The sequence below is a fragment of the Erpetoichthys calabaricus genome, chromosome 13 (assembly GCF_900747795.2).
Source record: "Erpetoichthys calabaricus chromosome 13, fErpCal1.3, whole genome shotgun sequence".
Taxonomy (NCBI): Eukaryota; Metazoa; Chordata; class Cladistia; order Polypteriformes; family Polypteridae; genus Erpetoichthys; species Erpetoichthys calabaricus.
In genome coordinates this window covers 6225453-6297541 of record NC_041406.2, presented here as the reverse complement: position 1 = coordinate 6297541, position 72089 = coordinate 6225453, and the positions used below count along the sequence as shown (strand labels likewise).

The following is a 72089-nucleotide window of genomic DNA, read 5'->3' as shown; positions in this document are numbered from 1 at the left end:
GATAATGGATGGATGGATGGATGTTTACATTAACTTGCCTGGTGCCTGAGTGCTCATTCCCCAAACACCCTCCCTAGCGCCCAAATCTTAACCCCAGGTTTGACACAGACAATAAAAAGAAAAAAGTAAATAATAAGAAAACTGTTCTTTGAGAACACAAAAGAAAGATTTATCTTAGTCCACCATATAAGAAAACAAGAAACCCTGCAGTTCAGTTCCTCCTGTAAGGCAGGAGGAAGCACAACAGTCCTTTGGCAAAACGGCTTCTCCGCGGAACTATCACGAAGAATGAAACTCAGGAATTCGACTCACCAGACAGGAGCACCCGGAGAACACCTGTACCTGGCCTCTTCTCGGGGATTCGTCATTCGATTATTTCTTCGGGGTGGCCACCCATGAATAGCAGACGTCCCTGGGTGAAGTAAGATCCTGAATAGTTCTTTGAGCGTGGATAGTCAATGCGTTACCTTCAGCCTTATCCTTCCTTTTTCCTCTCCTCTCCTTGATCCGCCATTCCCCTTAAAAAGAAAAAGTTTCCTGCCGAAAATCCTTGCCCCTCTCGGTTGTCATGGGAACCTCACGCCGGCCAAAGGCAGCTGGAAAATTTACTCGGGCAGGATCCTTCCAGACCGGGACATCACCAAAGGTGCCTGAAGGGCTATTTAAAACACCCTCCCAGCCAACATTATAAAGTGACGGACAATCCAGAAGGCTAACACGACTGTCCGTTATGTAGCCTTGCTACAAGATCTTAAAATGGCTGTGCACCGACACTTCCCATCCAACCTGATGGAGCTTGAGAGGTGCTGCAAAGAGGAATGGGCCAAACTGGCCAAGGAGAGGTGTGCCAAGCTTGTGGCATCATATTCAAAAAGACTTGAGGCTGTAATTGCTGCCAAAGGGGCATCGACAAAGTATTGAGCAAAGGCCGTGAATACTTATGTACATGTGCTTTCTCAATTTTTTTATTTTTAATAAATTTGCAAAAACCTCAAGTAAACTTTTTTCACGTTGTCATTATGGGGTGTTGTGTGTAGAATTCTGAGGAAAAAAAATGAATTTAATCCATTTTGGAATAAGGCTGTAACATAACAAAATGTGGAAAAAGTGATGCGCTGTGAATACTTTCTGGATGCACTGTACGTATGTATGAGTGGAAAACATTGTTCTGCTGTTATGGACAATTTTTGATACTTATTTTATTCCCTTATTTTAGTTATAACTTGAGTAATTGTGTTTTGTTTTTGTTTTTATTTTTATTTTATTTTTTCTGCACTGGAAAATTGCACCTAAAAATTTTGTTGTACAATGTCTCATTGCTACCATGACAATAAAGATTTTGATTTTTTGATTTAATACCCTCATTATATCCATTATTGCCAATCTCTAAAATCTCTGTTTTCTCCTTATTTAGTTTAAGAAAATTAATACTCATCCATTCAGAAAAACAAGTAAGACATTGTATCAGTGAATCAAGAGAGTCGGGGTCGTCAGGTGCTATTGATAAATACAGTTGTGTCGTTATGTCCCGAGATAATCTGACCTAATGGAAGCATGTAAATCGAAAAGAGCAGCGGACCCAGGATAGAGCCTTGTGGACCACCATATAGAATATCAGGGGTCTGCGAAGTATAATTATCATAACTAACAAAGAAATTTCTACCTGCCAGGTACGATTCAAACCAATTTAAGACCCTGCCAGAGAGGCCCACCCATTGACAAAGGCGATTTCTAGGAATATTGTGATCAATGGTGTCAAATACAGCACTCAGATCTGAGAGGATGAGAACAGATAAACGGCCTCTGTCTGCAGTAACCCGCAAGTCATTTACTATTGCATACATATGCATATACATTATTGCAATTTATTTTATCTCATATGTAATATTTCAATTCATTGGTGCTAATAATTAGTTTAGATTATGCATTACGCATTTTATTCTTCTCTGGTCATCAGCATGAGCGGTAGTGGTTTCCAGCTGTATGATGAAATAAAGTTATAAAGCACAGGATAGGAATTTTTTATATTAGGACAGAAGATTTATAGTTTATCGTTAAGTTAATGGAACATTTCAATCATGTGCGGTTTTCATTATAACCTCGGTTATCATTTATTCCATTGTAAATGAGCAGCTTGATTATCGAGTTGAAAATAATTGTTTCATACCTGTAATCACATCAGCCGCCTAACTGCCTATATGGGTAATTATTTGGCATTGAATTAAGTAAAGTTCTATTAATCCCCACTCATGACCTCATCCTCGTTTGACCTCGTATCATTGTCGTTCATTTCAGCCATTCATCACAAATTTTAGGAAAATTACAATGAATAATGGGCCGAGTAGGTCAACCTCGTCGCCTCATTCATTGAAGGATGCCCAGTCCTCTCCTGTATGTCATACATATTGCAACCTGCAGCTAGAGTCCCTTCTCACTTTTTTAGGGCTCTGTTAGTTAACTTCACTGAAGCATCAGGAAAGGGCGCAGCTGCGTGTGCTGTTTGCGCACGCGCGCTCTGCCCGGCGCGCCGTTTGTCTTCCAGGTGTGAGGCAGACGAGTAAAAGAGAAAAATGTACAAAATATTAAAGTTCAAGTAAACACTGTCAAGGCAAAATTAAAACAGTAAAGTCATTCCTAGTTGAAATCGCACAGAACGTGCCTCCATTTTAAGATGGACAAGTTCGCTAACTCGCCAATGCGTTTCAATGGGAAATTTGGAAATGTTCAAGGTTCATACTGCGCGATCTGTTCGAGATATTGGAACGAAAACTGAAACTTGACAAATTCATCTGAAGAATAATCACGCCTCATTTCAACGACATTTATCCACAGCGGGGCTGAATTGTTTCATGTGAACACACAGACAGACTGGCAATTGGCGCTTCTGTTCATTATTTACGAGGCGAGCGCACCTAAAAATGAATAAAGACGGCGATCCACTTTGTCCAAGAGTTTGGATGGTGAAGCAAACTTGGGCAGTTTCAGCAAGAGGTAATTAAAGAGGTTACTAATTTGTATTTATTTTATTTTATTTATTTGGCTTTTGACTAACGCATAGGCTTTGGCTCGTTGTCCGTTTAAAGTAATTCAGAGTTTATCTTTTTCATCTCCAGCTCCTCCCATTTTTACATTTCTGCCCTTTTCCTTAATAAGGCGCAGATTAAAATGCCCGGCAGCTCACATGAAGCACAAGCCCACTTTGGAGCTCCCACCTCTTGATCTGTCCGCACTTCTGAATTGGAGGATGTGGAGCTGCAATGAGTCCCGTTGAAACTGCGGAGTGAAGCGCAGCAAATGACGCACGAGAAGTGAGAAGGGCCCTCAAAAGGCTCCTTTATTTGTTTAAGAGGGCGTTTGAAATGGAGGCTTGCAGACTCTCATAAACATGAGTGGGGTGGGGGGGCACCGTTAGCCTTTATGGAGGTGAGGACTGAAAGCCAGAGTGTGTGTGTGTGTGTGTGTGTAAGGGTTCTGGCTGCCATTCAAGAATGTGCAGCAGACGGAAAGTCGTGTGGGAGTCTACTGTCGTGCCGTTAACAGCGTAGACCCTCACAGGGGGGAAGAGACAAACAGCTTGAAAATCAACCAGTCAATCAATCAATCAATCAATCAATCAATCAATTACCCAGTCCCTTGACCAATCACTTTATCAGTCAGTCGATCAAACTTCATCTCATATAGTGTCTTTAACAGCATACCATCACAAGGAACAGGAAGTGAAAAATTCAAATCGATCTGTCAAGTAATCAATTAATCAGTCACTCAGTCAATTAATGTATCGTCAGTCAATGAAACTTCATTTTATATAGTGCCTTTAACAGCATACCATCACAAGGTACAGGAGCCACAAACTCTAAATCAATCAGTCAGCTTATCTATAACCAATGAATAAACCAGTTGTTTAATCAATCAATTAACCAGCCCTTCAGTCAATCGATATCTCAGTCAATCAAACAAAATTTTTATAACATCTTTCACAACATATCATTACAGGGAACAGGAGGAAAAATCAATCAATCAACCAATAACCAATTAATAACTCAATTAATCAATCAATTAACCAGTCCCTAAGTGAATCGATATATCAGTCAGTCAATCAAATTTCATCTTATATAGTGCATTTAACTGCACGCCATCACAAGAAGCAATACACAAATATCTAAATTAATCAATCAACCAGTCCCTCGGTGAATCAGCATCAGTCAGTCAATCAAACGGCATCATATATAGTGCCTTTCTTTAATGGTATATCATCAAAAGCAACAAGAGGCAAAAAATGTAATTAATCAATCGTCACAAAAAGCAGACGCAAGAGTCATAAAAGGGTTTGGTTTCAACAACAACAACAACAACATTTATTTCTATAGCACATTTTCATACAAAAAGTAGCTCAAAGTGCTTTACATAATGAAGAAAAGAAGAATAAAAGACAAATAAGAAATTAAAATAAGACAACCTTAGTTAACATAAAAAGGAGTAAGGTCCGATGGCCAGGGTGGACAGAAAAAACAAAAAAAAACTCCAGAAGGCTGGAGAAAAAAATAAAATCTGTAGGGGTATCAGGCCACGAGACCGCCCAGTCCCCTCTGGACATTCTACCTAACATAAATGAAATAGTCCTCTTTGTAGTTAGGGTTCTCACGGAGTCACTTGATGCTGATGGTCATACAGACTTCTGGCTTTTAATCCATCCATCATTGTTGGAACATCATGGTGCTTTGGGTAGATGGTGGTGTGCGCCACCACCAATAGGACACCGGAAAAGGAAACAGAAGAGAGAGTAGGGGTTAGTACAAATTTTTAATGAATAGTTATTATAATGAATTGGATATACAGAGTGTCAGGATTAAATTACAGTGAAGTTATGAGAAGGCCATGTTAAAGTAATGTGTTTTCAGTAGTTTTTTAAAGTGCTCCACTGTATCAGCCTGGTGAATTCCTACTGGCAGGCTATTCCAGATTTGAGGTGCATAACAGCAGAAGGCCTCCCGCCTCACCACTTCTTTTAAGTTTTGCTCTTGGAATTCTAAGGAGACACTCAGTTGAGGATCTGAGGTTGCGATTTGGAATATAAGGTGTCAGACATTCCGATATATAAGACGGGGCGAGATTATTTAAAGCTTTATAAACCATAAGCAGAATTTTAAAGTCAATTCTGAATGACACAGGTAACCAGTGTAGTTACATCAAAACTGGAGAAATGTGTTCGGATTTTCTTTTCCTGGTAAGGATTCTAGCAGCTGCATTCTGCACTAATTGCAAACGATTGATGTCTTTTTTGGGTAGTCCTGAGAGGAGTGCGTTACAGTAATCTAGCCGACTAAAGACAAACGCATGAACTAATTTCTCTGCATCTTTCGATGATATAAGAGGTCTAACTTTTGCTATGTTCCTTAGGTGAAAAAATGCTGTCCTAGTGATCTTATTAATATGCGATTTAAAATTCAGATTACAATCAACGGTTACCCCTAAGCTTTTTACCTCCGATTTGACTTTTAATCCTAATGCATCCAGTTTATTTCTAATAGCCTCATTGTATCCATTATTGCCAATCACTAAGATTTCGGTTTTTTCTTTATTTAATTTGAGAAAGTTACTATTCATCCATTCTGAGATACAGGTTAGACATTGTGTTAGCGAATCAAGAGATTTGGGGTCATCAGGTGCTATTGATAAATACAGCTGTGTGTCATCAGCATAGCTGTGGTAGCTCACGTTGTGCCCTGAGATAATCTGACCTAATGGAAGCATGTAGATTGAGAAGAGCAGCGGACCCAGGATAGAGCCTTGTGGAACACCATATAGGATATCAGGTGTCTTTGAGTTATAATTACCACAACTAACAAAGAATTTTCTCCCTGCCAGGTAGGATTCAAACCAATTTAAGACACTGCCAGAGAGGCCCACCCATTGACTAAGGCGATTCTTAAGAATATTATGATCAATGGTGTCAAATGCGGCACTCAAATCTAAGAGGATGATAAACAGATTCACCACCTGTACATAATATCCCCTGACTGCCAAAGGGTAAACTGCTAACCCTGATGTGCTCAGAACGGAGTCCAAAACAGAACTGATCAACTGTTTGTTAAATGGTGGTTTTAAAGTCCAAAATAGGATATGATGTCAACAGGGGGCCAGATCCAGGAGGATCTTCCTCCATAGGCTCGGACCTGGAAGTGATGTCATTGAAAGTGTCAGAATTGGAAAGGTCCTCCTCCATGGGTTTGGTGACTGGAAGTGACATCATCAGAGGGGCCGGAACCGGAAGTGACATCATTTCCTGTGAGCGGTCCACAGAAAAGAGAGAAAAGAGGTCAGCGCACTCCGCCACCCCCTGGTCTGACGTGGAATTACTCTCGTTTAGACCCTTTAGCTGCCGCCAATGCTTACGTGTGTGACACAATCAGCCTGGAAGATTCCAGAAGTTAATGTCATGACTTATAGAAGCCTCTGATTGGCCAGCTGTCTTAATTGAGTTAACTGGGAGTTGAACCCGTGGTTGTATTTAAGGGCCTACCTTTACAGGCAGTGCCTGTGGGGAAAATCCAAGCAACTCAGTCAAGACGTCGGAAACAAAAGCAGAACAATGGTGGACCTCCACAAGTCTGATTTCTCCTTAGAAGCCATTTTAAAACAGCTGAAGGCATCACGAGCATCTGTGCAAGCAATTGTATGCAAATGGACCACACAGACGCCACAACATTCAGGACGGAGACACAAAGGAACTCCCAGGAATGAACAAGCTTTGTTGGGGAAGGTTAACATGAACTCCATGAAAACAAACTGGTGAAGAAGTTGGAGGCGTCAGGTGGCAAAGTATCTACAGCCACCATTAAGAGAGTCCTTCATCACCAAGGCCTGAATGGCCGTCTTGGGAAGAAGAAGCTCCTACTCTAAGAGCAACGTAAAAACAAGCCAAACTGAAGTGTGTATGGTGCTGCCAGGACAAAGATCTGGCCTTCAGAAGGAGAGTTCAGTGGTCAGATGAAACCAAAATGGAAGTGTTTGGCCAAAGTGATCACCACTATGTATGGAGGAAGAAGGGTGAGGCTTTTAAGACAAAGAAAACTGTGAACCATGAGGGTGGCAGATTCACATTGGGGCACTTTAGGAAAGAAAAGAACATCGTGAGGAAGGATTACCTAGAAATTCTGAAGCAACACCTGAAGACATCAAGCAGAAAGTTCAAACTTGGTCGCTAATTTGTCTTCCTGCAGGACAATGATGTCAAGCGGGTCTCCAAATTTGTGACAAGGTGGCTCACAGGCATCAAGGTGAACGTACTGGAGTGGCCATCATAAAGTTCTGACCTGAACTGAAAAATCTGAGCAAGGAGGTCCAAAGACATTGTTGACTTCTTCTACCATTTCTGTCACGAGAAATGGGCACACGGTCCTACCATGCATTGTGAGGAGCCCGTGGAAGGAGACCCTCAGTGTTGGATTCAAGTTAAAAGGCAAGGCCTGCAAATGCCAACAAAGTGTATGGAAGCCCCGTGACAATCCGGTCTACTGGATAAGGCTGAAATCAATCAATCCGTGACATGACCACTTACGGAAATGAAGGAGATACGCTAACGGACTAAACTCAGGAAATGTGTGGAATCACAATCTGTGTGTGGAGTTGGGAAACATGGAGTGGGTGGAAATTAGGGTCTTAACAGTGTATACTGATCAATCAATGAGTCAGTCAAGGAATAAATCAATAAAGCAATCAATCAGTCAACCAGTCATTTAATGGGCTGGGCTTCATTTTATACAATTACAATACAATTTATTTTTGTATAGCCCAAAATCACACAAGGAGTGTCACAATGGGCTTTAACAGCCCCCCAGCCTTGACTTCTCTAAGATGACTTTAGATTGTCTAAGTAGACATTAATGTAATGTAATATATTATGAACAAAGCCTTAGTGCCATCAGTCACTTTTCAGTGTTATAAACAAGTGAATGAATGAATGGTGGGAGGGTAAGAATCTGCGTGCATATTACATCTCACGTTGTAAGGGCATTCAAAGCCTGGTGAGACATGCTTGGTTGAGAGATATCCAGCTAATCACATCTGCAAAACTTCATTTTATACACATAACAGTGCTAACACTTTCATTTCAGCACATGGCGCATGGCTTTTCCATGTAGATGACACAATCAGGTGACACAAATACAGAATTTGTTACCAATAATATTCCATCTCTGTCAAATCGATATTTTTATTAATTCACCATTGACATCTGACGTTTCCAAAACATTCCCCCTTTTCCTATCTATCTATCTATCTATAATATAGTGCCTTTCATATCTATCTATCTATCTATCTATCTATCTATCTATCTATCTATCTATCTATCTATCTATCTATCTATCTATCTATCTATCTATCTATCTATCTATCTATCTATCTATCTATCTATCTATCTATCTATCTATCCATTATCCAACCCGCTATATCCTAACTACAGGGTCATGGGGGTCCGCTGGAGCCAATCCCAGCCAACACAGGGCACAAGGCAGAAAACAAACCCCGGGCAGGGCGCCAGCCCACCGCAAGTCTATCTATCTATCTATCTATCTATCTATCTATCTATCTATCTATCTATCTATCTATCTATCTATCTATCTATCTATCTATTATATAGTGCTTTTCACATCTATCTATCTATCTATCTATCTATCTATCTATCTATCTATCTATCTATCTATCTATCTATCTATCTATCTATCTATCTATTATATAGTGCCTTTCACGTCTATCTATCTATCGATCTATCTATCTATCTATCTATCTATCTATCTATCTATCTATCTATCTATCTATCTATCTATCTATCTATCTATCTATCTATTATATAGTGCCTTTCATATCTATCTATCTATCTATCTATCTATCTATCTATCTATCTATCTATCTATCTATCTATCTATCTATCTATCTATCTATCTATCTATCTATCTATCTATCATTACATAGTACCTTTACGTCTTTCTATCTATCTATCTATCTATCTATCTATCTATCTATCTATCTATCTATCTATCTATCTATCTATCTATCTATCTATCTATCTATCTATCTATCTATTATATAGTGCCTTTCACGTCTATCTATCTATCTATCTATCTATCTATCTATCTATCTATCTATCTATCTATCTATCTATCTATCTATCTATCTATCTATCTATCTATCTATTATATAGTGCCTTTCATATCTATCTATCTATCTATCTATCTATCTATCTATCTATCTATCTATCTATCTATCTATCTATCTATCTATCTATCTATCTATCTATCTATCTATCTATCTATCATTACATAGTACCTTTACGTCTATCTATCTATCTATCTATCTATCTATCTATCTATCTATCTATCTATCTATCTATCTATCTATCTATCCATTATCCAACCCGCTATATCCTAACTACAGGGTCATGGGGGTCCGCTGGAGCCAATCCCAGCCAACACAGGGCACAAGGCAGGAAACAAACCCCGGGCAGGGCGCCAGCCCACCGCAAGTCTATCTATCTATCTATCTATCTATCTATCTATCTATCTATCTATCTATCTATCTATCTATCTATCTATCTATCTATCTATCTATCTATCTATTATATAGTGCCTTTCACATCTATCTATCTATCTATCTATCTATCTATCTATCTATCTATCTATCTATCTATCTATCTATCTATCTATCTATCTATCTATCTATTATATAGTGCCTTTCATATCTATCTATCTATCTATCTATCTATCTATCTATCTATCTATCTATCTATCTATCTATCTATCTATCTATCTATCTATCTATCTATCTATCTATCATTACATAGTACCTTTACATCTATCTATCTATCTATCTATCTATCTATCTATCTATCTATCTATCTATCTATCTATCTATCTATCTATCTATCTATCTATCTATCCATTATCCAACCCGCTATATCCTAACTACAGGGTCATGGGGGTCCGCTGGAGCCAATCCCAGCCAACACAGGGCACAAGGCAGGAAACAAACCCCGGGCAGGGCGCCAGCCCACCGCAAGTCTATCTATCTATCTATCTATCTATCTATCTATCTATCTATCTATCTATCTATCTATCTATCTATCTATCTATCTATCTATCTATCTATCTATCTATCTATTATATAGTGCCTTTCACATCTATCTATCTATCTATTATATAGTGCCTTTCACATCTATCTATCTATCTATCTATCTATCTATCTATCTATCTATCTATCTATCTATCTATCTATCTATCTATCTATCTATTATATAGTGCCTTTCATATCTATCTATCTATCTATCTATCTATCTATCTATCTATCTATCTATCTATCTATCTATCTATCTATCATTACATAGTACCTTTACGTCTATCTATCTATCTATCTATCTATCTATCTATCTATCTATCTATCTATCTATCTATCTATCTATCTATCTATCTATCTATTATATAGTGCCTTTCATATCTATCTATCTATCTATCTATCTATCTATCTATCTATCTATCTATCTATCTATCTATCTATCTATTATATAGTGTCTTTCATATCTATCTATCTATCTATCTATCTATCTATCTATCTATCTATCTATCTATCTATCTATCTATCTATCTATCTATCTATTATATAGTGCCTTTCATATCTATCTATCTATCTATCTATCTATCTATCTATCTATCTATCTATCTATCTATCTATCTATCTATCTATCTATCTATCTATCTATCTATCTATCTATCTATCTATCCTGTCTTACTGTTACTCTGTGTGTCGATTGCTTTGGTCTGGAGTGGGAGTGGCCTTTGTGCTAGCAGGAGAGTGAGTGTAGCTTTTTCTTTTTTTCCTTTTTTTTTTTATTTTATTCTTTTTTTTCTCTCTCTAGTCTTTTCTCTTGATTTTTAGCTGTGTTATTTATATATAGTTATTATTTCAAGTTTATATAGTATTTTGTTTTTAAAAAGAAGTGGCTAGGATGGCTGTGTCCTGAGGGATACAGCCAGGCCTTTTGCCACATGGCTTTGAAAATCTTAGCAGAAGAAATGGCATCAAGTTGATTGTTGATCCAGTAGTTTCAGTAGAGAAGTGTGTTACTGAAATTGGAAAAATAATTGGATGTAAAAACATTATTTCTGCTTCACGAATGAATAAGGCAGTTTCTAAATGAGGAGGCCTTGGTTCACCAACTGGTTCAGGAAGGCCTAGTTATTAATGGAACCCTCATTTCTGTTTTGCCGCTTTCAACTCCCGCAAAGAGGATTATAATCTCTAATGTTCCTCCTTTCTTGAAGAATGAACTGCTACGTAATGAATTGCGCAGGTATGGTGAGATTATTTCTGATATTACTTTGATTCCTTTGGGGTGTAAACAGCCAGAATTAAAGCATGTGGTTTCATTTAGGAGACAGGTTTTTATGCTCCTCAACAGAGGTTACAATGAGTTAGATGTTGCTCTGAAATTCAAAGTTGATGGATGTGATTATATTGTGTTTATATCTTCTGAATCAATGAAATGTTTTAAATGTGGCCGTGCAGGGCACAAAGCAGTTGATTGTAAGAGAACTGATGGAAGTTATTCTATGGGAGGTAACATACATGTAGTGAGGGAGTCAGATGTAGAGGATGAGTCTGAGGACTCCGACTCCGATGCTGAAGATCAGCAGATTGTTATCTGTGAGGTATCCACAGGTTCTCTTAGCTTGACTTCAGGAAGTTCTGAAAATCAGATACCCAGTTGTAGCTCCACAGTTGAAAGGAGTGAAATAAAGAAAGCTGAGACAAAAATGCCTGAAGTGGACGGATTGGCTGAGGCCGAGTTGAAGTCCTCTAATCTAAATATACATCAGGTTGAAGAAAAGGGCCCAGCTGAGGCTGAGGTTATGCAGCTTATCAGAGAAACGACACCAACTGAGGTGGATGACAGTGAAAATCTGAATGCTGCTGCTGCTGCCTGTGAACCATCTAAGGTGGATGAGCGGGCCGAGGCCAGTCCTGAGTCCACAGTCCACAATGAAGCTGCTCGCCCTCTCTTGAATCTCAAAGCTGTGGCAGGAACTGAACCAGGCACCACTTCAGGTAGTGCAGTTAGGGAAGAAAAAGCTGGAATTGTTGAGGAAATGAATGTTGAAGAAGAATGGACGACACTCCCCAGAAAGAGGAAAGAAACCTCAGACGGTGGAGTTGGTGCAAAGAGAAGTAACAAAATGAACCTGACAGAGGGGGCTGACGTGTCTTTAAAAAATCGCTTTTTAAATACCAGAGAGGTGACAATTAGCCCAGAGTGTGAGGAGAGTCAGCAGGGTGGTGAGGACAGTGACTCTTGCATGTCAAGTGACAATTTAACTGGTACTCTTGGAAAAACGGAGTACAGCACTGAAAGCATTCTGAGCTTTCTGGATTTTCTTGAAGGCAAAAGGAGGGTCAATGTTGTAGAACATTTTCCTGACCTGGAACTTTTTTTGGTTTCAGCCAAGCGTGTTATGCGTAATGCTGTTCCTTTGGGAATGGAAAGAAAAGAATTTAATCATTTAAAGAATGTTATCAGCAAAGTTAGAAAGTCTCTCACCTCCAGCACATAATGGCTCCACACCAGTTCCTCTTTGCTTCATTAGTTAAAGTTCTTGTTGTCATTGCTGCTCCATTTCTATTCTTTCTAATGCCTGCTCTCTCTTTGGGCTCTTTGAACGTTAACGGCTGCAGAGACTCCTCAAAGAGAGCCGTACTTTTTCAATATTTAGAACAGAAAAAACTTGATGTGATTTTTCTTCAAGAAACTCCTACTGACCCAATGAATGAGTCGGAGTGGCAGAGGGACTGGAATGGGATGACATTTCTGAGCCACGGCTCCAGTGCCAGCGCAGGGGTGGCAGTGCTCTTCAGTAAAGCAATTCTCCCAGAGTCCATAGACTGTCTTGAGCAAGTTAAAGGCCGTCTCATGAAGGTTGTTGTTCATATTCAGGGGAAAAATATTATTTTTATAAATGTCTACGCTCCAAATGAGGGCAAAGAGAGAATTTCTTTTTTTCTTTTGTTAAAAGACGTACTCGCTGAGTGCAGTTCAGAGGATGTCGTGTTCTTAGCTGGTGATTTTAATTGCACTGAAAATGCAGTGATGGACAGGAATGGCACTGAGCCTCACCCGGGGTCAGTCAAGGTGTTGCAGTCAATCCTTCATCAGCAAGAACTTGTGGATGTGTGGAGGGAGTTGAACCCGACGGCGAGACAGTACACATGGCTCAAGGCCTCCAGTGGCATGTTATCTATGGCACGGCTGGACAGAATTTATACTTTACAGCACAATTTGAACCTCATTTTGGGCTCTTGCCTTCTGCCCACGGGTTTTCAGACCATAGTTTAGCTCTCACTCGTTTTTCTTTGGGGTCTGAAAGTAATTTTAAATCTTTCTGGCACTTTAACTCTAAACTTCTTAAAGACTCTCTATTTCTTCAACACTTTCATCTCTTTTGGGACAAATGGAGACTCAGCAAAAGTGAATTCTCATCTCTGAAACAATGGTGGGATGTCTCCAAGGTCCAAATTAAACTGTTTTGCCAGTTTTATTCTGAACATTCTTCTAGAAAGGTCACCATGGCCATTAAAGAACTGGAAGAGGACATTGGGATAATTCAAGCCAAACTGGATAGCGGTTTTGATGCCACTTTGCTTGAGTCCCTACAAGACAAAAAGGATTCTCTGAGGTCCCTGCTGGATGAACAGGTTAAGGGCGCCATTGTCTGGGGGAGATTCCAGAATATTTCTCACATAGACGCCCCTACGCAGTTTTTCTTTTCTTTGGAGAAAAAGGTTGCTCAGGCAAAAATCATTCACTGTCTGAAAACTGCTGATGGGACTGAAATGACGGAGACTGAGGAGATCCGGGAATTTGCTTTAAAATTTTACAAAGACTTATTCTCTGCAGAAACCATGGACTTGTCTTCAACCACAGAATTTTTCTTTGATGACTTACCACAGTTGACTCCATCCACCAAGGAAGTACTCGACCTGCCACTATCGCTGGAGGAACTCACTAGTGCTCTTGGGAGTCTAAATCAGAACAAAGCCCCTGGGATTGATGGACTTCCTGTTGAATTCTACAGGTCCTTTTGGGATATCATGGGTAAGGACTTCCTGACTGTGTTCGTGGAGAGCATCAGGGATAAAGAACTTCCTGTGAGTTGTCGGAGAGCTGTTTTGACTCTTTGTCCAAAAAAAGGGGATCTTTGCAACATTAAGAACTGGAGACCAATCAGCCTACTCTGCTCGGATTATAAAATCTTTTCCAAAGCGTTGGCTCTTCGTCTGAGGACTGTTATGAACTGCTTGGTGGCTTTCGATCAGTCATACTGTGTCCCTGAACGATGCATTTTTGATAACATTTTCTTTGTGCGGGATTTGGTATCTGCATCTGAGACTCTTGGGTTTAAGGCGGGTCTCATCTCATTGGATCAAGAGAAGGCATTTGACCGGGTAGACCACCAGTATTTATTTAAAGTTCTAGAGAGGTTTGGTTTTGGTGAGACCTTTCTAGGATATATTAAATTAATGTACACAAATGTGTTTAGTGTTTTAAAAATTAATGGAGGATTGGGAGCCCCATTTTCTGTTACAAGGGGCATTCGTCAGGGGTGTGCACTCTCTGGTATGTTATACTCGCTGTCCATAGAGCCCCTGCTCCACAGACTTCGCCAATTACTTCATGGCCTGTCATTGCCTGTGTGTCCCACTACATCCTTTAAAGTGGTGGCATATGCTGACGATGTCACAGTTGTCATCACTGAACCCAATGATGTTGTCCTGCTGCAGGACTGTTTACAGGTGTTTCAAATGGTGTCATCTGCCAGGGTCAACTGGTCCAAATGTAACGCCTTTCTGATGGGCAAGTGGGACTGTCCTCCCCCAAGCCTCCCAAGTGGTTTAACATGGAACTCTAAGGTGTTTAAACATCTGGGAATTTACATTGGGAAGTCTGGAGCCACAGCTGATAACTGGGAGGGCTTAACTGATCAAATTCAGGGGAGACTGAAGAAATGGAAATGGGTGGTCACCAAGCTCTCTTTTAGGGGTAGAGTGCTGATTATTAATAATTTAATCGCTTCAATGCTTTGGCATAAATTTAGGTGTGCAGATCCTCCACTTTGGCTATTAAAAGAAATTCAGAGAATTTTGCTGGATTTTTTTTGGGACAAAATTCATTGAGTTAAACGCAGTGTGGTACATCTGCCTGTGGATGAAGGTGGTCAGGGCTTGGTGGACATTCTGTGCAGAATTGAAGCTTTTAGGCTGACAGATTTACAGCGTCTTTTGTACGCCCCTCAGCCTTTACTGTGGAGGAGTTTGGCGTTCGCTTTTTTTCATAGGGTTGGTAATCTTCATTTTGATTTGCAACTCCTTTTCATTGACATCAAGTGATTGGAGCTGTCTGTGCTGCCCGTTTTTTACCGCAATATGTTATTAATTTGGCATATTAAAACAAGCAGAGTGGGACTTAATTTGGAATCAGTCTTCTGGTTACTTGAAGAACCAGTAGTATGGAATCCAACCTTGGAGTTTGACTCGGTCAGTTTGAACTCCCTGCTTATGAGCAAAGGCTTTACTAAAGTAGCTGACTTTATTGATCCGGTCAGCAACCAGTGGAAGTCTGAGGCAGCTGTGACACATGAGCTCGGGATTAGGTCTGTCCGCTTTGGGGGGCCGATTATCAACAAACTACAAGTGTCTTTAGTGCAATTGGGTGCAGGTCCCCTGTGTGAGGAGTTTTTCTCTGGTGATCTCATAAAAGAGGCAGAACCTCCTGAATGTGACATTAGAATTAAACCAAATGTAAAAGATTTTATCAGGCCTAAAAACTCAATTTTAAAAATTAATCACATGAATGGAATTTTGTTCCAAGATTTGTCAAAAAAAGAATTGTATGACTGGTGTCTTAAAGTATCCCATTTTATACATTTGAAGGAGATGACTGATACCCTCTGGAGGAACACTCTGTGTCTGCATGACACGACATCTCCAGCATGGAGGACTTTATATAAACCTCCCATTGAGAAAAGAGTTGGGGACCTGCAGTGGAGGATTCTACATGGAGCACTGGCTACCAATTCATTCTTAAAAACCACTGGCGCCAGCGCAACAGATCAGTGTCCATTTTGCCTTCAGAAAGAAACAATTTATCATTTATTTCTGTATTGTACCAGATTACAACAATTGTTGAATTTCCTTGCTTTATTGTTGTTGGATTTGGCAATTGTATTTAATGAACTCATTTATATTTTTGGAATGTCGGTGTCAAGAATTCGTAAAAGAGAATGTTTACTTTGCAATTTTTTGTTAGGCCAGGCCAAGATGGCAACTTTAAAAACAAGAAGAAATAGAGATAAAGGTCTGAAAACCACTGACGCCCTATTAATGTTTAAGGTCCTCCTTCAAAGGAGATTGAAGATTGAATTTGCATATTTTAAACTAATTAATCAATTAGATGTATTTAGAGAAATCTGGGCTGTAAATGATGTTTTATGTTCCATGGAAAATGAATGTCTGGTACTAAAGTCTGAGTAGGAAAACTTTACTTTTTAATGTTTTATAATGTTGGCTGTTAATTTGACTGCAGTTGTGTTATAATTGTTAATAAAGGTCTGTTTAAAATTAAAAAAAATTATCTATCTATCTATCTATCTATCTATCTATCTATCTATCTATCTATCTATCTATCTATCTATCTATCTATCTATCTATCTATACTGCCTTTCATGTCTATCTATTATATAGTGCCTTTCATATCTATCTATCTATCTATCTATCTATCTATCTATCTATCTATCTATCTATCTATCTATCTATCTATCTATCTATCTATCTATCTATCTATCTATCTATCATATAGTGCCTCTATCTATCTATCTATCTATCTATCTATCTATCTATCTATCTATCTATCTATCTATCTATCTATCTATCTATCTATCTATCTATCTATCTATCTATCTATCTATCTATCTATCTATCTATCTATCTATCTATCTATCTATTTTTACCACTTACTTCATGTTTCAGACTTCATTCACCAGGAGCTCATCTTCTTCAGCGACTTTCCATTTTGAAGCCTTGTTTTTAATGTCCACTAAGTAGCTTAGTAAAGAAGGTGCCTTTGAGTTCTCGGGTTATCCTTTTCCAATCTAATCTGAGTGGCCCCAGCAGTGACGCCCCCACAGGCCGTAGAGAAAGGGGCCGTTGTTTGTGACGCTGAACTCCTCGGCTTTGCCTGCTGGTTTATTTCATGCTGCGTATGGCTGACTGCACAATATTAATTTGAGCTCATAACTGCCGCTCTGTGATCTGAGACCCTGGCACGGACCCCTTATCTACACTACCTGTTAAAGGTTTTAGACACACCCCTGAAATGTTTGTTTTTTTGTTAGAAATGAATAATGTTTTCAATCAAGATACCACTAAATTGATTTAAGACCTGTCTAGTGTTTTCAATGGCTGTTACTACTTGAAATGGCTGAATTTTAATTTATTATTCACATAGGAGTGCAAAGCTCTATGTTCAGCAGCCATGCCTTCAGTGTCCTAATGGTTGACTCCCTGAAGCTCCTCCTTAATCAGTCAGATTTAAATGCTAATTAGTTATTAGAGAATCCTTTGTGCTTTGTGGCCTGTAGGGGGCGCCACTGGGCCCCGCACCCTCAGACCCAATTGCACCACAACAGTCCCAGTTCAACTAAAGTATTTTTAATTTAAACGATTCCTTCATGCAGGCCTCAGTTGTTCACCATACAGCGCAGCTCTTTCTCTAGTTTTCCTTCCTTTTCGTTTTCTCCACCTCCACTCTTTACTCCACGCCGAGGGGATCTCTTTTCACTCCATACTTGGGAGTAGTTCTGGTGCTTAATCTATTGTCCCCACACCCCTGGGAAGTATTTCCAGGATAGGCAGGATCACCACGGTCATCATGTATCATCGGTACTCAAGAGCTCCCCCTGGTGGCCTCCACTGAGCTAGACAGGGCAGGCCCATAGGACTACATCTCCCATGCTGCCCTGTGGGAATCCATACTGGGGCTTGCCAGATGGGATGCTGCCACCTAGTGTACCAGGGGGATGCTCTGCCCATAGCAGGCAGTCAATTGATGTTCTGACCTTCCAGGTTCCTAAATCTGCTCAGTGATTGTAAGGACGCCAGTCAAGATGTCGCCACAGTAATAGCCTTCTGCCTCCATGTCCTGGCAGGGAAAGGAGAAATCGCTTCCCCCCGGCCTACCATTATCAAGGCCTCCTGCCCAGGTTAAGGGGGTGATCCCTTACAGGTTCGTCCCTCACAACTTGCATTGGCACCACTGAACCCTCTTATTCTGTTCGCTTGGCATGCAAGGTAATGGAATTTCATCGCCTTTGGAAATACTGCAAGCGTGGCCCCCTAGTGGCTAAGTGTGGGCACACAAGCGTGTGGCATCCACCTTCGTCTCTGTGAGGCCCTGAGGGAGTGGAAATTTGGAAAAAATCACCGCTCTGTTCGCTGCCTTGAATTAAGATGTCTGCTAATTAAAGATTAATTCTAGCAGTCATGTCGTTGTCTTGGAGCGGCTGCGTGTTTTGTCTCCCCATCAAGTGGCTGACTTTGTGCCATCAAGTCACATGTTTTCCACCATCTCTCCCAGTCTTCCACTGGGTGATCTTTAAGCATTTAACCCCTGCAAATATTTTTTTTCTTCTCTGTGGGCACTGGGTGGTCTTTTGGCATTGAACCCTTGCAGGTGTTTTATTTTGATTTTTTTCTGTGGGCACTGGGTGGTCTTCTAGCATTGAACCCCTGCAAATCTTTTTTTTTCTTTCTTCTCTGTGGGCAGTGGGTGGTCTTTTAGCCTTGAACCCCAGCAGGTGTTTTATTTTGATTTTTTCTCCAATATCTTGCCCCTGTTATTTTTCTGTCCTCCCCCACCATTTGACCAGAACATTATTATTAGAGATTTTAATACAAATCCTAAACTACAGACTCGAATTTATCCATTATATGCATATTTGTGTTCTGTGAATGCATATTCATTTATTCTAATTTATTATTTTTGGCAAGTCATTTTTCATCTTTACACTTCCCTGTTTAGAATTTTCATTTCTTTTCTTGCAAATTTTTCTTTGCCATCTTGCAAAGCCCCTTGAGCTTCATTCTTTGTTTGAAATTCCGCTGTTGAAATAAATGTTGCTGTTGATTCATCAAAGGCACTATAGAAAATCCGACATTTAACCACTGACCCCATTAGTGAGGCCGAGCCACCCCCTGAGCTGAGTGCTCACATTGTGAAGATTTGCAGAATAATAAAAAATAAATAAAAATAAAATCAAATAAAATATGAGAGTCAGGCAGTGGCGCCCCCTGGTGGATTGACACCACTGCCAGTCATTTACGCTCTGAGGGCTCACACGTCATCTCACTTTGTCACTTTGTCAAGTCTGGGGATTTTCTGTTCCATGTGTCAACTACGAGTTAACCTGAATTTTACAGAATTTTCTTGTGAGTTTTACTTATTAACAAACGGGTTTAATTAGTATATTAAAATAACACCCTATTTTTACAATATTGCCAGAAACAAATGTACCTGTTGTCACTCTGGCAGTCAACATGTTGTGCTTAAGATTTCAAAAGAGTCCTCAGTATGGATACATTTAACACTTGAAAGGAACAACTCTTAATTAAAAAATGACTGCCGCCCCAGGGGGCCGCGTAGCGACTGACGTTAGGAAATGTGACACCTGCAAAAAACAGAAAGATGTGCCTGGAGGTCACAGCATTAAAATTCAGTACAATTAGGTCACCGGGCACAACACAGACAACGCCCCACAATCTGATATGCCTATCAAATATGAATACGGGACGTCTAATCAGCCTGAGCAGGTGAGGAGTCAGCCAGAAACACTGGGGACACAGCCACGTGTGCAACTGCCATTACACCACGAGCGGCTGCAGATTCAAATGGCGAGCAGCCGCCATTGTGTAACAATTTTAAAAAGTGAGGCCAGCGCTGTCACCGGACCAAAGTTGGTATGGCAAGTCGACTGCTTTCATTATTCATTAATGTCCCCCATTGTTGTCTGCTTGTTGAACGCACAATGAGCCTGCAGTTAATCATGTGCCACTGAGCCCTGATGTCACTTTGTGTGTCATTGACTGTGAAGGTGTGTCACACGATGCCCTTGACTTACCTCTTTAGATTAATTATTATGATAGATAGATAGATAGATAGATAGATAGATAGATAGATAGATAGATAGATAGATAGATAGATAGATAGATAGATTTTGATTTTAGTATAGTAGGCAGGATAGATAGATAGATAGATAGATAGATAGATAGATAGATAGATAGATAGATAGATAGATAGATAGATAGATAGATAGATAGATAGATAGATAGATAGATAGATAGATAGATAGATAGATAGATTTTGATTTTAGTATAGTAGGCAGGATAGATAGATAGATACAGTGGTGTGAAAAACTATTTGCCCCCTTCCTGATTTCTTATTCTTTTGCATGTTTGTCACACAAAATGTTTCTGATCATCAAACACATTTAACCATTAGTCAAATATAACACAAGTAAACACAAAATGCAGTTTGTAAATGGTGGTTTTTATTATTTAGGGAGAAAAAAAAATCCAAACCTACATGGCCCTGTGTGAAAAAGTAATTGCCCCCTAAACCTAATAACTGGTTGGGCCACCCTTAGCAGCAATAACTGCAATCAAGCGTTTGCGATAACTTGCAATGAGTCTTTTACAGCGCTCTGGAGGAATTTTGGCCCACTCATCTTTGCAAAATTGTTGTAATTCAGCTTTATTTGAGGGTTTTCTAGCATGAACCGCCTTTTTAAGGTCATGCCATAGCATCTCAATTGGATTCAGGTCAGGACTTTGACTAGGCCACTCCAAAGTCTTCATTTTGTTTTTCTTCAGCCATTCAGAGGTGGATTTGCTGGTGTGTTTTGGGTCATTGTCCTGTTGCAGCACCCAAGATCGCTTCAGCTTGAGTTGACGAACAGATGGCCGGACATTCTCCTTCAGGATTTTTTGGTAGACAGTAGAATTCATGGTTCCATCTATCACGGCAAGCCTTCCAGGTCCTGAAGCAGCAAAACAACCCCAGACCATCACACTACCACCACCATATTTTACTGTTGGTATGATGTTCTTTTTCTGAAATGCTGTGTTCCTTTTACGCCAGATGTAACGGGACATTTGCCGTCCAAAAAGTTCAACTTTTGTCTCATCAGTCCACAAGGTATTTTCCCAAAAGTCTTGGCAATCATTGAGATGTTTCTTAGCAAAATTGAGACGAGCCCTAATGTTCTTTTTGCTTAACAGTGGTTTGCGTCTTGGAAATCTGCCATGCAGGCCGTTTTTGCCCAGTCTCTTTCTTATGGTGGAGTCGTGAACACTGACCTTAATTGAGGCAAGTGAGGCCTGCAGTTCTTTAGACGTTGTCCTGGGGTCTGTTGTGACCTCTCGGATGAGTTGTCTCTGCGCTCTTGGGGTAATTTTGGTCGGCCGGCCACTCCTGGGAAGGTTCACCACTGTTCCATGTTTTTGCCATTTGTGGATAATGGCTCTCACTGTGGTTCGCTGGAGTCCCAAAGCTTTAGAAATGGCTTTATAACCTTTACCAGACTGATAGATCTCAATTACTTCTGTTCTCATTTGTTCCTGAATTTCTTTGGATCTTGGCATGATGTCTAGCTTCTGAGGTGCTTTTGGTCTACTTCTCTGTGTCAGGCAGCTCCTATTTAAGTGATTTCTTGATTGAAACAGGTGTGGCAGTAATCAGGCCTGGGGGTGGCTACGGAAATTGAACTCAGGTGTGATACACCACAGTTAGGTTATTTTTTAACAAGGGGGCAATTACTTTTTTACACAGGGCCATGTAGGTTTGGATTTTTTTTCTCCCTAAATAATAAACACCATCATTTAAAAACTGCATTTTGTGTTTACTTGTGTTATATTTGACTAATGGTTAAATGTGTTTGATGATCAGAAATATTTTGTGTGACAAACATGCAAAAGAATAAGAAATCAGGAAGGGGGCAAATAGTTTTTCACACCACTGTAGATAGATAGATAGATAGATAGATAGATAGATAGATAGATAGATAGATAGATAGATAGATAGATAGATAGATTTTGATTTTAGTATAGTAGGCAGGATAGATAGATAGATTTTGATTTTAGTATAGTAGGCAGGATGGATAGATAGATAGATAGATAGATAGATAGATAGATAGATAGATAGATAGATAGATAGATAGATAGATAGATAGATAGATAGATAGATAGATAGATTTTAATTTTAGTATAGTAGGCAGGATAGATAGATAGATAGATAGATAGATAGATAGATAGATAGATAGATAGATAGATAGATAGATAGATAGATAGATAGATAGATAGATAGATAGATAGATAGATAGATAGATAGATAGATAGATAGATAGATAGATAGATAGATAAGATGGTTGATTGATTGATTGTCCACTGGCATGTAGACGGTGTGAGAGTTTCCAGAGACTGTGAATGTAAACTGATTATCAATGGCAGGTTGATTTTTTTTCCAAAGCAGCTTTTCGTGCCGCTGCACAGTTTTATCCCAAGATGGCGGACCCTTCAGATTTGATCCTTTTCCTCATCACAGTCGTTCCCAGACTTTTGAACAGGAGGAGCTGTTTGAATTCTTTTTTTTTCCAATAATAATATTTGCACATACTTTATTTTCCCTAAAATGCTCACCAGACGCTCACATCCATTCCCAGAATGTGTTTTTTGGATGGCCTGCCTGACACAATTTGGCTTTTCATTGCCAAGATAAATCTGTCAGTGGTCACTTTTCTGCAGTAGAACAGGGGGCCTTATTGTGTGCGTGGCCCACTGAGCAGACCTGGTGTGTGTGCGTCAAGATGGATGAAATACGACTCTCTGCTGAATGAGGTGGGCTGTTTCAAGTCAGTTCTTTCTACCTTCTTACTGTTGGCTTGTGGAGTTGCATTTTCTTTTTCCCAAGAGAGACCATCCCGGTGTTTTTGTCTTTCATTTCCATTTGTGTCCTCAAGTTTGTGACCAACTGTACAGTTAAAAGACACAGCAGACTTCTTTCAGCTTAACAGTGAATTTCATACTCGAGGACACCAATGGAGTTTAAGGGGGTTGCATTTAGGACTGAAGCCCTGATGCTCTTTTTGGGTCACACAGCTGTGGGACTCTGGAACAAACTACCAAGCCATGGAGGTGAAGAAGAAACCTCAAGAGCCTTGAAGAAGGAGCTGGATGAGGCGCTGGGACAGCTAAAGACACAAGTGACCGGCGGACTGAATGTTCTTCTCTCGTTTGTCAGATTTCTTCTGTTCTTCTTCTGTTCTTACTCCTTGGTCCTTGTTTCATACACCATGTGCAGGCTGCATGTTCTCCTCGTGTCTCTCGAGGTGTTTTTCCCTGAGTATTCTGATTTCCTCTCCCGTATCCTACTAAACACGCAGGTCACTTTAGATGTGCAGTTTTTTTTTTGTTCTTAATTTTTCCCTTCAAATTCCCAAATGGCTGAGACTGGACTTGTGCCCGGCCTAGAATTGGTATTTCTCTTGTACCCTCTGCTGCTGGCATTTTCAAAGATAAAAGCGTCAGAAATTTTAGTTTTGGCACATTAGGACTCCTTCTTTCCACTTTTCATGGTTTTTGCCATAATACCAGGAACCTAATTGCTGCACCATTTTAGAGCAGATTTTCATTGCAGTGCACTGCCATTTTACACACATTTGCTATTTATGACAACAGCGCCTGCTGCTGGTCATGTGGTCAGCCACATCGAAGCAGTCACAAATAATGAATGTGTCCACATTTTGGATAAACTCTTGATGTATTATTATTAGACTACATTACATCTACTTTTGATTAGGACTTTCATTATGCCTGTTTTATTTTTTTTAAACTGTGTTTCATTTTGGGTCATTTTTGCCCAAGTTTTGTTGTGGATACACCTATAAATTTCAAGAAAAGGGCCGGAATACCTCAAAAAGTCACTCAGAAAAAGGCCAAAGTAATATGAGGTGAATGGGAAACACCCAAACCCAGTATGGCTAAGGTTTTATTTCTTGAGCCTTCCTGATTTCATGGGTACACTTTCTTCCTGGCCAGTGACATGCTGTCACTAAAATATGTAGCCCCGCCCACTCTGCTCTCACATACTCACTTCTCTTGCCCAGCTGTTGCTACTGATACACCTAGCCCCACCCAGTCGGCTGTCAATCAAACACCTAGCCCCACCCAGTCTGCTGCCAATCAAACAGCTACCCTCACCCAGTTTCCTGCCATTCAAATATTTAGCCCCTCCCATTAAGCTCACCCACCCAGTTCTTGCCACTCCTACACCTAGTTTCATTCAGTCTGCTGTCATTCAAACACCTAGCCCCACCCAGTTTGCTGTCAATCAAAAATCATTCTCAAGGTAAGGTGAGTATGTGGGTGTCAACTTTTGCCACTCAAACACCTAGCCCCACCCACTCAAACATTTAACCTCCACACAGTCTGGTGCCAATCAAATATTTTGCCCTTCCCATTAAGCTTACCCACCCAGTTCTTGCCACTCCTTATACCTAGCTCCGTTTAGTCTACCCCCATTCAAACATCTAGCTCCGCCCAGTTTGCTGTCACTCAAACCTCCACCCTCACCCTGCAAGAGCTGGGCTGGTAAGGAGAGTATGCAGAGGTGGGTAGAGTAGAAAAAAATTGTACTCAAGTAAGAGTAAAAAAGTATTTGGTAAAAAGACTACTCAAGTACTGAGTAACTGTTTGATCATAATAAATGATTTATTTTTTAGAAATGTTGTAATAAGATAGGGCGGCACTGTGGCGCAGTGGGTAGCGCTGCTGCCTCGCAGTTGGGAGACCTGGGGACCTGGTTCGCTTCCCGGGCCCTTTCTGCGTTGAGTTTGCATGTTCTCCCCATGTCTGCGTGGGTTTCCTCTGGGCGCTCCGGTTCTAACCAAGGACCTGAGACGAAGACTGGACTCCTTTGGTACACTAAAAAAAGTATAACATTGATGTTGTTCATTCAACGTAAATTTTCACTTTCAAGCAACTTAAGATTAGTCATTTAGTGTTGTAGCTTGAAATATTTGGTTTCAGATCTTAATCAAAGTAAAAAAAATTGTTTGTACCAAAGTAAGTTATGGTGGAGGGAATAAACATAAAAATCCTATTTCAGTTAACCTGATATTTTAGGTTGTTCGTGTGCTGTGTGCGAGGGGCCGTTTGTTTATTCTTCCGATCGAACTTTCCAGCGTGATGGCTTTCCAACTGCCAAAAAAGAAGAACATTTCCCGAGTGGAGTGGACGTGTCTATACAGGTCTGGTCATTTTCAGTAGCAGACTTTTATAATGTCCGGGTCCTCCCTGCGTGGAGTTTGCATGTTCTCCCCGTGTCTGCGTGGGTTTCCTCCCAGAGTCCAAAGACATGCTGGTTATTTGGATTGGCGATTCTAAATTGGCCCTAGTGTGTGATGTGTGTGTCCTGCGGTGGGTTGGCACCCTGCCCGGGATTGGTTCCCGCCTTGTGCCCTGTGTTGGCTGGGATTGGCTCCAGCAGACCTCTGTGTTCGGATTCAGCGGGTTGGAAAATGGATGGATGGATGGATTTCTGGTAAGTAACCCGGTTTCTCAACTGTTAATTTTAAGTATAAGAACTCGTACTAAAACATAGTTTCAAGAAAGCTGTAGAAATGTTAAATAATTTTTTGTTGTATATTTAAGATTTACACTGCAAAATGCTTGTGTATGTTCACTAGATTTTTAGTACAGCATTGGAATGTGTTATGTTCATAATTTTTCTAATAGCATAAAAACAGGTTACGACCAATAAAACATTTTAAATTGTAACAACTTAAAAAATAGATTTATTTCAGTATAAAACAAGTGAATTGCATCCAATCACTCTAAATGATTTGAAAGAAAAGATAAAAAGAATTATATTGGTTCAGATTGAAAATATTAAGTGTGAATCATAACCTTAATTATTTTAAGTTGAATGGAGGTTATACTTTTTCAGTACTGTGTCTCTCCGGAAAATCCTTGGGTCTCGTTGGTTTGACTTTGTGTTGCTTTCAAACATTCTAAGCAATCAGTCCGTTTATAGTGCCAACTATAATAGCGAGGAGAATGTAAATAGTAAGGTGGAAAGATTTAATACTAAAGTGAGAGCTGCTGTTGACATAGTTGCACCTGAAAAGACAGTTAAAAAATCTTCTAGCATTGTTATACCATGGAAGGCCCAAAGAGTGTCTGATTTAAAGAGAACATGCCGTAGAGCTGAGCTTAAATGGAGGAAAACTAAACTAATTATCCACTATGAAATATTAAAAGTTAAAATAACAGAATACAATAACACAGTCCGTCTTGAGAGGCGCTGCTATTTCTCTAAGCTTATAAATAACAATGCTAGTAATCCCAGAGTCTTATTCTCTACGATTGATCGTCTGTTAAACCAGGTAACTCAAAGGAATGCCTCCTAAGTACTTCCAGTAAAACCTGTGAGGCTATCGCTGTATTTTTCAATCAAAAAATTAATGATATTAGAAATAACATAGTATATCTCCCCAACACTAAGGATCCTCCTAAACCCCAGTACCCCATAATAAACAAATTAAAGTCTTTCACTAGGATAGATTTACCTGATTTACATAAAATAATTTCTCAAATGAAACCCTCCACCTGTGCCCTTGACCCAATACCAACAAATTTTTTCAAAGAAGTATCGGGTGTGCTTATTGATAATGTTCTTGACATAGTAAATTCGTCATTAGATACGGGGGTCTTCCCAGACTGTCTTAGGACTGCGGTAGTTAAACCCCTACTTAAGAAAAATAATCTCGATCCCTCTGCTCTTGAAAATTATAGACCCATCTCTAACCTGCCTTTCTTAAGTAAAATTCTAGAGAAGGCAGTCATTATGCAGTTAAATGAGCACCTCAATAAACCTGCTATTCTTGATAAATTTCAGTCAGGTTTTAGAACAAATCACAGCACAGAAACTGCACTCGTTAAAGTAGTAAATGACTTGCGGGTAAATGCAGACAGAGGCCATTTATGTGTTCTCATCCTCTTAGATCTGAGTGCCGCATTTGACACCATTGATCATAATATTCTTAAGAATCGCCTTAGTCAATGGGTGGGCCTCTCTGGCAGCGTCTTAAATTGGTTTGAATCCTACCTGGCAGGGAGAAAATTCTTTGTTAGTTGTGGTAATTATAACTCAAAGACACATGATATTCTATATGGTGTTCCACAAGGCTCTATCCTGGGTCCACTGCTCTTCTCAATCTACATGCTTCCATTAGGTCAGATTATCTCAGGGCACAACGTGAGCTACCACAGCTATGCTGATGACACACAGCTGTATTTATCAATAGCACCTGATGACCCCAAATCTCTTGATTCGCTAACACAATGTCTAACTTGTATCTCAGAATGGATGAATAGTAACTTTCTCAAATTAAATAAAGAAAAAACCGAAATCTTAGTGATTGGCAATAATGGATACAATGAGGTTATTAGAAATAAACTGGATGCATTAGGATTAAAAGTCAAATCGGAGGTAAAAAGCTTAGGGGTAACCGTTGATTGTAATCTGAATTTTAAATCGCATATTAATCAGATCACTGGGACAGCATTTTTTCACCTAAGAAACATAACAAAAGTTAGACCTCTTATATCATCGAAAGATGCAGAGAAATTAGTTCATGCGTTTGTTTTCAGTCGGCTAGATTACTGTAATGCACTCCTCTCAGGTCTACCCAAAAAAGACATCAATCGTTTGCAACTAGTGCAGAATGCAGCTGCTAGAATCCTAACTAGGAAAAGAAAATCCGAACACATTTCTCCAGTTTTGATGTCACTACACTGGTTACCTGTGTCATTCAGAATTGACTTTAAAATTCTGCTTATGGTTTATAAAGCTTTAAATAATCTCGCCCCAGCTTATATATCGGAATGTCTGACACCTTATATTCCAAATCGTAACCTCAGATCCTCAACTGAGTGTCTCCTTAGAATTCCAAGAGCAAAACTTAAAAGAAGTGGTGAGGCGGGCGGCTTTCTGCTGTTATGCACCTAAAATCTGGAATAGCCTGCCAGTAGGAATTCGCCAGGCTGATACAGTGGAGCACTTTAACAAACTGCTAAAAACACATTATTTTAACATGGCCTTCTCATAACTTCACTGTAATTTAATCCTGATACTCTGTATATCCAATTCATTATAATAATTATTCATTCAAAATCTGTACTAACCCCTACTCTCTCTTCTGTTTCCTTTTCCGGTGTCCATCTACCCAAAGCACCATGATGATCCAACAATGATGGATGGATTAAAAGCCAGAAGTCTGTATGACCATCAGCATCAAGTGACTCCGTGAAAAACCCGAACTACAAAGAGGACTATTTCATTTATGTTAGGTAGAATGCCCAGAGGGGACTGGGTGGTCTCGTGGCCTGGAACCCCTACAGATTTTATTTTTTTCTCCAGTCTTCTGGAGTTTTTTTTTTGTTTTTTCTGTCCACCCTGGCCATCGAACCTTACTCCTTTCTATGTTAACTAATGTTGTCTTATTTTAATTTCTTATTTTGTCTTTTATTTTTCTTCTCTTCATTATGTAAAGCACTTTAAGCTACTTTTTGTATGAAAATGTGCTATAGAAATAAATGTTATTGTTGTTGTTGTTGCTAATGAAGTCCCGAATGAGGCACATGACCTGCATTGTGAGGGAGCGTCAGTTACAGCACTACGGCCATGTGGCGCGTTTCCCCGCAGGTGATCCAGCTCGTAGGATCCTCATTGTTGGGGACCCGAGTGGCTGGACCAGGCCAAGGGGTCACTCACGTAACACCTGGCTGCGGCAGATGGAGTGTCATTTCCAGAACGTGGGACTGGACCGCGAGTCTGCTTGGGGTGTTGCAAACCGGGATCCCGAGTTGTCTTGCCATGTAGTGGGTGCGGCAATGCACTGTATCAGTGCATGCCCCCCAACTTGACTTGACTTGACTTGAATTCAGACACATGGCCGGCACGGTGGCGCAGTGGTAGCACTGCTGTCACACAGTAAGGAGACCCGGGTTAGCTTCCCAGGTCCTCCCTGCATGGAGTTTGCATGTTCTCCCCGTGTCTGCAGGTTAGGTGCATTGGCGATTCTAAATTGTCCCTAGTGTGTGCTTGGTGTGTGTGTGTGCCCTGCGATTTGTTTCCTGCCTTGCGCCCTGTGTTGGCTGGGATTGGCTCCAGCAGACCCCCGTGACCCTGTGTTAGGACAATGACTGACTGAATGACAATTCAGACACATGAAATGGGAATGAGAAAATTGAATAAAATAGTTTGCTCCTCATATGGAAACGAAATGTAGACTGAAGGCACAAATGAGGAACAATGTGGAATTGTATTTTTTTGTTTGTTTCATTTGTCTGTTGCGTCAATACCGCACCTCTCGAAAATTATTTTATTGTAGAAACGTATCATAAAACCATAAGCAATACTTTCAATGTAACAGGTGGCCATACGCTCTATTTGTAACCGTGTGACACAAATGGTGACTGTGGAGCCAGCATGTAGGTGAACTGACTTATTACACTGCCAGTCAAATTACGCTGCCGTCACATATCCTCTTTAATAAAATCCCTGTGTGTGTCTTCTGGTGAAGTGCGCATGCGCGGGGCACGGTGCGATGCGCGATATTACTGTCAGAGAAAGTTACGGGCGTTTCACGGAAATACAAACCAGTATTACTATGAGAGGAAATTAAAGGTACACAATACAGTGACGCATATTACAGCCACATACAAGCCAGTGTTACTGTCAGAGGAGATTAAAGGCATATTACCGACACGCACGCCTGTATTACCGCCAGAGAAAATAAAGGTATATTACAGACGTTCAAGCCAGCGGACTTACAAGACAGTATTACTGTCACAGAAAATTAAAGACACACAATACACGGCAGCAGCCCACGAAGAACGGTCAGCTCAGCAACTAAACATCAACAAAAGAAAGGCTGAAAGAAAGAAAAATACGACCAACAAAAAGAATGAGGTCAAAGTCCCTTGCAATTTAATATAGACTGTTCCTACTAATGTTTATGCACTACTATTCTAGCGCCCGTTATTGTAACGGGCTAAATGACTAGCTATATATAAAGAGGCCTCGCGTTTTCCTAAAAGCTAAAGCGGAGCTTCACCGCCTACTCGTGTCAGTGGGGGTCCAGCTTAAGCACAAGCAGCCAGACACAGACAGCGCCGATTTGATTTGATGTTATTTTTTCCGAATGCAAATAAACGGCAAAACCTTCGTACGAAATTAATATTCGTCAAAATGCACTATTTGTGCTTATCCGAATACCGTATTCAGATTCGGCTCCACCCCATACATTACAGGGTAAGGCAAAACGTTTCATCTGCACACCTAAACCCGATCCGGAATGTCACCTAAAACTGAACGTGCTCACGTTCATTTTCTTCACTGATGCAGACCCCTGGTTGCGGTCTCACTAAACCCCCCTTGAGTTATACTCCATTCTGATTTTAAACAACTGCAAACAAATGTCTTTTGGCCGTGTGCCTACTTGTAGCTCAGCCAGGATGGGCTCTGGTTCTCCTGTGACCTTGAGCAGAGACAAACTACTGTGTTGGGCAACATGGTGGTCAGCAGTTCAACTCACAGCGCTACCGATCTGGGCTCAAACACCTGCAAAGTCACCTTCTGGGTAAAGCTCTTCTTCATCCACTTCTCTTTCCTACCACATCCTAAAAGTGTGTGCATTACAATGATTGTTTATGTTAAATTGTCCTGCCATGGGTGTGCCATCTGATAGACTGGCGCCTCATCCAGTGCCACGGGCAAAGGCTTCAGCTCCTGCAGCCTATTAATGGAATGTAGAGTATGAATAAACAAACACTGGCATCCAAAAAATCAGCGCACAAGAGCAGGGCCATCAGGTGCAGCAGGTGTGCCAGTATGGAGCAGAGGGGCTCAGAGGCAGAAAAATCCAGCCCACCCGCAGACCTCCACGGGCGTCCGGCCCAGGCCTGCTTTGACCAAACCTGGAAGGAAAAATAAAAATAAATAAACAAATAAATGTTAAGAATGTCACTCTATGATGGGGACATTACTAGCAGGAAGCTCAGTTTGATTTGACATTTTGAGCAATGCTAAGAAATCAAAATGTGCCAAATTTACAAAGGATAGGGGGGGAGCCTCCACATGTAAGACTGAGCCATGGAGAAGATGCAGTGCCAGTTTATGACCCTGACAGACTTATGTGGCATAGGACTACTTAAGGGTCCGGGTCACGGGGCTGGGGGCCAGCAGCAATGGGTGCAAGGCAGGAACTGAACCTGATCACAGACCGTCCAGCAGGGGGCCTTCACTGATTTCCTTGTTTGTTTCTTCTTTCACTTCCTGTTCTTATTCATTCATTCACAATTTTATTGTTCATTTACTTATTCATTAATTGTAATTATTTATTGGTTTCTTGAATAATTCATTTATTCATGTCTTTGTTCACATGTTTCAACACTTCTTTATTTAAGTATTTTATGTATTGATTTTTGCATCATGTATTTATTTGTTCATTTTATGTATTTGTTTGTTTACATTCTTGCTTTCACTCATTAATTTATTCGTTCATTATTTTATTATTTATTTGTTTGTTTGCTTAGTCATTCGTTCACTCATTTACTTGTTTATAGATTCTTCTACATTTATATTTATTTTTATTTATTTACTTAGTAGACAATTTTATCCAAAGCGACTTACAAAAGAGGTCACTGTAATGGAGTAAAAATCAGTCTGGGGGCTCTTTGGGAAACAAAAGTGACAGCACAAGGTGACAATTTTGATCATCACAAGTGAAGAGCTCAGAAAACAAAACACAAGTGAGTTACACTTCATTAGTTACAAAAACCTAAAAGTGAATATCAGTCAGACGTCACTGAAAAACTCAGGTGGGCAACCAAGAGCGGCCAGCCACCAGCCAGGAGCTACACATGAAGTGGGTGTCTATTGAGATTTCATGCCACACAGAAATTGACGTCACCTTGCAGTGTTCAATAGCAGACCTGAGGGGTCAAACAGGAGCCCATATGTAGAGGTGATGACCCCCTGAATACTCAGTAAGCAGGCATCAGGGGTCTCAACTTACAGTAGTAAGCTGGCGTAGTGATCTGAAGGGAGGAGTGGGGTGGGCTCACCTCGGCGGGCTGCTGAACTCATTCACTGATCAGCAATCATTCATTCATTTATCTTTTATTTACTTGTTTCATGGTGTACACATGTTCATTAGATCATTCACTCATTCATTTATGCATTCTTTCTTTCTTTCTTTCTGTACATGTATTCATTCATTTGCTCATTAATCATTTCATTTGTTCATCAGTTAATATGTGAACGCATTGATTCATTATTTCGTATTTATTTGTTTTTATACTTGTTGATTTTCTCATTCATTAGTTCATTCATTTTTATTTTATTTATTTTTGTTTCTTTAAACCTATTCAGTTATTGGAATATTTAATTTATTAACTGCAATATATTTAAAATTATATTTAAGTTATTATTCAACTATCATTCACTTACATGTCGATTTATAATTTATTACTGTAATAAATTTATTTGTGCACTTGCTCATTTGTTCGTCAATTTATTGTTTCATTTATTTGTTTGCTCACTTATTATTCTTTTATTTGTTTGTTTGTATGTTTGTTTGCTCATCTGTTTCCTGTTTCCTTTTTATTCGTTCACTTATTATTCTTTTATTTATTTTTCATTTATTGTATCTTAGTTTGCTTAATTGTTTATCCATTTCTTGTTTTATTTATTTATTTGTTTGTTAATTAATGTGTTATTCTTTTATTTTGTTATTTATAAGCTTGTTAGCTCATTCATTCATCCATTTCTGGTTTCTTTTATTTATTTATTTATATGTTTGTTAGCTCATTCATTCATCTATTTGAGGGGGGTATTTTTCGTACGTGGATTACTCGTTTAGCCTGATGTAATTGTTGACGATTTGGCCTGATCCTGATCTGTCGGTTTTTTGAAACTCTTGCTGGAAGTGTTGTCATAGCAACACATCCAAATCCGCAAACCTGCTCAGAGCAGTTTGTTCTACGTAAACAAGGGTTAGTTTACACACGTGATCAGTGACGGTGCATGGAAGTCATCCAGTCAGGGCTTCGCCGTTCATGAATGAGAGACCAATTGATATCGGTGCGCAAATTATACGAAGAGAATTTCATATAAAGAGGGTTTTGCGCGATCGGCAAGATCCTTTATTGCCCCCGGAGGAAATTCTGTATGAAAGATACCGCTTTAGCCGAGGGGGAATATTGTACCTCAAAGATTTATTAGCTCCGTATATTCGAAGTCAGACTCGGCGAAGTCGGGCTCTCACAACCACACAGACAGTATGCATTGCTTTGAGGTTTCTTGCAAGCGGCACTTTTTTATATACTGTAGGCGATGCGGAACATCTATCGAAAAGTGCAGTTTGCCAGGCAATTCGTAAAGTCTGTTTGGCTCTGAAACATTTCCTTTGGGTTTTCATTGTGTTTCCTGGACACCTGCGTGTGCAGACAATAAAAGAGGCGTTTCATGCCATTGCAGGTAGGTAATACACAGGCTAAAACACACACAGTAACATAAAGAATCCCACAATCAGCCTAACATTCTCATTACCAGGATTTCCAAATGTGATTGGGGCACATGGAACTGATCAGAGTGGAGTTTGATCAAACATTATTTGGAAAATGTACCTCTCCGCCTGATGAATAATCAGACACAGTGTCTTCATCAAATATTTGACCTTCGTTAATATCTCATTGGTCAGACACAGGTTCAAGGGATATGATATTCCCTGCAACTGACCCAACAAAAAACAGGGCTATATGGAACATACCTATAGCACACATGGAGGACAAATATGCAATGACCATCCTTTACCTGAAATGAAGTGACCACTGCATCCTGCCACTGGTTCTGAGGAGGAGCTTCCCCCTGGAATGCCCTCAGAAACAGGGCGATGGGCATTTTGCTGGAGAGCCAACTCTTCTGCAGGGGTTAGGTCTGGACCGCGGGGACCTCCACCTGTTTTTTGCTTGTCTGCCTCCTTATTAGCTTTAAAATTAATGTTTTTTATATTATATATGATTCTTTATGTCAACAATTCTTTAAATAGTTATATACCAATATTTACCAGTTTGAAGTATATTCTTGTACTTCACTTTAACCTGTTCCCATGTTCTCCTTGTGCTCACGTTTGATCTGGAATTATGACATATTAAATAATAATTAATCTGACACATAGGAAATGAAACGCTGCATTCACTAAGTACAATGTACACTACTTAGCATTTAATTTTTTCGGCCACTTTTTGCCAGCCGTCTTTTCTGGTCTGGGCTGCTTTTGCAGTGTTACCCCTTGTGTATATTAAATCTGGAAATTCTTCGTGTCCTTCGAATAAAAGGTCTTGCGCCGTGTGTGTGAAAAAAAAACTGCGCCCGTTCTTTCGTCATTTTGTTGCAGCCTATCAAAGACTTGCTGATCATGTTTTCTAGACTCAATATATATGGGCTTTTCACTCAGCGCGGGGGCGCGCATTCATCTCGTATGATTAGATCCAGCTACACTAATCTAATACACAGCTGCGTTTGAAAAACCGACTTATCTGGATGAGTTTCACTGGCTTTAACTCATCCAAGATGAGGCACCTGATCTCGGATGATTTAAGCGACGTACGAAAAATACCCCCCTGGTTTCTTTTATTTATTTATTTATTTATTTATTTATTTATTTATTTATTTATGTGTTTGTTAGCTCATTCATTCATCTATTTCTGGTTTCTTTTATTTATTTATTAATTAATTAATTTATTTATTTATCTATCTATTTATATATGTGTTTGTTAGCTCATTCATTCATCTATTTCTGGTTTCTTTTATTAATTAATTAATTAATTAATTAATTAATTTATCTATCTATTTATATATGTGTTTGTTAGCTCATTCATTCATCTATTTCTGGTTTCTTTTATTTATTAATTAATTAATTAATTTATTTATTTATCTATCTATTTATATATGTGTTTGTTAGCTCATTCATTCATCTATTTCTGGTTTCTTTTATTTATTAATTAATTAATTAATTTATTTATTTATCTATCTATTTATATATGTGTTTGTTAGCTCATTCATTCATCTATTTCTGGTTTCTTTTATTTATTATTTATTTGCTCATCAGTTCATCTATTTATGTATATATTTATTTATTTTTGTACATTTATTTGCTTATTCCATCTTCCGTTTCTTGTTATATTTATTTGTACCGTATGCTTGTTTGCTCACTCATTCATCTGTTTCTTTTTATATCATTTATTTACATAATCATTTTTGCATATTTATTTGCTTGCTTGTTCATCCATTTCTTGTTTCATTTCTTTATCTGTTCATCAGTGTATTCTTTATTATAATGTATTTATTTGTATGTTTGTTTTCTCATTTCTTATTTTTTCATTTTTTATTAGCATGTGTGTCCAGGTCTCCAGACTGCTGCACTAACTGCTCAGCCGCCCTGACTTCTCTTGATGACTGTATTTTTTTCTTCTTCTTTTTTTTGGGGTGCGGCCCTTTCAGTTTCCGACTCCAGAGAGGCGTTTGATTCTTATGCCGGTCCGTCTCTCTCCCAAGCAGGATGACGTTGGCAGTGTCTGCTCCTCCGCCTCTGCTTACCCGCTGCCATGTGCTCAGTTCACCGACTCCCATAAAATCAGGAAACCACCAGGAAGTTGACGTCTCTCAACAGGACTTTTTTTTTTTTTCATAAGCATGTCCGACTTAAATGTTCTCACTTGCCCAGTAGCACCATGTTCAAGAGGGTGCATACTGTATGATTGTTCATTCATCCCACCATCGAGTGGTTCCTGCCCTGCACCCTGTGCTGTCTGGATAAGCTGCAGTTCACAACCACCCTGCACCAAATACAACTTCACAAACCTGCTGAATCCCTGTATTCTGACATCCAAGGAGTGCCAGCCTGGGAGTTCAAAAAAACAGACCAAGTACAGCAGGCACCCCTTTGTGCCCTCAGCGATGGTCTTGTTTGGCCACAAATAAAAGCCGCGGTTTGCAGTCAACACTCTAATTAGCTCTGCTGGCCTCCAGGCAGTTTGCTGGCAGCCCTAAGAAGCTTAAGAATCCCAATGTTTGTCCTTCTGTTTAACCCTGAGGCTTTAAAGAACTTCAACTAGTTATTGACTGGAGGGAACTCAGAGCATGGGAAAGGCGCTATATAAATAAAATGCTTTATTATTATTAGATGAAGTATCCATTTTCAAGGCCTCTTAATTCAATCTGATAGGCACAACCTAATTCAGCAATAAAAGGAGCAACCCACCCCAGACCAGGCATCTGTTCCTTAAAGACCTCAGGGCCATCTTAATATATGGGCACAATGGGCACTGGCCGGGGTCTCCAGGAGCTTAGGGGCCCACCATCTTTCTGATGCCTGTTTCTGTTTTGCTATCAAAATCATTACTTTGCGCAGGGGGCCTGTGATGCTGGTAAGACGGCCCTGTTAAAGGCCACACTCAGTCATGGTTTTCTGTGTAAAAACTCTTAAAAGTAATTTTGCAAATTATTTTGCAATCATAAAATGCAAAAGTAGCTAAAAACAGATTTTTCAGGGTCTACATGGAGTATGGGGCTCTGTAGATGCTAATTCAAAGCCAAAGGAGTTACTCTAATCTTCCATGGCTCCTTCATGTGGCTCCACATGCTGTCATCTGCCTTGTTTGGGGTTATTAGGTAACGCCATTGGCACTCACACTTCTGATTCCGAGCCCACCATGAACCTCGTTGCAGTGTAGGAGGAGAACCTGAAAACCCAAAACAGACGAGGAGACAACACGCAATCTGCCAAGGTAGAGATGTCAGCAGATGTTGGATTTGTATCCAGAATTTTGGAGGGTTGAGGCTGACGGCTTCTATTTATCCATTTAGTGGTCTTCTGCAGGGTGGCATGGTGGCACAGTTGTAGCTCTGCTGCTGCTTTAAGAACATTAGAACAATCTGGATGAGAACAGGCCATTCAGCCCAACAAAGCTTTCAAGTCCTATCCACTTAATTCTTCTAAAATAACATCAAGTCGAGTTTTGAAGGTCCCTAAAGTCCTGCTGTCCACCACACTACTTGGTCACTTACTCCATGTGTCTGTGGTTCTCTGTGTAAAGAAAAACTTAAATAATTAACCTTCACAAGTTTCCAACTGTGTCCCCGCATTCTTGTTGAACTCATTTAAAAGTCTCCATCTTGATCCACTGGACTAATTCCCTTTGTAATTTTAAACCCTAAACTCAGGTCTCCTCTTCATCTCCTGTAAAGGCTCAGCTCTTTGAATCTTTCCTCATAACTCATCCCCTGTAGCCCTGAATCAGCCTATTCACTCTTCTCTGGACCTTCTCCAGTGCTGCTATGTCCTTTTCGTAACCTGCAGACCAAAACTGCACACAGGACTTCAGATGGGGCCTCACCAGTGTGTTACAAAGGTGGAGAAGAACCTTCAAGCAGTTATGTGGTACAAAGGCAAGATGGAGTAAGACATGGGGTTTTGGAGTTACCCATTATTTGCTTAGGTGGAGTAGTGGCTCTGTGGCTAGAGATATGCACTGGCAATTGGAAGGTTGCCGGGTTCAAATCCCGTAAACGCACAAAAGAGACTCTACTTCATTGGGTCCTTGAGCAAGGCCCTTAACTTGCAATTGCTCCATCCTGGGTATGACATTAATCTGCATCTGGCCCTCCAACCCGCAGGGAAAACTTGGGGTTTGGTGGTAGAATTGGAAGAATGGAAACTAAAACTGCACACAGGACTCCAGATGAGGCCTCACCAGTGTGTTATATAGCTTGAGCAGAACCTCCTGTGACTTGTACTCCACACGTCAAGGTGTTATATAACCTGACATTCTGTTAAGCCTTCTTAATGGCTTCTGTACACTGTCTGGAAGTCGATAGCTTAGAGTCCACTACGACTCCTAAATCCTTCTCCTAAGGTGGACTCTCGATTTTCAGACCACCAATTGTGAATTAAAACCTAACAAACCTAAACCTAATGTAAGTGTTAGGCTCAGTTCTTTTATCTTTCCTCATAACTCATCCCCTGTAGTCCTGGAATCAGCCTACTTGCCCTTCTCTGGACTTTCTCTAGTGCTGCTATGTCTTTATGGAGACTAAAACTGAACACAGGACTCCAGATGAGGCCTCACCAGTCTATCATAAAGCTTGAGGAAAACCTCCTGTGACTTGTACTGCACATATCAAGGTGCTATATAACCTGACATTCTGTTAGCCTTCTTAATGGCTTCTGAACACTGTCTGCCAGTTGATAGTCCACTATGACTCCTAAATCCTTCTCATGAGGTGGACTTTCAATTTTCAGACCTCCCATTGTGTATTCAAACCTCCCATTTTTCCTTCCTACGTGTAATACTTCACATTTACTGACATTAAATTTCATCGTCCACAAATCACCCCAAACCTGTCTGCTGTCCAAGCCCCTTGATGTGCTTTTCACATCCTGTGTGAAGTTTGCATGTTCTCCCTGTGCCCACAATCCAAATACATGCAGGTTAGGGTGGGTTGATGTTGTTAAATCGAATTCTGCAGCGGCATGTATGAAGTTCAAATCCCTAATGCTGGCCTACAGAGTAATCAGTATCTCTATTTGTGTATCCAGAAAGTTGCCGGTTCGAATCCCTGTCATTGCCAAAAGAGATCCTACTCTGCTGGGCCCTTGAGCAAGGCCCTTAATTTAAAATTGCTCCAGGGGTCACTTGCTGCACAATAGCTGCCCCTGCACTCTGACCCCCCAAGGGGTATGCGTAAACTAACAAATTATTAATACAAGAAATTGTATAAGGTGGAAATAAAGAACAAAACAAATAAAAATAAAATATAAAATCCAACATCTGTCTGTCTGTCTGTCCTCTTTTCACGAGAGAACTACTTAATGGATTTAGATCGGGCTTTTTTCTAGAATTTGCTTGAACATTCTGGTTGATTTTGCGACTTCTCTCATCACACTAAGTAGCATAGTTTGCTTGCAGGAGTGATTTGTAAGTGAGAACCTAAGAGAGAGGCTGCGGGCTGAGGGCGGGGAGCTTCTCACTCACTTGCCAATCCCGGGGCGTACCGTACCTCCGCTTAGATAGCGAATGAGAGAAGTACTTCACGGATTTAGATCAGGTTTTCTTCTATAATTTGCTTGAACATTCCGGTTGATTTTGCGACTTCTCTCATCGCGCTAATTATCATACAGTGCATCCAGAAAGTATTCCCAGCGCATCACTATTTCCACATTTTGTTATGTTACAGCCTTATTCCAAAATGGATTCAATTCATTTTTTTCCTCAGAATTCTACACACAACACCCCATAATGACAACGTGAAAAAAGTTTACTTGAGGTTTTTGCAAATTTATTAAAAATAAAAAAACTGAGAAATCCCATGTCCATAAGTATTCACAGCCTTTGCTCAATACTTTGTCGATGCACCTTTGGCAGCAATTCCAGCCTCAAGTCTTGTTGAATATGATGCCACAAGCTTGGCACACCTATCCTTGGCCAGTTTCACCCATTCCTCTTTGCAGCACCTCTCAAGATCCATCAGGTTGGATGGGAAGCGTCGGTGCACAGCCATTTTAAGATCTCTCCAGTGATGTTCAATCGGTCTGGGCTCTGACTGGGCCACTCAAGGACATTCACAGAGTTGTCCTGAAGCCACTCCTTTGATATCTTGGCTGTGTGCTTAGGGTCGTTGTCCTGCTGAAAGATGAACCGTCGCCCCAGTCTGAGGTCAAGAGCGCTCTGGAGCAGGTTTTCATCCAGGATGTCTCTGTACGTTGCTGCAGTCATCTTTCCCTTTATCCTGACTAGTCTCCCAGTCCCTGACGTTGAAAAACATCCCCACAGCATGATGCTGCCACCACCATGCTTCACTGTAGGGAAGGTGTCAGGTTTCCTCCAAACGTGACGCCTGGCATTCACACCAAAGAGTTCAATCTTTGTCTCATCAGACCAGAGAATTTTCTTTCTCATGGTCTGAGAGTCCTTCAGGTGGCTTTTGGCAAACTCCAGGCGGGCTGCCATGTGCCTTTTACTAAGGAGTGGCTTTCGTCTGGCCACTCTACCATACAGGCCTGATTGGTGGATTGCTGCAGAGATGGTTGTCCTTCTGGAAGGTTCTCCTCTCTCCACAGAGGACCTCTGGAGCTCTGACAGAGTGACCATCGGGTTCTTGGTCACCTCCCTGACTAAGGCCCTTCTCCACCGATCGCTCAGTTTAGATGGCCGGCCAGCTCTAGGAAGAGTCCTGGTGGTTTCGAACTTCTTCCACTTACGGATGATGGAGGCCACTGTGCTCATTGGGACCTTCAAAGCAGCAGAAATTTTTCTGTAACCTTCCCCAGATTTGTGCCTCGAGACAATCCTGTCTCGGAGGTCTACAGACAATTCCTTTGACTTCATGCTTGGTTTGTGCTCTGACATGAACTGTCAACTGTGGGACCTTCTATAGACAGGTGTGTGCCTTTCCAAATCATGTCCAGTCAACTGAATTTACCACAGGTGGACTCCAATGAAGCTGCAGAAACATCTCAAGGATGATCAGGGGAAACAGGATGCACCTGAGCTCAATTTCGAGCTTCACGGCAAAGGCTGTGAATACTTATGTACATGGGATTTCTCAATTTTTTTATTTTTAATAAATTTGCAAAAACCTCAAATAAACGTTTTTCACGTTGTCATTATGGGGTGTTGTGTGTAGAATTCTGAGGAAAAAAATGAATTTAATCCATTTTGGAATAAGGCTGTCACATCACAAAATGTGGAAAAAGTGATGAAGCGCTGGGAATACTTTCCGGATGCACTGTATCTATATATATGTATATATATATGGCACATTGCATCAGAAAGGACAGGATTTATAAGAAGAAAATTTTGGGAGATTGATCCAAAACTGAAAATAATTTTATTCCGTCATATTTCAATGTTCTCACAGTTTTATTGTGATGTGTGCACTATTCTAAGGTTCTATTTGTATGATTTTGTTTATTGGTGAACTTTTATATATTTTCAAAATTCACTACAGAGTATGATGATGATGATGATGATATTGTTTTTTTTGTTTGCCTTTTATATTATTTATAGGGGACGTTCACAAAGTTTCCGCATTTTTTTAACTCTGTTTATTAAGAATTTCAAAAACAAATGACATCACTTTTCTACAAAGTCACCTTCATTTGCGATGCAGTTTCTCCCAGCGTCGTACCAACGTTTTCAATGCCCAATTACTACTTCTCCCTCCCGCCTTCACCGTTTCCAACGAAAATATAAAAGTGCCGAAACTTTTTGAACGTCCCTATTGTTTGTTGTTACACTGTTATGATACAATTCTAGATTTTATAGCTTGCTGGTGTTTTGGAAGTGAACGAATCAGTGATTCAGAGATTCAAATCACTTTGATGAACTGAACAAAATGAATCGAATCACTAAAAAAAGAATCGTTTTGCACCTCACTATCATTGAGAATGAGTTGTACAATTGTTGTTCACTTGTGATTCTCAAACTTAATGGCTTGTTTAAATTATGTATGTTCACTTTATTGCGGTGGGCTGGCGCCCTGCCCGGGGTTTGTTTCCTGCCTTGCGCCCTGTGCTGGCTGAGATTGGCTCCAGCAGACCCCGTGACCCTGTAGTTAGGATATAGCGGGTTGGATAATGGATGGATGTTCACTTTATTATAATAGTTTGTTCTTTCAAAAAGGTTGATATGAATCAGCAGTATGTTTAATATATAATTTAATAGATATAACTAATATTGAATAATTAATTTGCGATTCATTCAATAGGGACCAAAACTCTGAAAGGTTTTTTTTATTTTTTATTAAGGATAGTTTGAAAGAATCTAATCAGAAAAGCGAATCGAAATGCCCATTGGTACTTCTGGCGCCATTGTTCTTTAAACAGCCCCTGGTGTGGTTGAGGAAAACCAGAAGTGTCATCACGGTCTGTTTTGGGACTTGTCTTCCGGTTTGCTGGGAAATGAGAAGAAGGTGTGAATGGTGGCCGCGTTTCCTGAAGTGCTCGGGACGGGTGGCATATCCGAATTAAAGCCCTGTGGGTGCTCCCTATGCGCACACAAGTCACGTGCCATTTTAAATTCTCTTATTGGAGAAATATTTCAAAAGTTTGATGAGAAACATCAATTCATGATCAATTATGTGGTAAAGCAATAATATATTGTTATTAAGCAATGTATCTAAGAATCGCAATATTTCCTTTGGAGTAGTATGTGGATTATTCGTAAATGAAACATTGCGGAGAAAAAATGTCTGCGGTGGGCTGGCGCCCTGCCCGGGCTTTGTTCCTGCCTTGCGCCCTGTGCTGGCTGGGATTGGCTCCAGCAGACACCCGTGACCCTGTGGTTAGGATATAGCGGGTTGGAAAATGGCTGACTGACCAAACTATTTTTGCAAATCAAACGTTAACTCAATAAAACGGTTTTCTGAAACTCTTTTTGTTGGTGGCTTTCTAATTTTGTTGGGGCTTAACAGAACAAACTGTAACCTACCCTCTGTGCGCCATGCAAGTGGAGGTAGCGGCAAGCGCGCAGGCCAGCCGGCTGCAATGCCGTCGCCACTCCACACAAGAATCGCGCACCACGCGTCCCGTGACAACTGATCACGGCCACCAATCTCACGTACCCCTCCGGCTCTACAGCAGTTGAGGGTTCCCTTCTTGTTTCTGCCTCCTTGTGTAAGAATCACATACCGCGCCTGTAATAATAATAATAATAGTAATAATAAAAAAGCACGGAACAGTTATCTTCCATCCTGATCTCCCAAGGCGCCATCAGCCTAATATACAACTGTGACCTGGCGGATTTGTAAAGTGCTGATCTTTGGTAAAGGCGCTATACGCAATAAAGGTGATCTGCGTGATGTGTACTACACGACAACAGCGAGCGGAACAAGATGCTATCAGGATTTAGCCGTTCTCTTTCGAGGTGCATTTGTAAGTACGCCCGGAGGCGAAGGAAGCCGTCGGCTGCCAATGGAGGAGGCGGAGGAAGGGGCCGTAGAGTCGAGTCTTTCACGCTCAGTGCCCTCGGCGCACCGCCCATTCACACAGGTACACTGGATAAGAGGTGCGGAAGTTGCCCCCCCCCCCCCCCATTCGACCCGTCTCCGCCTGCCACAGAAACTCTCGCAGGGCTGATCGACAGCGCAGAACGACTTTGTATCCCCCAACTCAACCAACGCGAAACACCGACTGGACGAGTGAAGGCGCGCGCGGCACCTCGATAGTGAGAGCGAGCGAGCGAGCGCGGGCACGCGCGGCCACCAGGGAGTGCTCTGTGGACGTTTTCTATTTTGTTCACGCTTCGGAGTCCGTTTAGTACATTTATTTACTCGTTTATTATCATCATTATAATTATTTTGAGCTTTTCTTTCATGGAGAAGGGACTTTTTCCCTTGCGCCACGTGCATCGCATTCTTTCTTCGAGAGTGCGCGTGGACACTTTGGAGGCTTTTTGAAGTGCGCGTCTTCGCGATGCTCAAACGTCCAACTTCCATTCCAAAAAAACACAGAGAAACAGCCGTAGATGTATGAAGAAACCCCTATTCAGGCGAAGATGGAAGATCGCCCGAGGTCGCTGACCATCAACACCACCGCCAGCACCGCGCACTCCGACAGCTTCGCCGCCACTTCTCTGTCGTACGACAAACAGTTCATCCGCACTGTACCGGGACTGCTGATGGTCGCCGAGATCGTAAGTACAGCCGAGATTCGGACCCCCTGGGTTATTGGACCCTCCAAATGAGATGGGTGATATACTTTTCATTTGAAAGAGATCGAGAAAAAAGTAGTTTGAGCCAATGATTGATTTTTACTTTGAAAAGAATTATTGTACGCTATAAGCTGGTGTCTTTATTTGTACTCATTTTGTATTTAATAATTCGTTAAATCAATACGTGCATTCACCTGAGAACCTGACACAGCGTTCTGCGCCTTCACTCAGTGAAGGGCGCTATACAAAATAAAATGAATAGAATTAAACTGAGAGCACAATAACTAACCAGTGCCGCAGTTGTCACCAGAAAAAAGCTGATGAGACCGTCAACCAGTGTTTATAGCGCCTTTACCAGCACCCACTGCAAAGTGTCGTTTAATCGTTAAGGCTCTGGACTTCAGACTCTGAGTGTGTGGGTTCAAATCCTGTTCTAGACACAGTGTGACTCTGAGCAAGATCTTTCACTTTAGGGGAAAAACTCAAAGAAATGTGAACTGAGTGCATCTCTCAAATGTTGAGTTAGATAAAGGTGTGCACCAAGTGGTCAGTAATAACACACGGTGTATAAATGTAGGAAATGTCACACTAAACTGGCACAGGGAGACACTTAGAAGTTTAAATCGGGGTGCATTTCTTTGTTCCTTTATTTTCTAAATGTTTCTTTTCCTAAAAAAACATAATAAAATAGAAAATAGTAAGGGCAGCACAGCGGCGTAGCACTTAGCATTGCTTCCTTCTCATAGCTGTGGAGTCCTGAGTTTGAATTCCAACTTGGGCAGTGCTTTCGTCTACGTGGCGTTTTTCTCCAGGTTCTGTTTTTCCTCTCACCTCCTATAAACCTGCGTGTTCGGTTAATGGCATGTTAAGTTAATTGGTGACTCCACATTAGCTCTGTGTGAATCCAATTCAGAGAGAGGCTAAGTGGCAACCTGAAACTGGCTCAGGAGGATGGAATGTGGGTGAGCTTGTGAGATGAACTGGCACTCCATGCTGGGTTAGCTGCTAAATTATGCCTGTTGTTCCTAGGAGATGAGATCACTGCAATCCTGAGCTGTGAAGACAGGCTAGGAAACGCATGGATGGTTGTAATCAGCACGTTGGAGTTCCTTGTTGGTTTTATGTTTTCTTTATGAAAATTTCATAAGGCTTTTTAGTACTAGGGTGTTGTACCGTGTTAGCCATTATGAATGTAGAGAAAATTCAAGCAAAATGACACCTTTTATTGGCTAACTAAAAAGATTACAATATGCAAGCTCTCCAGGCAACTCAGGCCCCTTCTTCAGGCAGGATTACATCTTGCTTGAAGAAGGGGCCTGAGTTTCCTCAAAAGCTTGCATATTGTAATCTTTTTAGTTAACCAATAAAAGGTGTCATTTTGCTTGACTTTTCTCTACATAAGGCTTTTTGTAATATAAAGCATGCAACTAAAGAGTGTTTTATGCCAGGGTTTCATTGTTTCATTGATAAGGGTGAAGCTATTTAGATAGATAGATAGATAGATAGATAGATAGATAGATAGATAGATAGATAGATAGATAGATAGATAGATAGATAGATAGATAGATAGATAGATGTCAAAGGCACTATATGATAGATAGATAGATAGATGTGTAAGGCACTATATGATAGATAGATAGATAGAAATATAGATGTGAAAGGCACTATATGATAGATAGATAGATAGATAGATAGATAGATAGATAGATAGATGTGTAAGGCACTATATGATAGATAGATAGATAGATGTGTAAGGCACTATATGATAGATAGATAGATATATAGATGTGAAAGGCACTATATGATAGATAGATAGATAGTATTTACTATCTATCTATCTATCTATCTATCTATCTATCTATCTATCTATCTATCTATCTATCTATCTATCTATCTATCTATCTATCGGTACACATATATACTGTAATAGGAAAAGCACTATATAATAGATAGATAGACAGATAGATATGAAAGGCACTATATGATAGATAGATAGATAGACTAGATAGATAGATGTGAAACATACTATATAATAGACAGATAAATGTAAAATGTGCTATAGATAGATAGATAGATAGATAGATAGATAGATAGATAGATAGATAGATAGATAGATAGATAGATAGATAGATAGATAGATAGATAGATAGATGTAAAATGTGCTATATAATAAATAGATGTGAATGGCACATTATGATAGATAGATAGATATGAAAGGCACTAAATGATAGATAGATAGATAGATGTGAAAGGCACTATATAATAGATAGATAGATGTGAAAGGCACTATATAATAGATAAATGTAAAATGTGCTATAGATAGATAGATTGATAGATAGATAAATGTAATAATAATACATTTTATTGTGCCTTGAGCATGGGAAAGGCGCTATATAAATAAAATGTATTATTATTATTATACAATGCGCTATATAATAAATAGATGTGAATGGCACTATATTAAAGATCTATAGATAGAAAGATAGATGTAAAAGAAACTATAGATAAATAGATAAGAAAGGCACATTATGATAGATAGATAGACAGATAGATAGATAGATATGAAAGACATTATATGATAGATAGATGGAAAGATAGATAGATAAACTAGATAGATAGATGTGAAAAGCACTATATAATAGATAGATAGATAGATAGATAGATAGATAGATAGATAGATAGATAGATAGATAGATAGATAGATGTGAAAGACACTATATAATAGATAGATAAATGTAAAATGTGCGATAGATAGATAGATAGATGTAAAATGTGCTATATAGTAAATAGATATGAAAGGCACTATATTATAGATCTAAAGATAAATAGATAGAACTTTATTTGTTCCCAAGGGGAAATTTGGCGTTTTAGAGAAGCTCGATAAATAATACGTATTTAAGTCATATTTCTATATCATAACAAAAAATATAACTCTCTCATATAAACACCAGAATGACTACAAAGGAAGAAAATTAAAAAATAAGAAAAGCGTCTGACTTGGCAGTCCCATTGAGGTGCTATACAGGTGTTGCTGTTGGTATAAAGGACCCCCAGTTGCGTTTCTTGACTCACTTCAGCTGAATGATTCGTTGGCTGAAACTCCTCCATGTTGGTGTGTCATGGAGAGAGGATGTGCAGCTTTGTTCATAATGGCACTCAGGTTTGTCCTCATTCTCTCCTCCACAATGACCTCCAGAGGGTCCAGAGTGCATCTCATAACTGAGCCTGCCCCTTTAATTATCTTGTTGATCTGGTGGTCCTCTCTTGCAGTGATATTACCAGCCCAGCACACCACACTGACTATCACAGAGTTGTAGAAGATATGAAGGATGTCACTCCTCACATTAAAGGTGTATCGTCTCCTAATAAAAAAGAGGCTGCTCTGCACTTTCTTATTTAATTCCTTTGTGTTATGAGAGCAGTGTAGACTGTTACTGATGTGGACCCCCAAGTAGTTGTAGTAGTTGACCACCTCTACATCCACTCCATGAATAGTGACTGATCACAGAGACTCCTTAGTGTGGTGAAACTCAATCAGCAGTTCTTTGCTTTTGCTGATGTTAAGTTGGAGACAATTGTCTTTGCACCATCAATCACACTTCACCCCCTGACTCCTCTCCTCTCATCTCAGTACCCCCCATAAGTGCAGAATCATCTGAGAGTTTCTACCGGTGACCTGATCTGCTGTTCTGAGGTGTACTGAGTGGGGAGTCAAGCAGGCAGGCAGGCCTGGTCCTCCTGGTGCTCCAATGTTGCTCACACAGTCCTTGAGCCTCACAAATGGTGGTCTGCCCAACAGATAGTCCATCATCCAGGACACCACTTGCTCATCCACCTGCGTATCTCTGTGCTGACCCCTCAGCAGGGCATTTGCTGTTGTCATTTTCAGATACTCTGTCACTCGCATTGAAAGAAACAGTTTTTATGATGTTTGATGTCACTCTTAATCAATTACACTTTGTGGCTACACCACCAGAAGACTTTGCTTTGTGTTCTTCGTGGACTACGGGGGCGCTCACAAGTCCTACCGAAGTTAGTCTGGCAGACATTACATTTATATGGCGTTTTTCAAGACACTCAAAGCACTTTGCACAGAGAGGGTGGGAGCCACTTCAACCACCACCAATGTGCAGCACCCTCCTGGATGATCTGATTCCAGCCATTTTTCACCACTGCTGTCACCACACATTAACGATTAGACGGTAAAGGGGTGAGAGATAATTAGCCAGTTAGAGACAGGGGATGAGTAGGTGGCCATGGAATAGGTCATGGTGGGTAATTTAGTCTGGATATGGTGATACCCCCTGTTCTTTATGAAGGATGCCCAAGGATCTTCAATGACCATAGAGAGTCAGGACCTTGGTTTTACGTCTCATCCAAAGGATGGCACCCATTTTTACAGAACCGTTTCCTCATCACTGCACTGGTGCCATTGGGATCCACACACAGACCACAGCAGGGTAAGTGCCCCCTTCTGGCCTCACCCACATCTCTTCCCACAGCAACCCAAGCTTTTCCTAGATGGTCTCCCATCCAAGTACTGACCGGGCCTGAATGAGCTTACCTTCAGGTAGATGATCTTGTGGTACGGCTGCTGGTAATAACTGACCCAATGTCCCAAATGGCTTACCTATTAAGATGAGTACCCCTGACTGATAATGTGGGGTGGTTGACCCACACTTCAACGCCGTCACCCCCTGCTCAACTTTCAACACTTCGCATCTTCTACATAGAGTAAGCAGGTCTTCACTACACAACCTCTTGTTTGCCAGACATCTGATGTTCTTGCTGTATATTCTAGTGCTGCCCTTACCAAATGCTCATCTCTCTCCTACCAAGCCTGTTGGGACTCGGACAGCAAGCTGAGGTCCTACTTATAGAGTAGCTGCTTCTGGGGTCTTAAATGCTTTGCAGAAGACCTGAGACCATGTGAAAACTACCTGTGGTGTCCCTCTGTATGCCTGAAGCTCCCATCCAGGATACCGGTGAGCTTCTTTCCAACTAACAGTCCCTCTCCTCTACCATTCATCAGGACCGTGTACATCAGTGCTGCCCCCTGCTGGTTAATGTGCAGAACTCTATGTGCCTTACATTTACACCAGTGGTTCTAAAACTTTATTTTTTCTCACAACCCAATTTTGCCTTATTTGTGTCTTCGTGACCCGTAATCTCCAATGATCTTCACCCCTGGTCCCCGTTGCATAATCGCTGTCTATCGTTACCCAGTAGTGGAGGGGGTTCCCTTTGACAAATTTCCACCGATTGTCATCATTGGTCCCCCTTGGAGAATCATTACTGATTGTTGTGTGTGAGCAATGATGGAGGAATCACGTAAGCTCAAGCTGCCTCTGGTGACCCCTCACATGACATTCCACAAACCATTTGTGTCCCCTTCCCATTCAGCATTGTTGTGATTCATGGCTCAGTGCGGCCCAAGTTCAGCCATCACATGACGCACTGCTTTGCACCATTAACGCCATTTTAAATTACGAGAAGTGAACACATCCATGGGAAGAGGCCAAAGGAGAGACATACCTACTATCTATCTATCTATCTATCTATCTATCTATCTATCTATCTATCTATCTATCTATCTATCTATCTATCTATCTATCTATCTATCTATCTATCTATCTATCTATCTATCTATCTATCTATCTATCTATCTATCCTGCCTACTATACTAAGATTAAAATCTATCTATCTATCTATCTATCTATCTATCTATCTATCTATCTATCTATCTATCTATCTATCTATCTATCTATCTATCTATCTATCTATCTATCTATCTATCATTATACAGTGCCTTTCATATCTATCTATCTATCTATCTATCTATCTATCTATCTATCTATCTATCTATCTATCTATCTATCTATCTATCTATCTATCTATCTATCTATCTATCTATCTATCTATCTATCTATCTATCTATCTATCTATCTATCTATCTATCTATCTATCTATCTATCCCTTACATCTCCAGGGTCCTGGCTTTGAATCCCATTGATGTGTACATGCATGGAGTTTTCTGTGGGGTCTCTGGATTCCCACCCACCTCCCAATGACATGGAAGTTAATTAAGCTGGCATCTTGTAGTTTGGCCCCATGTGAGTGTGGTGGAGCATTTCCATGGACTGATGCCCCGTTCAGAAAAGGTTCCTGCATTGTTCCCAGGGTTGCCAGGTTAGACTCTGGTATTTCTGTAACTTCCAGCTCGACTGAGCAGGTTTGATCATTCACAGAGGTCTTGTATTTGGTGTCAGATGATGATTTAGGAGTCCAAGGGTGAAATGAGGGGTTTAAGTGAGTGGTGTGACAAAGCTGAAGGCCTTAAGCATTCTTGAGTACCCACTGGAAGTTCTGCATTTTCACATGCAGTGCTCCTTGCTCTTATTTGTTCAGCTGCCTTGGCCGTGTCACGTGGTCCATCTTATCTCAGATTTCTCTTGGCCACCCTCACAATTGTACTCCTGACTTGATTGTACATTCTGCCTCACTGACGACGTGCAGTTCAAATGAGGATGGCCTCGCATTCCTTTCACCCCGACATGCCAAGGTAATTTGGTCACACCATACAGCTTTGGTTTTCGTCACTGTTTATTGTCACAAAACTACAACCTGGGCAAGTCCTCCTTTTGGCTCACATTGCTCCTGTGTGGATGTGCCAGTCGGCCGCTTTGACAATGTATGCTCTCTTCACTTGTTCATTGTATTTTTTTGTTAGTCAAATCTGCTCTATGTAAAAACAGTGTTAAATTCAGAATGGAAAAATTCGTATTATGAACAGAGAAGGAAACTCGGATATTTTTCGCGTTTGTTTGACTTTGTGTCAAATAGAAGGAAGGGGTCGGCTGGGCTGAGGAAGTGGATGCTTCCTGTTTTTTTTTTTTATCTCTCACCTCTTCTGCTATCTGAACAATGGCTGTAGATTTTATTAGTGGATTTGGTATGTAAAGGTTGCGCTGATATAAAATCCATTTCATTCCAGGGCCGCTGCTCTGATAGCACTATATCAAATGAAAATTAATATTTTGTTCTTCTTCTGTTCAACTGACCTCACCCAGTCCACCCTCAAGTAGCTGGACTTGTTAAAAATGTTGCTATAAATGCTACAGAAAGACCATTCCAGTGGCTCTCAAAGTGTGGTCCATGGTTGTCCGGTCTGGTAGTCCAGTCCCTAGTCATCTTTCTTCAGTGCTGATAAGGCCTCATGAAATGTTTGAGTGTCTGGTCGGACTTTCTTGCAAATGCTAACATCTTTTCCCTCCACACTCCTTCCCTCTTTGATCCTTTATGGTCGCAGCGATTCCTCCTACTCTTCCTCACTTTCGACATTTCAAAAACTTGGAGTCTCACCACCTTTCCAGTCTGACTCCTCCACTACAGGAAACTCTTTTGTTTAATTCCACCTCAAGAGCCAACCTTTGGAAACAGCAATCCCATAATTCTATGGTGGATGCAGACACGTGCAGATTCTGATGTTTTTATTCTCTAAGTCTGTGTGCCGTAACACCATCTTTAAGGGGAAGAATCATCTGGGACTTTGAAATGCAAGTCCAGCAAGGTTGGAATGTTAGTCATGTCATGCAGACTTTCCTTCCCGGTGGACCTGGGAGGCAAACAATTCAAATAGGGACAAGTGTCTGCCACCCAGACCTGCCAGAAGACAGATGAGGGGTTTTTATAGCTGGTTCACAGGAAGTGACATAGAATTGGCGTTTCCTGGTCCCTTTGGTTGACTCCCAAGCGCATGTGTGTGACACCAGAAAAATGGAGTCAGCATGGTAGCTCATAGGGTAGCACCATACGAGAGTTAGCTTACAACACAGAAAGAGAGAGTGAGGAGTAGTATGAGTTTGACAGACTTCTCTTCTAGCAGGACACCCTTTGAAAGACAAAACCGCAGGATTAACTTAAGTTAAGGAGCTGCTTTTCAACTGACAGGCCTACTCACTCACTATCTGAGTGTGGGTGTCAACTGTTCCTCTTTGAACCCTTGGGTTACTTTGATGCAATCGGGCCCTCAAGGGGGATTCTTATTGCTTTGAAGCGATCGAGACTTCACTGCTATCATTAGAACAATCTGGATGACAACAAAGCTCGCCAGTCCTGTCCACTTCCTTCTTCTAAAATAACATCAAGTCGAGTCCTGAAGGTCCCTAAAGTCCTTCTGTCCACCACACTACTTGGTCTCTTATTCCACGTGTCTGTGGATCTCTGTGTGAAGAAGAACTTCCTAATGTTTGTGTGAAATTTCCCCTTCACAAGTTTCCAGCTGTGTCCCTGTGTTCTTGATGAACTCATTTTAAAGTCACCGTCTCGATCCACTGGACTAATATCTTTCATAATTTTAAACACTTCAGTCATATCCGGTCCGGGTTAGCTCCACTCTCCTTTGTCTCTCCCATGAGCCTCTTCAATCTGAAATTGTCGATAGTCACAAACCGAGATGAGCCGGGCAAATGAGGACACACACAAATATAGCAAGGGGTTAGTGTTAAAAGTGCTCAGGGCTTTTATTTAAATCACAAGAACAAGCGGTGTTGCCTAAAAGTACAGTGCAACAAATGACCTTCAATAAACAGTCAATAAATAAATAAAGAAAGGTGAACATGAAGGTTAAAAAAAATCCGAACAAATAAGCCAGTAAAACGAGGTTAAAATCCAGAGACAGTTCTTTTATATAAATACGAGCCGCAATGCTTCCTTCTAAAACTCCTCTGCATACCCTGCACAGGATCTTGCAGCTGAGGAGACGCCCAACCGACAGGTGCAGTCAACCCTAAACTCCTGGCTCGGGTCCCCATCGGCAGGCCTTTGGCATCCATGGAGTACCATGGCAGACACCGCATACCAGGCCGCTCCTATTCTCTAGCATCAGGCTCCTCTTCCTAAGGCTCGCCCCCGGCCGCTTGCCACATTCTGTATTCCATGGGCCCTCATGATCCTGCCTCTTGGTCTGCCTTTTTTTCTCTGTTCTTCTTTCCTTTTAACCTCCATTCCACTATTCTCTGTTCTTGTTTCTTCTCTCTTTTGCTCTCTCCCCCCCTTCCCTCTGCCATGCAGGCTCCTTTATACAGCGTGATCAGGTGCAGATATCACCCTCTGCCCACTCCAGGGTGTGAATGAGGCACCTGACTGCTCTGCTCGCATTTGCACAGCCAAGCACCACAATCAACTCCAGAGGTGCGTTCTCATGTGCACATCTGCACACATTCTGAGCCTTTACGTACTCGGGAAGCGATTATTTATTTTAAAACTTGCATTGTGCCACAGACCTTTCATCACAGTCTCCTGTGAAGCCTCAGCTCTTTTAATCTTTCTTCATCACTCATCCCCTGTAGCCCTGGAATCAGCTTTGTCGCTCTTCTCTGGACCCTTTCTAGTGTTTTTATGTCTTTTTTGTAGCTTGCAGACCAAAACTGCACACAGGACTCCAGATGAGGCCTCACCAGTGCATTATAAAGGTGGAGCAGAACCTTCAAGCAATTGTGTGGTACAAAGGTAGAATGGAGTAAGACATGGGGTTTTGGAGTTACCCATTATTTGCTTAGGTGAAGTGGGGGCTCTGTGGCTAGGGATATGCACTGGCAATTGGAACGTTGCCTGTTCAAATCCTGTAAACGCACAAAAGAGACTCTACTTTGTTGGGTCCTTGAGCAAGGCCCTCCATCTGAACTTGTGTGGTGCTGAGGTGTCGCCTGTTGCGTGGCTGCACTTGGGTCCTAATCTGGGATCCTGAGGTGGCCTGCTCCTAACCTCTCTCTCACATTATTTGATTAGAAACCATTTTGGTACCGATAGCTGGTATTGATATCAAAGTCAAAATTTTAGTACTGATCCAACACTAGTCTACATATTCACAGTACGTCTCCATGGGTTTTCTTCAGTTACCTCAGTCACCCAAAGACCCGTGTGTTATGTTGATTGACTTCTTTAATCTATCCCATAATAAGTCGGTGTGCCTCTGATTCTTTTCTAATTGTGACTGGTCTTGGACAGGAAGAATTTATACATATGGTATACTGGGAATGTCTAGCATGTGCTTGTCTATATATGTCATATATAGTGGGTATAGATAGATAGATAGATAGATAGATAGATAGATAGATAGATAGATAGATAGATAGATAGATAGATAGATTATTGAAAGGCACAATATATCTATCTATCATATAGCGCCTTTCACATCTATCTATCTATCTAATGTTGCCTTTCATTATATCTATTTATTATATAGTGCCTTTCTATCTATCTATCTATCTATCTATCTATCTATCTAAGATAGATAGATAGATAGAATGAAAGGCACTATATAATAAATAGATATAATGAAAGGCAACATTAGATAGATAGATAGATGTGAAAGGCGCTATATGATAGATAGATATATTGTGCCTTTCAATAATCTATCTATCTATCTATCTATCTATCTATCTATCTATCTATCTATCTATCTATCTAATAGATAGATAGATAGATCTATCTATCTATCTATCTATCTATCTATCTATCTATCTATCTATCTATCTAATAGATAGATAGATAGATCTATCTATCTATCTATCTATCTATCTATCTATCTATCTATCTATCTATCTATCTATCTATCTATCTATCTATCTAATAGATAGATAGATAGATAGATAGATAGATAGATAGATAGATAGATAGATAGATAGATAGATAGAATGAAAGGCACTATATAATAAATAGATAGAATGAAAGGCACTATATAATAAATAGAATGAAAGACAATATTAGATAGATAGATAGATAGATAGATAGATAGATAGATAGATAGATAGATAGATAGATAGATAGAATGAAAGGCACTATATGATAGATAGATAGATAGATACTTTATTGATCCTGAGGGAAATTTAAGACTTCATTGTACAGAAGATTTAATTTGAAATTCTGAAATTTGCCATTTTTGCCCATCAATCTACAGTCAATAACCCATAATGAAAAAATGGAAACATGTCTTCAGAAAGGTAGGCAAAAAAATACAAAATTCAGTAAATGGATAAAGAGCGAAATGGGCATGTAAGTGTGTGTGAGAGGCAGTGTGCCCTGTGATGCCCTGTCCCCGGTTGGGCCCTATTGGTATCAGGCTCTCAGTTCTGTACATATTTAGACCTTTCACTGTGGCACTCCTGTTTGTGCTCAGGTGCCTCCTGTTTTCTTTAGTTCCCCTTAAGATGTTTCTAGAACTTGATTATAGTCCATCTGTGGCAAATTGAATTGATTGAACCTCATTTAAAAAAGCACACATGAGCCTGTTTATAGAAGGTCACACTGCAAGTATTTGTAATCCAATGGTGGGGTGAAGCGTTGAAAGACAAAATACAGATGATTGAGCTCCTGTCGGCTTCTTCTGGCCCCATTCCTTATTTCCCCCAACAACCCCCGAGGCAACACCTTAAGCTGCCCAAAGCCAAAGTACTACAGGGGCTGCTGGGTTTCGTAGTCCATTTAAGTAGTATTAGTCCAAAGGTTTACAAATCAATTAAAAATCAGAAACTGAAACCTCTCACTCATAAAAGTGTTGAGACCCTTTGCTGTGGAACTCCAGATTGTGGTCAGACTCATCCTGCTTGCTTTAATTCTCCTTGAGGTGTGTCTGAAATTAATTGCCGTCCACCTGTGGCAAACTGGATTGATTGGACTTCGTTTAGAAAGGCACACATGTACCTGTGTATAGAAGGTCTCACAAAACCAAGTCACTGAGTATCATTGAGTGGCTCAGCCCAAAGCTTATGACCCCCAGGGTGCTTATAGCCGCCCTAACCCGATACAGTCAGGAAGGACACGAGTTTGCCACACAACACACACATTTATTCTTCCCCACAATATACAAATTAGGGCAACAATGCTTGCACAGTCCTTCTGCCTCCAGTCCTCCACACAGGCTTTGTCCTTCTTTCTCCCAACTCTGGCCCCTGAATCATGCCAGCTGGCCCCTTTTTATGGGTCACCCGGAAGGACTCCAGGTGTCCAACAGCCTTCTTCCGCCAGCACTTCCTGGTGTGGCGGAAGTGCTGCCAAAAAGGGCCCAGCAAACATCCAGGTGCCCCCTATCAGGGTTGAGCTTCCATGCTCCAAGCCAAGGGTGCTGCCCTCTATCGGTCCAGGGAAGAAGATGTCCTGAAAAAGCTCATTCCCCCGGTCCTTCCATTGTGGGGGGCATCCAGGTTGGGTAACCACAACATAGAATTTTTTGTAGACCTCCACGATTAACTTGAGGTCTGACATAGAACTGGGCGAGGGGATTAAACCATTTGAAAAGCTTTGAGTGTTTCCAGGAGCACAGCGGCCTCAATGATGGTGAAATGGAAGAAGTTTAGGATCACCAGGACTCCTCCTAGAGTTAGCTGTCTAGACAAACGAGTAACTGGGCAAGAAGAATCAGAAGGGTGACCAAGAACCCATTAGTCACTCTTAACAGAACTTTCTGTTGAGATGGGAGAGCCTGTCAGAAGGATGACCATCTCAGCAGCATCAAGTGACAGGAGTTTGCAAAACCACACTTAAAGGACTCTGAGAGCTTGAGGACAAAGATCCTCTGGTCTGATAAGGCACAAATTGAAGTTTTTAGGGAGAATAACAAGCACCCTGTCTGGAAAAGACCAGGCACTGCTCTTCACCTGCCCAATACAATGTCTACAGTGAAGCATGGCAGTGGCAGTGCCATAGTATGGGACAGGATGACAGTCCAGAATTGAGGTGAGTATAAATGAAGCCAAAAATTAAGAGGTGCTTGAAGAAAATCTGCTCCCGAGTGCAGGAGACCTCAGACTGGGGTGACAGTTCATATTTCAGCGCGACTGTGGCCTGAAGCATACAGTCTGGACAACACTGGAATGGCACTGGGACAAGTCTCTGAGTGTCCTTGAGTGGCCCACCCCAAATCCCACAGCACATCTGTGGGAAGAGCTGAAGGTGGCCATTTACAGAAGCTTCCCATCCAGTTTAATGGGGCTTGAGAGGCTTTGCCAGGGAGAACAGGATAAAGTGCCCTAATCCAGGTGGGCAAAGCTTGTTTAGAGAGGGAACTGCTGCCAAGGAGGCTTCTTTAGAGTGATGTAATAAGGGTCTGAATATTTCTATGAAGAACAGGTTCTGATTTTTGATTTTTAATAAATTTGCAGACCGTTAAAAAGAAAGTGTTTTAATTATGTCATTATAGGTTACTGAGTGTAGATTGAGGGACAAAAATGGCAAATGTCTCCATTTCAAATTAAATCAACAACGCAGTATTAGAAAGTGAAGGGATCTGAAGACATTCTGAGTCCACCATAAATACAGCATACTAGGCCTCCACACATCAGTGCCCTCCACAAGAGCTTGAGTTTCTCCTTCACCCCCTCACAACTCTTTTCACCGTCCTGCTGCTGATTTTGTGTCTGCGCCCACTGGCTGTGGCGTCTTTCAGCAGAGCTCTCCTGATCACTCTAATCTCAGAGTACACATCAGTTGTCCACGGTCATTTCTGTACATTCCCAAGGTTGTAAATCTTCCTCATTCTGGTGTTGCTTTTGATCCATTTCCATGGGATATCCTGCAGTGACCTTAACTTCCAACCGGTGGACACGTCAGAAATCTCCTCAAATGTTTTGGTTTAGGGACGTGCGGAATGGACCATCGCAGGTGCCTGTTGTAAATGTAAAGCTTGCGACTTTTATGAAAATGTTGTATCTGTCTTTCTCTCTGTCTGTCTGTGTGTAATTTACATAGTGCATTTAATATTTAAATAATATATACAACAATGCCTTTCATATCTATCTATCTATCTATCTATCTATCTATCTATCTATCTATCTATCTATCTATCTATCTATCTATCTATCTATCTATCTATTATATAGTTCCTTTCATATCTATCTATCCTGCCTACTATACTAAGATTAAAGTCTATCTATCTATCTATCTATCTATCTATCTATCTATCTATCTATCTATCTATCTATCTATCTATCTATCTATCTATCTATCTATCTATCTATCTATCTATATTACTGTATATAGTGCCTTTTGTATATAGCTATATATTTATTATATAGTGACTTTCCTATCTATCTATCTATCTATCTATCTATCTATCTATCTATCTATCTATCTATCTATCTATCTATCTATCTATCTATCTATATTACTGTATATAGTGCCTTTTGTATATAGCTATATATTTATTATATAGTGACTTTCCTATCTATCTATCTATCTATCTATCTATCTATCTATCTATCTATCTATCTATCTATCTATCTATCTATCTATCTATCTATCTATATTACTGTATATAGTGCCTTTTGTATATAGCTATATATTTATTATATAGTGACTTTCCTATCTATCTATCTATCTATCTATCTATCTATCTATCTATCTATCTATCTATCTATCTATCTAGATTACTGTATATAGTGCCTTTTGTATTTAGCTATATATTTATTATATGGTGACTTTCCTATCTATCTATCTGTATTCAGGAGGAACAGTGTGGTTTTCGTCCTGGTTGTGGAACAGTGGACCAGCTCTACACCCTTAGCAGGATCCTGGAGGGTGCATGGGAGTTTGCCCAAACAGTCTACATGTGTTTTGTGGACTTGGAAAAGGCGTTCGACCGTGTCCCTCGGGGAATCTTATGGGGGGTGCTCCGGGAGTATGGGGTACCGGACCCCCTGATAAGGACTGTTTGGTCCCTGTACAACCTGTGTCAGAGCTTGGTCCACATTGTCGGCAGTAAGTCGAACCCGTTTCCAGTGAGAGTTGGACTCCACCAGGGCTGCCCTTTGTCACCGATTCTGTTCATAACTTTTATGGACAGAATTTCTAGGCGCAGCCAGGGTGTTGAGAGAGTCCGGTTTGGTGGACTCAGGATTGAGTCACTGCTTTTTGTAGATGATGTTGTCCTGTTTGCTTCATCAGGCCGTGATCTTCAGCTCTCTCTGGATCGGGCTCGGGCATCTGATCATGACGCCTCCTGGACGCCTTCCTGGTGAGGTGTTCCAGGCACGTCTAACCGGGAGGAGGCCCTGGAGAAGACCCAGGACACGCTGGAGGGACTATGTCTCTCGGCTGGCCTGGGAACGTCTCAGGATTCTCCCGGAAGAGCTAGAAGAAGTGGCCATGGAGAGGGAAGTCTGGGCATCTCTGCTTAAGCTGCTGCCCCCGTGACCCGACCTCGGATAAGTGGAAGAGGATGGATGGATGGATGGATGAATATATATTTATTATATAGTGACTTATCTATCTATCTATCTATCTATCTATCTATCTATCTATCTATCTATCTATCTATCTATCTGTCTGTCTGTCTGTCTGTCTGTCTGTCTGTCTGTCTGTCTGTCTGTCTGTCTGTCTGTCTGTCTGTCTGTCTGTCTGTCTGTCTATCTATCTATCTACATAGTGATTACATCTTGCCTGAAGAAGGGGCCTGAGTTGCCTCGAAAGCTTGCATATTGTATTCTTTTTAGTTAGCCAATAAAAGGTGTCATTTTGCTTGGCTGTTCTCAACATTCATAATGGCTAACACGGTACAACACCCTAGTACTACAGTGTCATCAGAAAGTACTCAGACTCCTTTATTTTTTCATGGTTTCCTGTGTGTCTGAAATCATTTCAGTTTGTTTCTTTTCCCTCCATATCCCGGAATGACAAAGCAAACACAGGATTTTAGGAATTCTTGCTAATTTATTAAATGTGAAAGCTGAAATGCCCCATTGACCCCACAATTCAGACCCTTTGCTCTGACCCTTGACATTTGCCTCAGATCCTGTACCTCCAATTCTGTTGATCATCAGTGAGATGTTTGGATGCCACATGTAGTCAGTTGAATTGATGGGACTGAAAGGCACCCACCCGTCTCTAGAAGGTTCCACAGTTCACCCACTTGTCTGTAGAAGGTTCCAACAGAATTGCCTGCAGAGCTTAGGGACAGGTTGGTGTCGAGGTGCAGATCAGGGGAATGCTACAAAAAATGTCTGCAACATTGAAGTTTCCCAAGAGTGCAGTGGCCTCCTCAATTCTCCCCAACCGTAACTCTTACTGGAGCTGGTCTTCTGGCCAAACTGAGCATTAGGCGGAGAAGGGCCAATCTATCTAAAGAACATCAAATCTTGACATGTCCACACATTTCATGGGGTGTTCTTACTTTTTCACATGATTGTAATCAAACTAAGAGGCCATGTTAATAGGCTTTTCAGCTTCTGGTCTTATACTTTGCCTTCCTCTAATTGTTGTTTTTTTTTGATATTTTTCAGATTTTTGGCCTCCTGGTATGGATGCTGGTGGCTGGGACGGAGTATTTCCGAGTTCCAGCTTTTGGATGGGTGATGTTCATCGCTGTATTTTATTGGATCCTGACTGTGTTCTTTTTAATTCTGTACCTGACAATGGCCTACACAAAGATCACCCAAGTCCCATGGACTACTGTGGTAAGACCATTTCTTTAAACTCCCCCATTTTCATCTTATTGTCCTTCTAATCTCACAGTTCTGTGACCAAAAACTCGTGTGCTCTGTGCTTCCTTCAGCCTGTTTTGAGTCATGACAAACACACGGCTTCCTGTCCAAGAGGATGCAATCATCGAGCGGAAGGACTAAAAGAGTAAACAATGGGCTGGTGTCGCTGCAAGTCAAGCATTGGTATCATTCACAGGGTCAGCTCGACCAGTTCACCAGTGCTTTTGGTGGGTTGACTGAAGAAAGCCATTATTATGATACGCTGCACACCAAAAGGAAAAATAGGCCTCAAAATTTCCAAAACCCAGAGCAGCACTCCGCTCAGGCAGCCTGACTTTAAACTCAAGTGGCAGGCTTCTAGGCCTAAGTAGGCCCCAAAAATGGTGAAACAGGCTTTTAAAGTTCAAAATGCCCTGAAAGTCCCAAATTCTCTTAGGGTGCTTCTCAAAAAGAGAGAAACCGTGAAAACTCGGTGTCCTCCCTCGGCAGGAAAACAGATAACTAATTTTGTGAGTAAACTGGGAGAATCGGGCAAATGGGAAAAGCAAAAGAAAATTAAAAAAAACGAAGCAACCAAAACAACGCTCAGCAGGCTCCTATCAATTAAGGAAAATCCACTGCATCCACTAAACAGTGTCATCTCTAGACAGAGGAGCAGCTTCAGCGACAGACTGCTGTCACCGTCCTTTCTTATCTATCTATCTATCTATCTATCTATCTATCTATCTATCTATCTATCTATCTATCTATCTATCTATCTATCTATCTATCTATCTATCTATCTATCTATCTATCTATCTATCTGTCTATCTATCACAGACAAGAGGCAAAAATCAAGGTAACATAATAGGTGAACCCTGCTGGGGGCCGTGGCCACCTCCAAGGGGCGCATGGCAAATGGCTGAGCCCTCCTCTGCAGGGAAGTGCAGCCGGAAGGATATTGTGGAACACCTGGGGCACTTTGGGGTTCTCTGTTAAAGGGGGCCACTTCCCTCCATTCAGAGAGCCAGAGTCGGGAGGAAGAGGGACGAACCTTGCCAGTATGGCCTTTGGTGACCTGCATAGTGCTTTAAACTGTGTTGTGCAGGTGAGAAACGAGGGGAGGCGTTTCCCACAGGAAAAAAAAAAAAAACGTGTCTGTGACAGGATTGGGTGGCCGGAGTGCCCTCTGCAGTCCACAGCGTCCCGTGCCTGATGTTCGTGTGCTCAGATCAGAGTTGGTAAACATCTTTGTCTTTGGGACTCCCAACGCCTTCAGTTCTTTACCTACGCTCAGTAATGGTGGGACAAAACAGAAAGCTGTTCACTTGGGACTTACGTTGATTTATCACCTTCAGTCGACTGTATTCGGACTTTGTACTGTCGTGTTTGTTGTTGATCTTTTTGTACTTACGGTTTTATTGGTTTTCGTGTTATCACTGTTGGGGAAATTGGGTGGGATTTGTGTACGCCGTGTTTGTCTTTTTCAATATACTTATATATATATATATTGTAAGAAAAGCCACAAAGAGCCATATCAAGGTTTGGGGCAGCCACCCATTTAATTGATTTCCTGGCTGCAAATTGAAGTACTGATAGCACTGCTGTGCACAAAACCGAGTCCAAAACAGAACTGAGGGAAATAGGGAAAAGGTGGAGGCTTTTAAAGGGGAAGACAGGAAGTGAGATCAAAGGGGTCGGGCTCATGAAGGTCTTCAGCCATAGGCTCGAGCCTGGACGTGACATCACAGGGGCCGGAGCCGGCAAGGTCTCCTTCCATAGGCTCTGTGCCGGAAGTGATGTCAAGAGGGCCAGGTGGAATCTCCCATGAATGGTCTACAGGAAAGGGAGAAAAAGAGTTGGTGCACTCTGCCACCTCCCGGTATGACTCGGAACTGCCCTTACTCAAGCCCTTTAGCTGCCTCTCATGCGCACATGTGTGACATATATAAGCTGCTCAAAAAAATTAAAGGAACACTTTGAAAACACATCAGATCTCAATGGGAAAAAAATCCTGCTGGCTATCTCTAGTGATATGGACTGAGATGGTAATGTGCTAGGAAGGAAAGGATGGCACATCGTTTGATGGAAATTAAATTAGGGTTGAATTCAAAGACACCCGAAAATCAAAGGGAAAAAATGAGGCGGCAGGCAGGCGAGTCCATTTTGACGAAATTTCATTGCAGCAACTCCAAATCGTACTCGGTAATTTGTAAAACGCCCAACAATGTCCTAATGAGACGACGGATGGTGTCCTGGGGGATCTCCTCCCAGATCTGGAGCAGAGCATCACTGAGCTCCTATACTGTATATGTATGTATATATATATATATATATATATATATATATATATATATATATATATATATATATTGTCCTGCGGTGGGTTGGCACCCTGCCCAGGATTGGTTCCTGCCTTGTGCCCTGTGTTGGCTGGGATTGGCTCCGGCAGACCCCCGTGACCCTGTGTTCGGATTCAGCGGGTTGGAAAATGGATGGATGGATATATATATATATATATATATATATATATATATATATATATATATATATATATAGCACTGAAAAAATAGTTTACTGTCAAATAATGCAAAGAGTACGCGATACGTGTTTCGCCCTAATCCTGGGCTCATCAGGCGTACACACTCACTGCACTCCCTCTCGGGAATCGAATCTCGGACGTCAGCGCTAGAGGTGAAGCCCCTAACGTTGCGCCACGGCGTTACCTGGTAGGTGACCACCCATACAGTCAGATTGTGATTCAGACTATGAATGCCGTGAATATATATATATATATATATATATATATATATATATATATATATATATATATATATATATATATATATATTGTGGAAGGTAGCCAGGACACAGACAGGCGGACACCGAAGGTTCAATCACCAACACATGTTTATTCATATTTTCTCTATTTACAGTGCACACAACCCAGTACTCCTGTACCAAGCATCCTTCAGTCCTGGCCTCTCACAATGCCTTTCTCCTCTGACCGCCTCCACTCCTCTCCTCCGAGCTCCTTCCACCCGACTCCAGCCATCGAATGGAGGGAGGCGGCCCCTTTTATCTTCACCCGGACGTGCTCCAGGTGCCTCCTGATGAACTTCTGCTGGCACTCCCTGGTGTGGCGGAAGTGCTGGCTGTGCACTTAGAAGTACTCTGGGTGCCCCTGGTCTTCATCCCCCCCCCCACCCCCAGCACTTCCAGGTGTGGCGGAAGTGCTGAGAATAGGGCTATCCAGGCATTTGGGTGCCCCCTGGCAGTGACCACAGGCCCATATAGGGTTGAACTTCCATGCTCCTTTCCCGTGGTCCCCATAGCCACCAGGGCGGTTGCCCCCTTGTGGTCCGGAGGAGGCACAATCCCTCCTCCGGTCCTGCCGGGCATCCTGGCTGGGTACCGCCCCCAGCCACTCGCCACAATAGATATATATACATATATAGGAAGGAAGTTAGGTTGGTGGGAGGGTGTGGTCTGGTACCAGAAGTAGGAGGAGCTTTAACTGGTCTTCCCTTCTGAAGGTCTAGGAAAGAAGGAGAAAAGCCATTAGTGCTGTTCATCAACCCCTGTCTCTGTAGCTTACCTTCAGCTAAGCCCTTAGACTTCCTCCCATGCACACGTGTGTAACAATATATATGTATGTATGTACAGTATACTGTACTATATATAGTATGTATATAGAGTGTATATATATGTATGTATATATATATATATATATATATATATATATATATATATATATATATATATAGTATATAGATATACTGTATATACATATATACTGTATACTGTATGTACTGTATATATAATATTCTATATATGTAATATAGTGTCTATTACCAATTCAGTTGTGCTGCTGTTTTACGTATCTCTGTGTGTAGTTTGCCGGGTTGAGGCTGGGTGTATTCCCGGGGGTCCTCAAAACAAAGTAAACAAATCGGGATGCTGGGAATCTATTGAATTCTACAACTTTCTGTAAAAAAATGTTTTCACTTCGTCATTATGAGTTATTAAGTGTAAATCGAGGAGCAAAAGTGGCAAATTTATCCATTTGGAATGAAACTGACAACATAGTAAAGTGTGCAGAAAGTGAAGGGGTCTGAAGACTTTCCAAATCTGCTGTATGTCTCGATTTTTGTTTTTGAACAGCTGTTGGTTATGTCTACCATAACTTCAAATAAATTAATGAAATGTACATAAATGTTCTCATATTGTAACTTTCCTTGTTTTTCTCTGCAGGGTTTATGCTTCAACTGTAGCGCCTTTGTGCTGTATTTCACTGCTGCGGTCGTAGAGGCCACTGCAATCAAGCACGAGTTTGCTAGAAGACATGACTTCAACAGCTGGGCTGCTTCTTCGGTACGTTATTGTGCCCTAAAGTTGAACGCCTCTTGTTCTTACTTTAGTATCAAAACTGACGAGGTGCCGAGCTGCCAGGTTGTCCAGTCTCAGTTCTGGAGGCCTTCTGCCACCACAGGCTTGACTCCAACCACATTGTTGATGTTCGCTGAACTTCATATTCATTGTGAGAATTTGGTTTTCATAAAAATGCGTTTGGTTTCCCGAGAAAAGTAAATGTGTAGTGAATTCCTCTTAATTGCCCTACGAAGACCCCGACACGCACACAAGAACCTCCTGCCCTTTGTAAGAGTCGAATTCGAATTGTTTCAGAAATGGACAGAAGCTTAGCCCTAATTTGATCCCCTTTGATGATGGTGTCCTTTATAAACAGAATAAATGAACCCAATTAAACAAACAGTGCATTGATAGACAGACAGACAGACAGACAGACAGACAGACAGACAGACAGACAGACAGACAGACAGACAGACAGACAGACAGACAGATAGATAGATAGATAGATAGATAGATAGATAGATAGATAGATAGATAGATAGATAGATAGAGAGATACTTTATTAATCCCAGGGGGAAATTCACATACTCCAGCAGCAAAAAATATTAAATTAAAGAGTAATAAAAAATGCAGTTAAAAAACAGACAATAACTTGAATAATGTTCAACGTTTACCCCCTTTCTGCTCCCTACAAAAGTCAATGTCCATAAGACCAAAGCACAGTCCTTTTCCTTTCTTTTCTTTGTCTCTTTTCTCCGCCTCCACTCCTCTCCCAGCAAGCTTCGTCCACCTCCTCTTGACTCTGGCTCCCCGAATGGAGCAAGGTGGTCCCGGGAGTGCTCCAGGTGGCTCACCAGTGTTACCTGGAATCACTCCCAGGTGTGGTGGAAGACCACTGTAGGGCTCTTCAGCTCCCCCTGGCAGCCTGCACAGAACCCAACAGGGATGTAGCAAACTCCAACTCCCAGCATGCCCTGCAGGAGTCTGTGGTGCCATAGCTGCCCAGAAGGGTTGCCTTCCAGCGTCAAAGGGGAGGTAGTGCCTTGCAGATGCTCTCTCCCCCAGTCCTTCCATCCAGCTGGCGTCCCGGCCAGGTAATGGCTGAGGCCGCCCATCACAGTATATATTAGAAAAATCCAAATGGAATTATGTACATATCGCCCCTTTAGAAGATCATACATGAAATAAAACTGAACAAGTAAACAAATACTGATTTATATGATCATACCAGTGAACCACCCCCTTAATAATGAAACTGCAGAAAAACATCAAAGTAGAAAAGGAATAGGATAAAAAAATATGCCTACTTGGAGACAGCACAGGAATATAAACAGAACTCACATGCATATATATATATATATATATATATATATATATATATATATATATATATATATATATACAGTACATAATGGATGGCTGGATGGATGGATATATACACTAGGGGGCTTTGCTCACGTCTCAACCCAAAATTTTTTCATATATATATATATATATATATATATAAAATGATGGTTGGCCGGAACTCCCTGTAGCGGAGAGACTGTGTTCTGAGCATTACTTTCCCCAGGACACTAGAGGGCAGCCGCCCTTATTTGCTGTACAGCCACGGGTTTGGAGGTTGGAAGCTCCACCCTGCTGGGGCCCGTGGCCACCACCAGAGGGCGCTTGGACTTGGTTGGAGCCCTGTGTTTCAGCACTTCTGCCACACCCACAAGTGCTTCTGGAAGACGGTCAACGAGCACCTGGGGCACTTCAGGGTGCCTTATAAAAGGAGTCAGTAGCCACTACTGCAGGGGCCAGAGTCAGGTGGAAGAGGACGAAGGTTGCAGAGGAGGAGTGGTGGCATGTAAAGGAGGAAGGAAGAAACGAACCTGGGGTTCTGTAGTGAAAAGCTGTGCTGTAAGGGTGGGGAGCAGGGCGAAGCTGCTCCTACATCAAAAAGAAAAGAAAGGTTGCACCTGCACTTGTGTCCGTGCCTGTGTGTGTGTCGGGTAGGCTGGCTGGTACGCCCCCTGGTGGGCCACAATATAGGGACTGGGGTATGTGTGTGGGGCGTATGTTTGACTTACTGCATATATGGATATAGCCACACTGCTTTTCATTTCTTCTAGAATGAGTGTGAGCTGACTGGAGCACAGCCACATAAATCTGAGCCACTAATAGTATTACTCAGGAGCAAGGACTACAGTTTTATAATCGTAGTAAAGTGTTTCATTACAACAAACATCTGTCCATAAATTTTACTGTATATTACTGAGCACACAATGTGAATAATTAATTAAAATAAAAACATTCAAATTATATTACTTATATATATAAATATATATATACAGTACTTATATATAGATATATATAAATAAAAATATTACATTTTATATTATATATTATTTTATTATATATATTATAAAAAGATATTACTGAGAACACAATGTGAATATTTATATTAAAATAAAAAAATGAAAATTATATTACTATTATATATATATATACAGTACATATATAATATATAAATAAAAATATTAAATTTTATATTATTATATATTATGATATATATATATATATATTATAAAATAATATTACTGAGTACACAATGTGAATACTTAAATTAAAATGAAATTAAAATTATATTACTATTTTATATATACTGTGTATATATATATATATATATATATATTAAAAAATATATATTATTATATTATATATTATAAAATGATATTACTGAGCACACAATGTTAATACTTAAAGTAATATTAAAATTTTATTACTACTACAGCTCCAGCAGTCCCCTGTGACCCTGTAGTTAGGATATAGCGGGTTGGATAATGGATGGATGGATATTACTACTACTGTACATATATATATATATACAGTGATCCCTCGCTATATCGCACTTCGCCTTTCGCGGCTTCACTCCATCGCGGATTTTATATGTAAGCATATTTAAATATATATCGCGGATTTTTCGCTGCTTCGCGGGTTTCTGCGGACAATGGGTCTTTTAATTTCTGGTACATGCTTCCTCAGTTGGTTTGCCCAGTTGATTTCATACAAGGGACGCTATTGGCAGATGGCTGAGAAGCTACCCAACTTACTTTCTCTCTCTCTCTCTCTCTCTCTTGCGCTGACGTAGGGGGGTGTGAGCAGGGGGGCTGTTCGCACACCTAGACGATAGGGACGTTGCTACCTTCTGTGTGCAGCTGCTTCCTGAAGGACATGCTGCACGGTGCTTTGCATACTTAAAAGCTCAAAGGGCATGTATTGATTTTTGACTTTGTTTTACTCTGGCTCTCTCTCTCTCTCTCTCTATTTCTCTGCTCCTGACGGAGGGGGTGTGAGCTGCCGCCTTCAACAGCTTTGTGCCGCGGTGCTTCGCATACTTAAAAGCAAACAGCCCTATTGATTTGTTTGCTTTCCTCTGTCTTTCTGACAGACTCTGCTCCTGACGCGCACTCCTTTGAAGAGGAAAATATGTTTGCATTCTTTTAATTGTGAGACGGAACTGTCATCTCTGTCTTGTCATGGAGCACAGTTTAAACTTTTGAAAAAGAGACAAATGTTTGTTTGCAGTGTTTGAATAACGTTCCTGTCTCTCTACAACCTCCTGTGTTTCTGCGAAAATCTGTGACCAAAGCATGACAATATAAAAATAACCATATAAACATATGGTTTCTACTTCGCGGATTTTCTTATTTCGCGGGTGGCTCTGGAACGCAACCCCTGCGATGGAGGAGGGATTACTGTATATATATATATATATATATATATATATATATCCATCCATTGTCTAACCCGCTGAATCCAAACACAGGGTCACGGGGGTCTGCTGGAGCCAATCCCAGCCAACACAGGGCACAAGGCAGGAACCAATCCTGGGCAGGGTGCCAACCCACCGCAGGACACAACCCCCCACACACCAAGTACACACTAGGGCCAATTTAGAATTGCCAATTCACCTAACCTGCATGTCTATATATATATATATATATATAAATAAAAAAAATATATATTATATTATTATATATTATATATATTATAAAATGATATTAGTGAGCACACAATGTGAATGCTTAAATTAAAGTAATATTAAAGTTATATTAATATTATATATATATATATATATATATATATATAATATATATATATACACAGTACACACATATATACCGTATATATATATATATATATGTAAATATTATTAAATTTTATATTATATATTATTATACTATATATATTATAAAATTAAATTACTGAGTACACAATGTGAATACTTAAAATAAAATTAAAATTATATATATTATTATATTATATATTATTATATTACATATATTATATAATTATTTTACTGAGCATGCAATGTGAGTATTTAAAGTAGTATTAACATTATATTACTACTACATATTTATATAAATAAAAAATATGTTATATATTATTATATTATACACTGCCTGGCCAAAAAAAAAGTCGCCACCAAAAAAAAAAAAGGTCACACACTCTAATATTTCGTTGGACCGCCTTTAGCTTTGATTACGGCACACATTCGCTGTGGCATTGTTTCGATAAGCTTCTGCAATGTCAAAAGATTTAGTTCCATCCAGTGTTGCATTAATTTTTCACCAAGATCTTGCATGATGGGTGCATCACTTCATCTGCCTCTCTTCTTACCCTGATGCGCCCATCACTCTGGAACAGGACAAATCTGGACTCATCAGACCACATGACCTTCTTCCATTGCTCCAGAGTCCAATCTTTATGCTCCCTAGCAAAATGAAGCCTTTTTTTCCGGTTTGCCTCACTGATTAGTGGTTTTCTTACGGCTACACAGCTGTTCAGTCCCAGTCCCTTGAGTTCCCTTCACATTGTGCGTGTGGAAATGCTCTCACTTTCACTATTAAACATAGACCTGAGTTCTACTGTTGTTTTTCTTCGATTTGATTTCACCAAACGTTTAAGTGATCGCCGATCACGATCATTCAGGATTTTTTTCCGGCCACATTTCTTCCTCGAAGACGATGGGTCCCCACTATCCTTCCAGTTTTTAATAATGCGTTGGACAGTTCTTAACCCAATTTTAGTAGTTTCTGCAATCTCCTTAGATGTTTTCTCTGCTTGATGCATGCCAATGATCTGACCCTTCTCAAACAGACTAACATCTTTTCCACGACCATGAGATGTGTCTTTCGACACGGTTGTTTAAGAAATGAGAAGCAACTCATTGCACCAGTTGGGGTTAAATAACTTGTTGCCAGCTGAAAGATAATCGCCCATGCAGTAATTATCCAATAGGAGGCTCGTACCTATTTGCTTAGTTAAATCCAGGTGGCGACTTTTTTTTTGGCCAGGCAGTGTATAATAAAATTATATTACTGAGCACATAATGTGAATACCTAAATTAATATTAAATTAAATTATTAAAATTAAAAAAAAAATGTCAAGGCACCACCTGAAGCTCTGAGCGCATTGTGTGACTTTGCTCAGATCTCCAAGGAGACCCTCATGAGAATCCCAGGTTTTTTTTTTTCCCTCAGTAGAAATATCTGAGAAGCAGGAGACACACGACAATGTCTCCATTTTTATTTCTTTCTGATCTTGTTGTTGTCAGTATAACGATATTAAGGAGATCTCTTTTTTGAATTTTCATTTCTCTGCTCCATGTTCAGTGTGGGAGTCACGATGATACCAAACAGCAGACTGACGACTATTTCCAATTTTAATCGGCTGAATGCGCGATTGGAGACGTGTGTGTGTGATACGAATTCAAGAAAACAGCAAGTTTTTAGAAATCCAGTTATTTAAGATCATTTCAAGGGGTCCCAACAAATGTGTGCAGCCATTTTAGAAGATCATTGCAGAAGAATTAACAGTTGAAGTCTTGTCACACTCGCTTTTCTTTACTCGATGACGTCTCAAAGGCATGCAGGCAGACAGGGGCCAATGGCTTTTCGGGAGGTGTGCAGCACTTTCTCAAGGAGCTGTAAGGGGACCACAACTTTATGTAAGCTCAGATGATGCGTTCGATCATTCAAAGTACCGTTCTTGAATCTGAGAAGTGGACCCTGTGCTAGTGGGAGTTTGCTAAGTTGAAGATGATGATGATGATGATGATAATGATGGTGATGATGCCATGACTTAGGGTTTTATTAAGGTCACCACCCCTCTTGAGAATTGTAAAAGGTGACTACAAGAGAATGGCAGCAGGAATGACATCCAGAGGTCAAAATGTCTTCTCAAAGACCCTCTTTGAGGTGGGTAACCAGCCAACCTAATAGAACCCAGAAAATTGCTGTTAATCTGGCAAAAGGAGTGTGGGATGGCAGACGAGATTCCTGACTAGCTTGGTGTTGCTGTTTTTGTTTTTATTTCAGATTTCTCTAAACTGTAGATATTTGCTCAGCTCAACTTTTCATTTTTTTCTTCTTCTTCTTTTTTTCCAGTTCTTTGCCTTTGTGGTCACATTCTGCTATGCGGGAAACGCCTTCTTCAGCTTCAGATCTTGGCGGGCAAGAGATCAAGGACCTTGATGGCATGAGGACCAATCTGGGGACCTTAGTTTTTCTTTCTAAGTCATATGAAGAGTTGACCAAAATTTTTAATAAAGAAGTACGTCAAGAATCGGTTAATTTTAGAAAGGAGCAGAGCTTTGGATTACTAGTAACGTTAAAAAATCGATACACATGTGGTAGTAAGGCAGTTCTTCTTATTAATACGCACCTTGTGCTTTTCAATGGCTTGAAGGGCTTAAAGGACACGAGCAGATGAAGCCTTAAGTGACCTGATGAGTTGAGAACAAGCTTCACTGGACTCTGGCAGAGAGCGTCAAGTAGCGCACGATTACCAGCACTGGCGCAAATAAACTCGATGAAGGAACTGGAGAGGCTTCCAAAAACGATTAAGTGAGAATATGGAGTTGTATCCTACTAGAAGACTGCGTTGAGCACACCACAAATTCTGTTCCTTTATTGAGGCTGATTTATACTCCTGCACAGGGCCTACACCGTCGGTATGCCATCTCCCGTCTGATAAACGCCCCCTCAAAAGTGTTACTCCGCAAGCCCCACACAGACCCCTATAGCTCTGATTGGCCAGTTTGGTAACTATGTACAGTACAGTCAGGTCCATAAGTGTCTGGACAGTCACACAATTTTTAGAATGTTGACTCTGAATGCCACCACAATGAATTTGAAATGAAGCAATCAAGATGTGATTGAAGGGGTTTAACAAGAATAGGAATGACAGCCACTTTTATGCATGGGCTCCCTATTTTCAGACTATCACAATCATAACTATAACAATCAGTTTCAATCTTCTTCATCTTTCGGTTGCTCCCGTTAAGGG

General features: G+C 40.7%; 1 protein-coding gene across 1 annotated transcript; it reads left to right on the top strand.

The window, feature by feature from the left end:
• The first annotated feature begins 43144 nt into the window (after positions 1 to 43144).
• On the top strand, positions 43145 to 71770 carry cmtm8b (CKLF-like MARVEL transmembrane domain containing 8b). The gene is made up of 4 exons (XM_028817643.2): positions 43145 to 43911; positions 60204 to 60377; positions 64638 to 64757; positions 71189 to 71770. Exons 1-4 carry the CDS (start codon positions 43744 to 43746, stop codon positions 71273 to 71275), a joined length of 549 nt encoding a protein of 182 aa, XP_028673476.1. The 5' UTR covers positions 43145 to 43743; the 3' UTR covers positions 71276 to 71770.
• The last annotated feature ends 319 nt before the right edge of the window (positions 71771 to 72089 follow it).

Excerpts from the sequence above, each read along its gene's own strand:
- cmtm8b (XM_028817643.2), top strand. The coding sequence starts at position 43,744 with ATGTATGAAGAAACCCCTATTCAGGCGAAGATGGAAGATCGCCCGAGG. Across the intron at positions 43,912-60,203 it reads TGCTGATGGTCGCCGAGATC|ATTTTTGGCCTCCTGGTATG; the intron begins GTAAGTACAGCC and ends GATATTTTTCAG. Across the intron at positions 64,758-71,188 it reads ACAGCTGGGCTGCTTCTTCG|TTCTTTGCCTTTGTGGTCAC; the intron begins GTACGTTATTGT and ends CTTTTTTTCCAG.